This window comes from Ruditapes philippinarum, unplaced genomic scaffold (assembly GCF_026571515.1).
Source record: "Ruditapes philippinarum isolate M1 unplaced genomic scaffold, ASM2657151v2 ctg6754_1_1_1_1, whole genome shotgun sequence".
Lineage (NCBI taxonomy): Eukaryota > Metazoa > Mollusca > Bivalvia > Venerida > Veneridae > Ruditapes > Ruditapes philippinarum.
Genome location: NW_026864123.1, coordinates 29,704 through 91,205, shown reverse-complemented (window position 1 = coordinate 91,205; position 61,502 = coordinate 29,704). Strand labels below are relative to the sequence as shown.

Genomic DNA, 61,502 nt, shown 5'->3' with positions numbered 1-61,502 from the left:
ACACATATTTTCAGTCCCGTAGCTAAAAAAACTCAAAGGAGTCCCTTTTAAGCGATTTTAGATATGCTTCTCGAATGAACCACGTGATCAGATTGCTCGCGGGCATATATCTTGAAGCCCTCGAATGTGTGTCAAAATTCGGAGTGAAAACTATCAACACCACCACCACCATGTTGTTCTAAGGCCGAATGATAGAAAAAGCTGACTTTAAATCACTTGCTCTTAATCCCTGCGAGTTCAAATTCCCGAAATAAACTATGAGTTCTTTTGTGTGAGGAAGGTATCCAGATATAACTAGATACAGATGATTGATGGTTCAAGTCAGGTACCCTATCGTGCCTGAAATAATGAAGGGGCACCTGAGGTTTTCGTCTACCAGTAAAGCTGGAACATCGCTTTATAAACTTTATTTTAAAGTATCTTTAAGGAAACAAGTGAACAATTTAAGTGCATTGACAATTTTTTATGGTAAAATGAGCACTCAAAATGGTCTGTTTGAGTATGACAACGTGCAGGTATCACGTCTGTGTAAATCTTTAACTTAATCTATAACTCCTGCTAATGAAATGAGTGCACTAAGAGTGACATGTTTTTTCCCAAAGTTAATGGAATCACAGACTTCAATTCCGTGATGGAATAAATGTCGGCGACATTAATAAGTCGCTATAGCGATCTCACATAGGTTACAAAGTACATAACCATTCTTATAGACTATATATAAAGTTCAATTTAGCATTGAACATAGCATACGATATGTAATGTCTGTAGCTAACAAAAACGAATTATGATTTACGCATACATTATAAGTTCATTTTGTGATATACTTCTGAGAAAATGTCTCCGTACAGGAATGATGTAATTGTATTCTCATCTTTGATGATACGTTAATGCGAGTACAAGAGTTATTATGTGGTAATTAGTACAACATTCATGCATAATAACATCATACAAATTTGTCCTGCAATTTTCGGATTGCGGAAATGTAAATTAGTATCAACAGGGACATATATAGATATAATTTCCTGGTATTCGTTACTCATAAATTAAGGTTTATACATTGCTGCACATGCAGTTATAGGTTTCAGTCCATCCTCTTAAGTATCGGAGTGAATACCTTATGCCCACGAGTTATGGATTTTTGAGGTCGAGCATTGGACACATTTTGAACCCGTGCTTTATAGACATCTTTGTGTAGAAGTTGTCAGTAAGTTGCTGAGAAACTTGTTAGTTAAGTAAGCCTCATTAAATTAACTAGAGAACAGATCAGCCACCGCATTGTTCGTGGGCAGGCTGTCAAGCAGTTTACCAGTTGCCTTCATTTTCATAAGTAACTGATGACTTAGCAGATGTACAGTGCGAATGACATACAAAAGATTTCATGATAAATCACATCGAAAAATGACCTGCACCGTCCGGGAATCGAACCAGGCTCGCCCGACTCACAGTCCAAAGCTCTACCTATTGAGCTAACCAGACGGTGCTCTTAGAACAATGTAAGAGATATGTCACTTTATTAGTTTATTTATTTACTGTTTACTGCTTAGCTTAAATTAGCTGTAATCTTATAGGATCAGTGCTAGCAAAGGAAACTATTTCTAATTTTGTTATGTATCAATAATCGCAATAAAATATACATAAACTAAATAGTCTTCAATAACAACAAAAAAAAATACAACCGCATATCTGTATTATGTTTCAGAGGAAGAAAATGTTAAGTAAAATTACTGCATCAGTCATTAGACATAAACCATTTGTTCCTAGAAATAAATATTAATCTGAACATACATGTACATTATATCTTCGGGCAATGAGCAAATTCTTTATCCAGTATTTTTTATGTCAATGAATTAGTTAGCATTATATTTACATGCATGCATACTTAATTGTAAAACATAAATGATTTAATAATGGTATTAAAACATTGTATATATACTCTTTTATACTAATTTAATTTTCTTTCCCCTCAAAACAAAACTTTTTTTTGTAGCCTTGGTATCAAAATATTAGAAGTGATTTATCAGCTAGATGATAGTAAATCAATGAGAACTTTGTATAAGAGAAAGACTGGACAGACTTAGGTAACTAAATATGTATTTTTTTTGGTCGGGGTTTAAATCACACCAACAGAGTATACAGTTGGTCATATGGCAACTTTCCAGATTTATTGGTGGAGGAAGACCTCAAGTGCCCTTCTATGCATTATTTCAGACACAAACAGGCACCCGAGTAGAACCATCCACATTCTGTAAACTGGCACCCGAGTAGAACCATCCACATTCTGTAAACTAGCTCACTTGAAAGAAGTCCCTGTCATGATTGAAACCCAAAGTGGTGAGGGGCAAGTGGTTTAAAGTTAACGACCATAACCACCCGGCCTTAGGTGCCCCTAAAAACACTCTCTAGAAAAAACTTAACTTAACAGAAAGATCGTATAACTATTAAGAGTAAGAGAAAATAAGTTAACAAGTGACATTACTATCTTTTACTTTACAGCTTTACAAGTGTACATATGTATACATAAATGATCTTCAATAGGGTACAAATGTGTATCAGAAAACATATATTTAGATTAATCAATATCCTAACATATGCATACATCCACAGCAAGCACCAGACAGATAGTCCTATGATAGTTGAATTTTTTTTCTCCATAGAAATACTCATTTCAAATAAAAAACCGTAAATAAAATTATAAGAATTCACTATCTCAATTCAATTTTCATTTTCTTCTCAACTTCAAGTCGTATAAGACTTTGTAACCTCCAAGATGTGTCATACGACAGTACCTTGTCCGCCGACTGGAATGTCAATCTGTAACAGCGACTTGTTTTACCAGATACAAGTTCAGTGTATGTATCTAAAAGTTCCAAACCAATCACACAATCACCTGCCACATCTCGTATTATGTCACAATACTTGAACATACAAAATGGTAAGTTCTTGTTCTCCCAGAAACTCATGTCATGAATGAATGTCATCGGATATAAGCTCGGTGATTTTATACCAAAATCTTTGCACTGGAATTTACTGCTTCTGGCTACATCTGCAGCTTCACATTCTGATAATTTTGGCTCACTTTGTGTACTTTCATTAACAGCTTGTAAACCATTTTCAAGAACAAAACTATGAACAGGTGATACAAGATCTAGCTGAGAAAACATACCAAGTACTCTTGTGTCTTCAGACCACATCAATTTCTCATTTTCGATGCTGTATATACTACATGCAAGTTTACACAGGTCAATGGTACAAAAAACTGTAACAAATGAAGATTTTGATACTAAATTATCCCTGACAAATTTCAATTTGCAATCACCTACCTTCACAGATTCTTGATCTTTGCTCTTATTATGTACTGTTCCTTCGGATAAATTAAGTGTTTTATCACAGATGTATATGTCAGCCACATCAAAAACTTTTTCTAAATCTTCAGACAATATTTGAATAAACTCAACATGACCATTTGTTAAATCTACTTTCCACCTTGTGTTTACCATCATATCATCAAGTATATGTTTAACTTTATGTGCAACTTCATTCGCAGTTTTAGCTAAATTTTCTTTAACAAGCTCCAAATCATCACCATTATCTGAACCAATAGAAACAGGCCATGCAAGTGTCATAATATAGGACACAAGAGACTGGTTCAATGAAATATCACATGGTTTATAGACTGGTCCATATTTTATCCTTAAAATTTCAGGGTCGTCGGGACCTGCAAATACTAATGGGTTCCAGTCTTTACTAACATCTTTATCATCCTTGATAATTTCATTATCTGTTTCATCTATTAGATCACTTAGATCATCACCGACCTCCTTGAAATCTGTGACATCAGATTTAATCAGTTTATAGTAAGAATCCTCATCTGACATTAAACCAGCATCACATGATGGAACTCTGGTTGCATATTCTTTGAAAGGGCTTTGAAGTCCTCGATTTTCAACTTTGTTGGTTGTATTACAAGTAAGACATTTCAGAAATCTTCTATAAACTCTGTGTATTGGATGACTCATATTGCTGTTTATAGACCTGTAAAAATGACAAGAAAATGTTTAATATTAGTTTATATATTAGCTTTCACAGTTTAAAGAAAACATGAAAATTCCCCAACCATATCTGTGCCTTACAAAGAAATTGCAAAGAATTTTATTCCGATTTTCTCTTTCATTTTAAAACATATTTGTCAATTTATTCTGTCCTAAATTTGTGTTGTCAGTGCATCTATGATCAAAATAATTATTTGTGGATGATTTGTAAGGTTGTGTTATAACTGGCATTTAGACCTAATAAACAAAACAAAGGTTTAGTCACAGAAAAACAGAAAACATTTTGTCTGTACACTTTATTCATACAGCAATGAACCTGACACAACTATGGGACAACTACTCCAAAACAGATTATATTCATCACAAAAGAATCAACAATTTGTTCAGATATAGAATTGCTGGGAAATACCACACATTTTCATTTATTTAACTCACTATTTAAAGTTCCATTAAGATCAATGCATTACTCCCCTTGTTAAGCTTTGAATGACAGCAGAGTTCTTCCCCTTCCTCGTGTTAAAATATTTGATAATCAAAATGTTTTAACTGCACTATGATTACAGATGTTACTTATAGTCAACATTCTCTAAGAGCAATTTGCTTATGCCTTCACACACTTTTGAAAGCAATTAGAAATTTGGTATCTTACCATTAATATTAAAAGTTAAACTACCGTTTGTTTGTCTGCTTACTATTAAAACATACTAGTATATATATATATATATATATACATGTATTTATATATTTTCATGGCTAGCAGTAAAAATGTAAAACAAATCCTGAAGGCTCTAAATGTAGCATTTTTGTCTGTTTTATATACATGTAGAAAAAGAGGACTTTAAGGAATAATTCTATACTGAAGTTAACAAAAATTATGCCTGAAAAACGAATATGTTTTTAATTTCCTAGAAATGCCAAACAACAGTTTTTAACCTTTATAACATTTAAATAACAGTATGAGCGCATGTTAGATGCTTGTTACCTTAAAGAAGTAGCACTAAATATGTTAATTTATCACAAAAATAACAAAATGTTAATAAAATAGTATTTTGACTACCATACAAAATACTAAATCACTATAACTGTACTAAATGCCAAAGAGCAATAGAAGTAAAAGATGGATCAGGTAACTGACCACTGATTAACTTTTTTCAGTAATATATAAAAGTACATCAAAAAGGAAAAGCTTTTTAGAAATAAACAAAAAAACATTTCTGGGTTTAAGCAGGACAAGTCTGTTCTGCAAGTGTCATCACAAGCTACAAAAGAGATACAAACCTGATTTGTAGCAGTTTTCTGTAGATATAAGGCTGACACAGGAAGATGTTGTTTCCTAGCTTGATCTTTACCTCATCAGCACCACCAGGGACCTTTACTGGCTTGGCCATCTCAAACACATGTGTCAGTGCATTCTCTGTGTTGAAACCTTTATCTAAACTCCTGTATAAGAAAGCACATGAAAATTGTTAAAATGTGTTAAGCTAAGATTGATTGTCTTTTATTAGCAGAAAATTTGTTTTCATCTTGATAAAAATCATATGTAAGTCAAAAGGATGTTTATAAATTAATTATTTTGGCAGGTGATTTATGTGCTAAATCTTCACAATAGAGACTAAAATATAAAAGAGTTTGAAAATTTTGTTAGCAAATATTATTTTTTGATTTCTTGTGTAATAACAGGTACACTACATGTATTTGTTAAGGCTCTACACATATATGATTCTCAAAATAGAAAACAACATCAACATACAATTTTTGAAATTCTCATACATTAACTTCTAATCTAGTATTTCTAATTAAACAGGTACTTCCTTTTGCTGTACTGTACTGCATGGTACCTGAGGCCTTCCTCTACAAATGACGTTTGACCTTTACAATTTTCAAGAAGCAGTGACCTATTACTCAGGTTTCTCGCCAATCAACTCAGGGAACAATGCTTCAAGACCTACTGGGGTCATAGCCATATTTCCTTATATTACACCAGTAATGGTTAGTTGTAGGAAGAGTGATTTAATTAAATTACCAGCTTTACAATCAAGCATGAATGTATAATGTTTATCTGTCAATGAGACTAATAAGCAATAAAAAAAATGTTAAAGAGCACTTAAGATGGAAAAAGATAGAATGTTACACATTAAATTGCATAGCAACAAAAAAATGAAATCAGTCTGTATTATCTACATCTATTTTTAAACAAAATAATTACCTAAATCCAGTAGATGTGTACACCCTGTAATCATCAGCATTAAATGGCACAATGTTAGTCAATATCAGACCAGAATTGGCTGCCATGGAAACGACCTGCCAACTATCATGCCAGGCTCTCATTGGTTGATCAGCTGGGGTTCCACCTTGACCTTTACACAAGGTCATCTTGATCTGACCTTCACCTTCCAATACCTGAACAGCACTGTAAAACAATGAACTGGACAGTCTTAATATAATGCTCCCAATTTTTTTTAAATTGCGGATAAATTTGAAACACTGATTTTCATTAGGTGACTCTGACACATAATCTTTACACATGGCTGTGTTTTAACCCTTATCACACTAAAAATATGGTGAATGGATTTGTCAATGTTTCAATCTGGACAAGACAATTCATCATTTTCAGGGAAAATTTCTAAATTAGTACTGACTGAATAGTAAGGCCCCCACGGTTACATGTTTAAACGGATCCGTTTCGACTTTCATTCGTAAACGTTTACGAAATGTTTTACCGTTTAATCGAAATGACCATATTGTCTTACAAAAAAATATTAATCATTGCCTGTAATCATGAATTCTATTAATTCTAATTGAATTATTTCAAAGTGAAAACAGACAATTGGTGGTTACAAACGTCTAGACAGCATCACCGTGCAATAATCGCTCGTGATATAGTACATTTTTGGTAAATTTGATTTACCCTTGTTTCTCAAATGAACGAAATGGGGATACAATGCAGAAAATGTGTGCCGACTCAATCGTGGTGAGCCCTGCACATTATTTATTTCTACATGTATAAAAAAATATAAAGTAAGTCATCATTTGGCGGCTTGAATACATGGTGTAGTATAGTACATAGAAGTACCACCGTTTAAACAGTATCGTTTCGGTTCTTAACAATCGTGTAAACATTTACAAAAAATTGTAAACGTGGGAGCCTTACTGAATAGCAAACAAATCAGACAATGATCAGAACACACATCTAAGCGAGGTGATCTTTGTCACATGAGTAGAGTTTGCAACTGCCAGCAGGCTACAAGAATCTGTCAATGAATCAAAGAAAGCAATGGTGCAACATTGCAAATTCATCACAGAGAATTTAAACATGTTACATTGTATATGCTAAAGATTTTCATTGTACTACATGTACCTTCACCAGGCAGTTTTGGATTATATCAACTTACAGCCACAAAACCTGTTAATTTTTTTCTTCTGATAATGTTACATCTAGGCAGTGTTCGAAATTAGCAGTAGTCCGATAGCCCCTGACTACTAAATTTCTCCTCTGGCTACCAACTTTTTACAGTAACAAGCCCGACCAGACTACTGTATTTTCAGAGGCACTATAAACAACTGTTTTGAACAAATGAATCGTGCTAGTGAAATGTCTTTTGGGCTAGTGAATATTCCAATCTGGTAGTCTGACCGGCCTAGTGAATTTAAATCCGAATTTCTTACACTGTCTAGGCTAAGCTAATTGTTAAATTCTTTTATCATATCATACATATCTGACAGACATAAAGACATATAATTGAAAACATCATTGAGATCTTGATAATCATTCAATTACAAAGAAATAAAACTGCATAAGGTCAATTAAGGAAGTAACTTTATATAGTAGATTAATACCTTGCAAAGAAGTCATTGAGAAGTTTTCTGTTTTTCTTGTGGTTAGATTTACCTCCAGCATGTGGAAAGTTGAAGATGATAGATGAAAACTTTTCATCTCTAGTTAATGGATTGATGTGTAATTGTGTGGCATCTGTATCAAGTCTGACAGTCACTCCTGTATATATATTCAAAAATGCCAAAACATTTGGGTCAAATAAAAACATATCAAAGTTGAAGTGGACCTGTGACCCAGTATAGCCAATTAATGTCAGACATTTAAAATAACAAACATTATGCCAATTATCTTTAAAAGTCACTAATAAGGCTGTACATGTAGATATGTCATGAATCTGCCACCTGTGCCTGGACCCATACATCTAGGGAATAGAGGAAAATTTCCAAAGCCCTAGTTTCACCATTCTAAGACAGTCAAATGCCCACACATCCTCCACTATTCAATTTTTGCTGTTTAGACAACCATTGCATTGACTAGGCATTTCAGCAAGAGGTAAAAGGTTGAAACTAACCTCATTAGCACCACTTCCCAAAACACTGCTCTAGGTCAAGAATATATATTTTTTTAGGCCATAATATCCAAACAAATTTAATTTATACCTTTTTCTTTTAATGAATCAATATTCTTTGCGGCATACTGGTGCTTCTGGATAGACTCTGATGTCTCCAAGCTGGTTGCTGTAATACATGTACATTTTTTACCAGGCAACTTCTCTACCATGGAAACAGCAAATGAGAAATCTCCTTCCCCAACCAGCAATGTATTACCTTTTATTAACTTTTCCATTATCACATATAAAATGCATCATCTGATCTGTAATGAAAAATGTTAAGTTGATCATCAAGTACTATGTTGCAGTTGTAAAAACTTGCCCAAAACTTAACTTAGGCGTTATTTTATTTTTTCTGGTTGTTTGGGATTATTGATGCAGATCATTTAGAGTTGAAGATTGAATACCATTTAAGCCGGATCTATGAGGCATTTTTTTATGGATGTTGAACTTTTTTCAGTTTCCTAATGAACAGACTAACAGACTAAATTAAACCGAGTCTGCGATTTTAATCTAATTTTGTTGCTTCTGAGAGATCTCTCTTTTCCAGATCTTTTTTTTGATTTTACAATTTATGGACCTTTTCGAAAACCTAGCTAAACACCGTTTTCCGGTATGTTGCGGATTTAGCTCTGGGGAATTACACCAAATGAAGTATAACACAGTTACATGATATTTCTATTTTTTATCATTATTTTACCGTTTAAGGTGAAAAAATTAATGTATTTGAAATTTATCAATATTATTTTAATATCTATTGCAAATTTTTAAAAAAAATAAAATTGTTTATAATTAAAATCAATCAAATTAAAACAGCTGTAGTGGAATCTTCCATAATAAATACAGGTACGGATACAGAACATGGTTTCCTGGGGGGGCTGACATATGGGTGGAAGAATTTGACCAAATAATGCAACAGGTGAAAATTGAAGATTGGGCCAGCATCTTGTTCATTTGACAAAAATTGTAATTGATGTGTTTATAGCTCATCTTATGATTGGCAATGTATATATGAGTATACTTATGTTTTTGTAAATATTTGGATGATACGGAATTAAGAAAAAAATATATGTAATTGGGGTGGGCCTGGGAGGGGTGTCCCCTCCCATAGACCTAGAAAATTTTGAAATATGAGGTTGAAAATGGTGTTATTTCCTTGACTTTCTAGTGCTGTTTATGGTACTTTTTGGATGGTTTTACAAAACAATGTATTTTGTATAGGTTAGTGTTTACAGGCCAGGGTCTTTCAAAAAGAATTCCCCCTAGTGTTCAGTAGTGAGTATTCACAAAATAACAGTGTATGTACCACTGTTGATAAAAATAAATTCAAACACTTGATCAATTTACTCATCTGAATTTAAATAGACGATTTTCCAAAGTAAAGTGGTATTAAAATACTGCCTTCCTAATGTACAAACAAAAATAATTTCAAACACTAGTATTCAATTAGAATTTTTTCCATCAATGAATCCATTTTAGATACTAAAGATGTCAGTACAATTTAAATTTTATTTAAAAAATATTTAATAACTGCCATGAAAAGTTATTAAAAGCATATAACCAATTATTTCATCTTGATAAAAATCTTAGTAAAACAAGTTATTATTAAAAATGCAATTCCTTTAATATTATCTTTATAAAACTTTCCATCTTTTAAATTTACAAATAATAATTTTCAATTTCTTTATTTTCTTAATTATAGGAAATGGAAAAACAAAGATACCGTAGTAAAATATGGTGTGCAATGTAACACATCTATTTGCCACTATCTGTGACTGTTAATTTTATTAGACCTTTGGAAAGTAATAAACCAATCAATAATGCAGTTTAAACATTGAAGTCATTGAAGCATGTTGATAGATAAAGATCTCTGCCAAGCCCCAGGGTAGTCCAACTTATTGTACTCCGCGACGAGATATTGTGCTATTTTCGTGTCTGGGCAATATCTCGCCTCTTAAAGCGAGATTCTGCCCCAGAACGAAAATATCTCAGAATCAAGCTTTGGCACGTCAATATATTTTGACTAGCCCCAGGGCAGGATATTAACAACTGGATGACAGCAATTACTGTTTTTATAAGGGAGTACACTACAGCCAATAAAGTTTGAAACTGCCAAAAATTTATTCCAGCCCAGCTGGTAAACGTATCTTTGGGCTGAGCTGGGGGGCTGCAGCCCTGAAGCCCCGGCGGGCCTGAATCCGCCACTGAAATAAGGTTATTTTCTGCGAAAACTTGTGAATTTACTTAATTTTTGTATGCAATTATTCATTCAATGATATTTAATTATTTTCTTACAAAAGAAATAACTGTTTTATTTCACTTTAATTAAAAAAAAACTCCAAAAAGTTCTGGAGTTCGTTATTACACTCCATTACGTGAATTCCCCAGAGCTATGAACAGAAAGTACCAAAAAACGGCGTTTAGCTAGGTTTTCGAATTCGTGAATACTGTAACTAGGTATTTTCACATCTCAAGACAACTTTAGCTAATAATCTAAGAAGGTAGGAGATTTTCTGATTCAAAATGACTAGATAATAATTTTTTGAATATTTTTTCTGCTTAATTGATTAATTTCAATTTTATTTCCATTTTTTTTTTATCTCACAAAAAATAATAAAATCACAAAATTGATTACCCTGTTCATGTTTTTGTTCTAACAAAAATAAAGTGATTAACAATTTTTATTACATGGGCGAATCAAATGTGGGACGAATTGTTACCATATTGCTACTCTCTGAATCATATCTTTTTTCCTTTCCTGTCAAACCCCTCGCCAATACGAACGCAGATAAGAAAACTCATAAAGTTACACGACTTTGATCTCTTTAGTGAATTTTCCTTTTAAAACGCAAACTTTTAACCATTTTAAACGATTTTGACACAAAGGTAAACAAACGCACGTGGAAATCAAGTCTTGCATCTGCATCAGCCGTACCAAACCGCAGCCTTGTCTAAAATACGGACAAAGTACCCGGACAAAGTGCATATTCAATTTGAAGACAGGCAGATACGCGCGATTTGATTTAAATGAAACTAAATGTAGTGTAAATCATTATGTTGGTATTCATATGGAAAATAGATCAACAATATTGTGTAATCAACATTTTTATACGTTTTGTTTTCTAAGGATGTATTAAATATCTCCTGATAATTTCATTTAAGTTAAACATAATGACAGCTATACTTGTATATATGCTCTGACAAAATATATCAAATATGAAATTTAAAATGATCCAAACTGGATACTTAAATTCAAAAAGTATGAAATAAGCGTTAGGATTAATTAAGATGTACACGCATTACATTGCACGTCCATTTACAAGAAATAGTGGGATGCAAATATAATAACGTAGCAAAGAAAACTTTGATATTGTAGATTATAACGTATATTAATTTCTAATATTAAAATGGAAATGTTCAAGTAGTAAGAAACTATATAGTTTGAATTGCATTAAGTGAATTGAAATGAAAAAATAATTATTCAATATCATATATGTAGTTATAATTAAGATAACGGTTGCTTTTTCGACTATGACAGTATCAGCACAATACAGTTTATATCAAAGATCCTGTAACACAATTTTTTTACGGTTTTATATCATAAATATAATGCTCAAATAAAGATTAATCAAAATTGTAAGTTACAAAAAGCATTATTTGTAAAGATATTACAGAATTTACAGCTTCAAGTTTAAGGGAGGTAAAATTATTTTCTGTAAAGTCTATGTCAAAATTTTCAATAAGAAATGAATGCATATATTTTAATAACTACATATAATGTGTACAGATATTTGCAGTACATATTTTACATCTTCTTCGATGTTTGAAAATTGTTTTCACTTAAGTGTGGTAACAACCACAGGATCTTTAATAAACCCAAACTAAATTATCAAAACGATTCAATCATAATACAAGGCCATATTATACACATATATACGTTTGATATTTACAATCTTGTGGCAAATAAGATCTCCCAGCGGGATTGTGATATATAAATACCAGGGGCGGATACAGAACATGGTTTCCTGGGGGGGGGGGGGTGGCTGACATATGCATGGTTGGAAGATTTTGATGAAAATAATGCAACAGGCGAAAATTGTGCATGTTCGAAGGTTGGGCCAGCATCTTGTTCATGTGATAAAAATTGTAATTGATATGTTTCATAGCTCATCTTAATTATGAGTGGCAATGTATATATATATATTATATATATATATATATATATATATATATATATATATATATATATATATATATATATATATATATATATATATATATATATATATATATATATATATATATATATATATATATACACACTAGTGTTTTTGTAAATATTTAGATGATATGGAAACATATTTGGGGTGGGCCTGGGAGGGGTTTCCTCTCCCATAGACTGAGAAAATTTTGAAATATGAGGTTGAAAATGGTGTTATTTCAAATAATTTCAAACACTTGATCAATTTTAATACTCGTCTGAAAAATAGACGGTTTTCCAAAGTAAAGTGGTATTAAAATACTGCCTTTCTATTGTACAAAGAAATAATTTAAAATACTAATATTCAATAAGAATTTTTTTCATCAATGAATCCATTTTATATACTAAATAGGTCAGTACAATTTAAATTTTATTTAAAAAATATAACTTCCATAAAGAAAAGTTATAACCCATTACTTATTGAGCATTTTGTGAAAAATGGATGTTTTCATTGAAAAGTCTCCCGTTACAAGTTCAAATTGCTATAAAACTATAAAAACTGCTTCAATACTAATCAAACTTGGCACAAATGTTGACTGGACCATTGCCTTTGTAACAACATGCCCAGACTTAAATTTCCTGTTACCATGGCAACGAGGGGACATCTCAAAATTGCCAAAAATAACTATTTTGCGTTGATTTTTTCTATCAAAATTAATTTCAAAGTACTGCAACTTCTCAATGGATTGAGATAGAGTCAAATGTTTTTCAGCTTTGGTTACACGTTACCTTATGATCGATCTGGGGTCATTTTAGCCTCTCACAAGTCCAAAATTTTCTTGGCGATGAGGGGGACTGCCGCCCCCTTCAAACCCCCCAAATAGAAGGGGGCACATCCCCCTTTTGGCAACCCGCTGATGCATCTTTTGGTTTGGGGGCCGCACCTAAAAAAAGTGGTCACTTTTTTAAACAACGTTTCTCAAACAAAAACCAGTGTTGGGGGCCTGAATAAGGCATTTTTTTCACCATTTGAGACAACAAGAGAAGGAGGCGGTGACAAGGGCGTTTAAAGGCGTGTATATCGGGTAATGGGTTGAAAGCAAATGACCAATCGTTTCATCTTAATAAAAATCTTAGTTAAACTAGTTATTAAAACGCGATTCCTTTACTTTATACTAGCATCTGTAAATACTTTTAATACAGCAGAATCATATTGGCGCATATTGATGAGGAGGGAAATTCCTGGCTTTCTAAAAAGAGGTTTACAAGACAATGCAAGAATCTTTGGGAAAAGCCTGATTCGAAAGTCAGTGAAAACTACAAAGATTTATATAGCAGAGCTCCTTGACATTTCAATGTACGAGCTAGTAATTGTCCGCGAAATTGAAATTTGTTATTTCCCCTACGTTTCTGTTATAAGGAACACAAGTACCTTGTAAGATCATATTATCGAAAAGCTGTTACCCCTTTAATCGAACAATTTATTTGTTGCAATAAGTTGAAAGTGTCGTTAAAAATATCAGATCTAACCGACGTACCAACTTTTCATTTCTGTGTTTCTTGTATATAATGATAATAGGAGTAATTAACCGCGTCAGCGGGAAAACCTATCCAAGTGCGTTCGTTTAAAGTATTCACAAATTACATTTGTTTACGACAATAAGTTTGAAGTTTTTGACACATTGGGCTGTGAAAGGCTGTACCTTTGCCTTTTCGTGCCAAAATTGCAATGAACATATATATATATATATTGTTTTCTCCGATATAAGTGTATTTGTATGTGTGATATACACTATACACATTATAAACGATTTATTGTTTATTTTTTTTACTGAAAATATTATATTATTCAGAAATATTGACAATGGAGAAAATATATATAATAGATAGAGTATCTAAAGTAAAACGAGCAAAATCATAAATACACTACTATCTTATATGTACATACAATCTAGAAATACGATAAAAGTCGGTCTAATATCTAAACTAAAACTGTACATGTGTAAGGTCATATCAAATCAACTCAAAACCTTCACTACTATATCAAAGTGAGATAACATAACTGTCTGTATCAAATATAAATAAATCTATTGGGTATTAAAAGTGATAAATATACACCAATAACATAAAATTGTAAACTTCGTCTAATACAGTAATACAACATTCTAAGAGAGTTTATAGAGATACAAGTTTTTTTTTTGTAATATTAATTTATTTATGTGTTGGTATGGGGGCTAAGCAATCTTTTCCTAGAGTACAAATACCTTCGGGTAGAACATTTGTTGTTACAGGAGCAAATAGAGGTAAGTTGTTTTCTTTTCCTAGAGTACAAATACATTTGGGGTAGAACATTTGTTGTTACAGGAGCAAATAGAGGCAAGTTGTTTTCTTTTCCTAGAGTACAAATACCTGCGGGTAGATAATTTGTTGTTACAGGAGCAAATAGAGGTATGTTGTTTTCTTTTCCTAGAGTACAAATACCTTCGGATAGAACATTTGTTATTACAGGAGCAAACGGAAGAATGTTGTTACATTGAACTTAAATTGTAGTGAGCGTAAGTATTCTTTGCTACGTGATTGTCTGTAATAAATCAAATCATTTAGGAAGAAAATTATACGAATTAGTACGACATTCATCCCTTTTCTGTTTTCTCCTTATATTGAAATTAACATGTTATATGTTTGCTATCTTTTGATTGTTTTAAATCTTAAAAAATAAGCATGTTTAAAGTACATGTAATTGAGGAAAAAATAAAAAGATGATATAATAGGTAACCGAAGTAGATCTAATGAAAATTCAGCATTTTGAATTATAAATATATGCATACAATTTAGCCAAGTTATTCTGTTATTGTGCATGAGTCTAAAGCTACCATGCTCTTCTTTAAAGAAACTATTTTCTTTTATTTACAAGCACTATGTGTTTAAATGCTCTAACTGTTTTTTTACCAATGCATTATAGTGTAATATTTTTGTTCACACCTGTGTTATTCTAAACAACAATTAAGCTTTTGTGAGTTAAGAGAGCATATATTATAATTAAGATAGCTGCCCATCATAACAATTAAAATGGCTAATGTGTACAACATAACACGAGATCTAGAGAGAGAAAAAAAAATAACATTTTAATTGATCCTGATTTCCAATTGTTTTATCTGAATGAATGATATTATTTGGTATATTATAAGGTATTGGATATGAAGTCGCAAAATGGATAGCAATGATGGGCGGGACTGTCATAATGGCATGTAGATCTGAGGATGATACAATGAAGGTAAACCTTACAAATCTACACATATCAATTTGACTATGGTTCAGATCTGCTTATTTCTTATATGAAGTGTAGCGTTTTAGGAGCTGGATTAAATATATTAAATATTTGGTTAAGGTCACATATACATGCATGTCTATTGAAAGACGCTTTTGGAACAACCTTTCCCTTAGGCTATTATATGTTCTAACATATTGTTTACATTCGGTTAGCTGCGTGGCCTTTTTAAATATGGTACATTTTTAAACAAAAAACTACCAGATGGTAACATGTTTTTCATATGACGATTGTGTAATCTGAGATACAAATTACAAGGTACTTCCGAGGAAAGGTCATGACAATGTACTTGTTATTTGTAGAAATATGCGCAGTTTTATTAATTATCTTAATACCGTTTGTAAGTTTGTTGTGTAAAAGAATCTTTTTCATCATTGTCTTGATGCTTTATGATAAAGTGACTAGATGACTTAGAGATTTTCATACGCTTTTCACTGCTTTGTGTCAAGAACAATAATGGTAGTGTTTAATTGTCTTGCCTATTTAGTGTCAAAGCAAAAAACACACAATATTATGAAATAAATTTAATCAAAGCACATTCATTTTTATTATTATTTCTTGCTCATCGGACAATTAAAATAAATGTTCTTTAATGGGTTTCTGATATGGAAACAATGAAGAAGTTAATCTCCTAGACTAGCATGTTGTATTGATGCAACTTTTTATTTTCTGCTTTCGGGTAGGCAATGCGCCAAATGGACAAAGAATATAAAGAGGAGAAAGAGAAAGGAACTCCTGGACTAGTAGATGTTGCAGAACTATCACTGGTCTTCATGAAACTAGATATGTCTTCTTTCCAATCCACTAAGGAGTTTGTTCAAGCATATAAAGAATCTGGTAGACCACTCCACGTGTTAATTTGTAATGCTGGAATAAGTAAAGCTAAACCAGGTAATGCTAATAATTTATTTCACCTCATTGACATTCTATCTTACAGCCCAACATTTTACATGTACTTCTCGTCCCAGTTCAAGCTAAGAATTGATCATTCTTTTTTTATCATTGCCATATATCACACGATTTCACATATAAAACACTATAGGACCGAAGAAGAATCGGAAAAGAGGAAAGAAACTTTATTTGTTTGATCATTTTAGTTTAAATTTTAAGGCAGTCATTAACAGACGAATGTATTGTCATTTTAGATGTTCGCAAAAAACTGTAGGAAAGTTTTAAAACCTTGTCACACAATTTTAACATTTGCCATGGGTATTTGGGGTCCTCATTGGCTCATTGCCACTAATTCTTGTTGCTGGGTCGTGAGCTGTTGCGTTCATTGAACGCCGCCTTTCCTGGTTGATCTTGTTTATCATATTCTTTGGCTGTTTCAATAAATCATCAATAATTTGATATTCCATCGTAAGAGACTTATATAATATATCCTGTAGTTGTTGCTTTTTATATTTATCCATGTACATACAATTCCTATATTTCTGCAAAATGAAAGATATGTGAACAACATATTTTCCAGTTTCTAGTAACAAATGTGTGCTTCCATTTTATTTCAGAACAGACAAATGACGGGTACGAGTATATGTTGCAGGTAAACAATTTACAGAAAAATGGCCTCTTATTATTTGCGTTGTTACTCACTCGTCACTGACTTTAGTAAGAATTAATTGTGTTTTAATTGTATTGTCCAATAACTATCAGAGAATACGATTGATCAAGTAAAGAAGTAAGAGAAGCTTTATTATTTCACAAATACCACAATACACAATTGATAAAGCCATTGTAGCTTAGAATCACATTTTTTAAATTTTTAATTAACTTTTTCTTTAATATTTCTTTACTTTAAAGCAAGTTTCTGAATTAATAAAGCCTTCTACAAAAGCATCAAATAACTTATTTTACATAATATGTTATGATGATAATCCTGCTTGTATTATTTATGAGAGATAATTAAATACTGATAAGCTCAAATGCTTTGATTGCTGTTAAATCAGATTGTTAGAAATGGCATGTTTGTTTGATTCAGGTGAATTATCTCAGCCATTTTCTTATGATAAGTCAGCTGTTACCTATGATGAAAGGGAATGAGAGTGAAAGCAGAATAATTCTTGTATCAAGTGATGCTCACAAGTAAGCTTTGTTTTTTCGGATGTTTCTTAATTCAAAATTTCACCATTTTCATGTCTGTTTAGGCCGGTGCCAGGAGGCGTGGACTGTGACTTGCAAATACCACTACCGTCCATGAACAGATCCAATCAAACGATGCTGCAACATTTTCAATTTCCTCTTTTGGACGTTCTTTAGGAGTTCAGTTCTTCTCTATTGTGCTTCTTTTAATCAATCAAACTTTACTTCTTCGTTATCTTCAAGATCCAACATTATTCTCCCACAATTAACAAGACTGGAGATTTCATCAGAACATTAAATGAGAATGGAACTTATGTCAAACATATTTTGTTTACAAAATGTAGTTGATAAAATAGTCAAACTGTATTAAAATGGTTAATTTTAAAATCAATATAAATAAGGTTTTAGTTTTTGCAATACATTTGTGAAGGTAGTCAGTTTGCGCGTACAGATTGTATGTTATTGGTCCTTAAATTAGTACATCGGGCACAACATGCTTTATTTAAATGACGTTAAACATGTATAAACATCCTTAACGTTTTCAGATTATGTGGATATAGTCTAGAAGGTATTAACTACAAGGGAGATCCTTCACAGTTTGGGTTTTTGGATTATTATGGTAGATCAAAGCTGTACCAGGTACAGATTTACTAAACCTATCCCTTTACAGGAATAGTGCTATAAAGATTTTTCCTCTCTTGATAAATGTAATGGATATTCAGTCAACCTCGAGTATGACACTGTTCATTGTTATGGATGGTTAGACAATACAATACATGTAATAGATACGTTAGGAGAATATTGTGATATTGCAATGATCACTGGCTTGTCTGACTCTAAACGTGTGATGCATTCTTGCCAGGAAGGCTAAAATTATAGATTATTCTATTTAATTCATATTAAAAAGGGTCGGGTCCCAAATACAATGTAATTGTAAATATTTGTTTCTGGTTTATATACATTGTAACGTTGAATATACAGATTTGTGTTATATAAAACTTACTTTAACTTGATTGTCAATGGAGCTATAGCTAAGCCTATGGACACACTCTATCACTGTGTTTTAGCATGGAAGCATGCGTTAAGTTTAAACTATGATAATAATTTCGAAGAGTTGTTGCTTTTTCTGTAGTTTTATTAATGTCATTTTTACAGATCATGCAAATGCATTGTCTTCATCGGCGGTTACGGAACTCAAATATATCTGTTACCAGTGCGCATCCTGGAACTGTAGAAACAAACATAGGAGCTGAATTTAAAGACATGGCGGCCTACCAGATTTTCCTCAAATTGAACCGTCTTGTGGGTAATAAAACATGTATATTCACAATGTCAAAGTAAAAATAATGCATGGTCTGTGAGATATTGCGTAAGAATAGTTATCTGATGTAATGATTACCGTACTTATAAATAAACAATGTAATGTAATGTTAAACTTTAGATTTGTTCAATTTTTGTTGCCATTTCACCTGTACTTTGATATTGTACTTACAAGTAAGTTTGATTCCAGTCCGCTAGTTTTAGAGATTAAATACCATCGGTACCATGGACGAGAGGGGTGTTTCAATTTCATATTATCTATCATAAACAGACTCGATCAATTTGAATATGTTTTTTCATATACATGTATTATATATTGTTATATTTCCTTGCTTCCATGTTGTCCCCTGTTTCAGATTTTGATGTACAACTAAATCTATAAACATTTATTGCATGTATTTTAATGTACATAAATCAAAAAGAGCATTTAAGATTTATATGCACTTGCTGTGTAGATATTTTTTGTCTTTCGGATCATTGATTGCAGTGTTGAAAGTTTAGTGCCTCTGAAGCCGTTCAAGTGGGCGTGAGGGATATTGCATTTTTCATTATTCTTCTTGTACAGACTCAAGACTCAATTAAACCGATCCTGTAATTTCAATGTAATTTTGTTACTTTTGATGCTTCCGATGGATCACCCTGATTATAGATTTTAAGATATTATTGCAAGTTTTACTGCCAATGATATAGTTCTTGTATGTTTGTTACCACTTAACGAGTTACTATTACACTTGCAGGTTTAATGCGGACTCCACTACACGGTGCCACAACTATAATTAACAGTGCAGTTAACCCTGAGTTGAAATCAATGAGTGGTGTGTATTTTAAGGACTGTCAACCGGCATCAACTACCTCAGTGTCAAGGTAAAAAAAGTGTTTAGGTCTGTATCTGAAATAGTTGTGGCAACACATTGAACTTTATGGCACAATATAATGCTATAACGGACCCCTCATAAGCGATGAAAAAAAGTTATATGAAATTTAGAATATGCAGCCACCGTTTAATATCTGTATGGTCATATAACTTGAGTCTAATGCATCTCTTAGTTTCCAGGAGGTGAGGTGGTTTTGACCCCGCGTGTTGCTTTAAGTTTGCAACATCCGAGGATTGGCGCCAAAATCATCTTTCCTTTTTCGGCATCATTACTTAACTGTGTTGGTGCACCGTAAAAATAAAGAAACAAACAAAAGTTCGTGTTTGGCTACTTTAATGAAATGTTTCACTATTTACATAAAAAAATCAAGCGTTTGTATTTAATTAAACAGATACATGTATCTCAAATATTAGACGAAATCAACTCAAGCCCTAAGCTTTCTTTTTCTTTGAAACACGTCCACCCATATATGTTTGATATACACATAATTATGTACATTGTATATTGTTTCCATGGAAATTTTTATAAATAATATGTTATGTTTTAGGGATGAGATAAAGCAAGAGGAATTGTGGAATAAAACTCTTGAATTTTTGAAAGAACATTTAACGGAAGAAGAAATATATTGTTTAGAGGGAGCGGATCCATAATTGGGAAAAATGTTACCTATATCATTTCAATTAAAGACTACTCACCTGATGTGATATTTTCAACATGAAATTTATTGTAATATAACTAGTTGAAGAACTTCACGTGAAATGGATAAATACACATATCATGTGCTTAGAGCGAAGCAGTTGTGTCTTCTTAATTTTCAAATAAAAATGTTTTTATACTAAACCTGCAATTTATGTTTTAAATGTGTGCTGTATAACATACAGGAATTATGCGTCATTCGAGCTTGTGTTTTAAGACAAGGGATATAGATTTAAACAGGGTCTTTCAAATTTCTATTTAAAAGACCCTGATTAAAACAATTAATTAATGTACTCACAAATGTGGCCTAGTCACAATTTATCAATATGTATTAGGTATATTACTTTATGATATTATCTAACGTTAGTTTTTTTCTTTCAGTTAAATTGTGCATTTAAAATTCCCGTTTGAGAGGAGATAATGTTGTAATAAAGTTCACAGAAATACATTTGAGTACGTTTTCATTGTTAGGACGGTCCTTAATTAATAAACCTTGCACTGCCATCTACAAACGGGACAGTTACACTCCGAAGTCGGAGTGTAATATGGAATCAAATCCATCCAAATGTCAAATTCTCATTCGGGAGATAAACCAAAAATTAGAGTTCATATGCAGAAGCTTAAAGGTCTAGTCGAAATTCATTTAGTCCATTTGATTACTTACCAAAAATGTAAGACTCCAGCTTGACGCTATAAAAACTATGGTGGTGTTCAACTGTCAAACGGAAATAATTTAGTGGTCTTATAGAACTCTTCTCAAAGAAGGTAGCCGGCAAAAATAAAAATTAAAATGATAGAATCTGGTAAAAATCCAGATTTTGAGATACCTACTGAAGATATAACATATGTTGTTGAATTTTGTAATACAGAAACAAGTTCCCATCTTCTAGCCGCGGGTACAGATTCGAAAGTTTCAGTATACCTTTGTAAATTCAAGGTATAATTGTTTTATCACATGTTTTCACGAGAATTATGAAAAACAAAATCCCATAAACTGATAAAATTTTCAAACAAGTCTCCTAAGAGAATTAAAAGATTACATATTCAAAAACGTAAACAAGTATTATCTGTAATAGCGAGCTCGACGAGCTGGCCCGAAGGGCTAGTCAAAATATATTGACGTGCCAAAGCTTGATTCTGAGATATTTTCGTTCTGGGGCAGAATCTCGCTTTAACGTCAAAACCAAAAGGAGACCTTTCTGTGGTGAAAACGTGGATTTCGATGTTAATGTAATAATGCAGACAATTTAAACTAAGAATCTATTCAACAATACAATTTTAAGGAATCAACAGCACAAAAAGTGCTAGACTATCAACTTAGAAGTAAGTAAACCACGTTAGTTTCATTTCACCGTCTCGTTTGTGTACCAACGCCGCCATATTGTGATGTTGCTACAGTAATGTAACATGTACGCTAAAAATCGATATTGTTCGGTACCGTGCGTGAATGTTGTCATTTTTTTTGCGTGACAAAAAAAAATATGAAAAAACTGTTAAACTGTTAAACAGTGCTTATTATTCTTTAATGTTGTTATTATTAATTATATTTATTGCTACATTAAAATAAATCGCCAGGAAATAAGCTTTAACTATTTTTTCTAATTGATTGAAATCTTTAAAATGATGCGGAGAAACTTTTAATTTAGACCTCTTTTTTATAAACATGTTTATTAAAGGATAAACAAATACTGTATTTCATTAAAATTTATATTGTCACCACTCTGTAGTATTATCTATGTTAGAATAATTATGTTAGTTACAACTTGCTGCGTATTAAAATCAGCAACTCCTTGCCTAGAAAGATTTGTTTTCCAAACGTGCATTACGCTATGAAAGATTTTTTGAATTCAAATGGTAATTCTTGCGTTAATTTTTCCTTTCTCAACAGTTTTCAGAAAAGTAAAACTCGTTACGCCGAGCGCGCCCATTTTTCGTTTGTCTGCGTGTACATGTACCATTTATCCTTGTAATAAAAGACTATAATCATAGCATGCCGTAATGGCCTGGGTATTTGGGTGTTGTTTAAGCGATGTTCCCAGAAAAGTTTTTGTTCCGGAATAGAAAAATATATCAACCATGTATTTATTTTTGAAACGTTACGTGTCAACTATTCCACAACGCCGACACCGGTACGCTGACCAATATACACTTCGGAAATGTTGACACTGCGCAGTTCTGTTTCTTCCTTGCTTAAATTATTTGTGTCAACTTAAAATTTATAAGATTAAGTTTTAGATAAATTTGATTTAAAGAAAAGTATTTAAATTAGAGCCGTGATTCCTATCCGGAATCAGTTAAACAATTTTCCATGCTGACATGGTCCAAATTGTAAAGAAAAAAAGTTATTTTTAGATTGTAATTACATATATTTATTTTTCAATTTATAATTATAAATATACTTGATGATTCATTTTAAAGACGATGATCTTATGCTTTAATTTCTTTCTATAATTCATTTATGAAAATTGTTTAAACGGTGGTAAGAATTTAAATGTGTTACGGCCACGAGTTTCCTCTGTATATTTTCCCGGCTCTGAATTAACGCAAGATATACCAACTTTTTAAGTTTTGAGTTGTGACATTTAATATTTAGAAACTATTTTCTGGTTTTCTATCTAAATTCACTAGAATGTTAAAAATTATTGGAAAAAAAGAACTGAAGAGGCGCCGTGTTTTCTTGCCGATTTTAAAAGTTCGTTTTCCAAAGCAACAACTTTAATACTTAGGGCAGTAGCAATCTGTATCATATTATTGTTTAAAATTAGTAAACGTGTTGCATAACCCTTAAATCTTATATGATTGGACAAGAATCAAAGAAATCACAGACACTTTGGGTGTGTAACTCAAAACGCCTTTAAAATCCAAATGAAATGTATATTTGTCAACGTTGGGGTGCCACGTTTGAATTTGTCAAAAGATTTTGTAAATGGAGTAAAACGGCGATAATTTCGATGTTTATTTCGGCTGTTGCGTTGTTTATATTGATGTGGAAGTTTAAAATTGACCATCATCATGAAAAATTATATCTTCTGTGTCTGTGGGCCAAAGGATTATGTGAACATTTGGAAACGGAATAAAATACATGGTGTTTTTGACGGTAGATTTGCGGTTTTTTTTTCCGGCGAACATTTTTATCTTGTGTATTTATTATAGACGTTGAAATATGATTTTTTTTCAAATCGGCTTATATTAAGTATTCTTATATATATAATATATATACATTGATCAGTACATGTGCTGGGATTGACAAATATGCATTTCTTTATTTTTTAAATCGTTTTGAGCTCCACACCCTACACCTCTGTGGCGCAGCGTTTTGTTTATGTAACATTGTAAAATAACCGCCTTGATTCTTCAAATCGCACTTCGCCATGTGTAAATAATTTTCTAAGACGCCATAAAAGTGAAATGTATGGAATAAATCTTTACTGTATACCAACATTATGAAAGTCTTTTGCAAAAACAAAAAAACAACAACAAAAAAAAATGAAGCGGGCACCTGTTTCATGAAATAAATTTCCGAGTATTTTGCCCTGTACCACCGGTCATTTTTAAAACAATATCATACCTACGTGTGTGTGCGTGTGTGTGTTTTTCTTTCGAAAATAATTTTCAGAAAGCTTTTTGGAATAAACTAGCAAGAATTATGGACCTGCGTGGTTAAGAAAATAATAATAAAAAAATCACATGGAATGTTGTTTCCGCACATACATGTATAATGTCGAGGCACACGTTTGACATTTATTCGTTTTATACCGCGTTTGAAATTTATTCGTTTTATTATTGATAAAAATATTTTGAAATTGAAAATATCGTTTAATAGTTAATCAACATTAATATAAATAACAGACTGTCAAATTCCTTAGAATGGCGTCCTCTCGTAGTCGCTAAGGCACTAGGAATCCGTTCGTTGCTCTTTAAACATATAAACCTTGTGTTTCTGCTATTAACATATTCCTATTTGTCATCAATAATCGTGGGGAAAAAATCTAAAGTTACCAATAGGTCCATGTCCGTATATTTACTGGGAAAGCTGAACGAAATAATTTTTTTATTAACTAGAAAATATTTTTGTGAGGAGTCCATTTACAGAGTAGGCATTTCTAAAAAGATAATGTAATTCTGATATTTCTAAGAACGCTCTAAAAATAACGAATAAGTTTTTGCATCTTCCCCAATAAAATAATATTTTCATCCTTTCATAGTTTTTTTTGCGTAAATATAACATTAAAACTTAATATTTTACTAAGAGTGTTACGGCGTTTCTCAGTAACGCAGTACCGCATACACACCAGTGTAGTAATCAACAGTGTTTTTGTCACGTGACATTAGCGGCGATGTCTGTATTTTGATGGTTCATTGTGTTTACTTTTCTATCAAAATCTTTATGTTAGGAATATTTTCACAAATAAAACATGAAATTGATGTAGAAATGAATAATCTTTAAAGGTATCGTAACAAATTTATTAAAATATGAATTCTAATACGATTTTAGACGATCCAAAGCTTGCGCTCAAAATCCCGGCGCAAATTTCACCACAGAAAAGGTACTTTTTATGTTGTACGTAGAGGCGAGATATTGCCCAGACACGAAAATAGCACAATATCTCGTCACGGAGTACAATAAGTTGGACTACCCGAAGGGCCTGCTCGCAAAGCGAGCTTTACTGTAACGCGAGTACCTGCTAAGTGATGATTTTGAAAACTTTCGTCAAAAGTACCGAATTGGACACATCGCAACCTTTCGAATTTAAAGATAACGATAAAAACTGAGGAATTCTGACTGAAAACGGATGTGTAGACTGGTCACCCGCGCACGTCTATGGGAACCATAATTAGACAGGGAACCAGAATAACAGAAGCTGTGTATAAAATATCGAATGATAAAATGAAAATCAAAGGCGCCATTTTGTTTGAAATCTGATAAATAAAAACAATTTTTTGACGAATTTTGTTGTGAAAACTATCTAGAATGAAAGAAAATGGGTTAACTAAGAAAATGAATCCGAACACCAATATCTTTTATTCAGTCGTTAACGCTGTACAGACGTTTAAAGTATTGTTTACGTGACGTCACAATGTAGCGCCAAACAGCATGTGCAAAACAAACATATCAAGTACGCTATTTTAATGTCGCAAACGTTTTAAGTTTTACATTTATTTCACTGTAAATAATCTTTATTTCGCTTGAAAAAATATAGAGTGAAATAAAATAAACAAGGTTATTATCAACATTTTCAAAACTCGTTATTCATTTCACGACAGGGGCGGAGACATATTTAACACAGTACGTGTGACGTCACACATTTACAGGGTTCTCTCTTTTTTGGTCAAAATTAGTTTGCGCCAACAAATTCGCCAATCAGAAAAAGTTGAAGCCAATACTGGCAATAGCTCCAAAGTTGGAGCCATTAATTTTGCAAGGGAGACATGCCTATCTTTTCTAAGATATGCTAGCAGTTATCACCTAATTTCATTTTATATCATCAGTCTTCGAAATTAACGCCAGTCCGAGGCCACTAAATTAAGCATCGGTCCTGTGACTATTGCAAGGTTGATGGTCCGACGGACCTATAGATTTTTTGTCATGAAAAATATTTTAAGAAAAATTCATCAAAATAATGAAGCAGGGTTCTCTAAAAGATTAATCTTTTTGCTTTTTTTGCAAATGAAACCCATCAATTCTGTCCTAAATGTTCAAAACACAGCGAGAGATGTCTAAATTGCATTGAGTAATGGAGGCCGCCATTTTTGTCTTGGATATTTTACGTACCGCACCTTACAGTTACGGAAATTAAACCATCGATTATTATGGTCATTATTTAGCTATGATTTTGTGATTATTGAGTTAAGTAAATATTTTGTGTGAAAGTGATTTGTTTGAAGCTAATTGCTTTGTTCATGTTCAATTAAAGTCAATTTAGCCTAAACATTTGGTCCTTAAATATTTTTCAAAGCTGTCAACATAGTGCCAAGAATACAAGACGTATTATGCTTCTTTCAAAATTATCAAGGGAAGCATGATAAAGTGTTTTCCTGTACCCATCAATTTATTACCTATCAATGTATTTGGTCCGGCTAAAAATCATCAGGTCCAGTAAGATTTGATATTTTACTGGCCCAAATGTCCTGTTCTTTTTAAAGTTTTTCGTGAAGACTGTATCATTATGATTACAAACAGTACACATATTCATGATATTTCATTTTATTACAGCTGCAACATGTTTATTATCTAAAATATAGACATAGTAAGTATTATGTGGTTTTCAAATTCAATTTAAATAAATGCACATAAAAGTAATCAAAGCATCATGTTTAGTCAGTAATGAGGTTGGGAGGTCTTGTTTTCCACCATTTTTAGCTCTACTATACGAAGTAAATGGAGAGCTGTCCTACTCGCCCTGGCGTCCGCGTCCAGATTTCAGATTAAAGTTTTGGTGCAATAAAATATTTTTCACTATAACTTTGTCATTTCTTAAGGTATCAACTTCAAACTTCAAATATATGTTCCTTATCATCAACCACATCTTATGTGACAAGGTTCATAACTCTAGCACCAATATTTTTAGATTTATCTCCCCTTGAACTTAGAATTTTCCTTAAAAAATACTATTTTTAGCTCGACTATTCGATAAGAATAAGTAGAGCTATTGTAGTCACCCGAGCGTCGGCGTCGGCGTTGGTGTCCGCGTCGGCGTAACCACTTATGTTAAAGTTTTTGTAATAGTTCAAATATTTTCAAAGTCCATTGACATATGGCTTTGAAACTTTGCAAACTTGTTCACCATCATGACCCCAACCTGTAGACAGGAGGAGGTAACTCTATCAAGCATTTTGACAGAATTATGCCCCTTTTTTGACTTAGAATTTACATTAAAGTTTTTGTAATAGTTCAAATATTTTCAAAGTCCATTGACATATGGCTTTGAAACTTTGCACACTTGTTCACCATTATGACCCCAACCTGTAGACAGGAGGAGGTAACTGTATCAAGAATTTTGACAGAATTATGCCCCTTTTTCGACTTAGAATTTACGTTAAAGTTTTGTAGTAGTTCAAATATTTTCAAAGTCCATTGACATATGGCTTTGGAACTTTGCACACTTGTTCACCATTATGACCCCAACCTGTAAACAGGAGGAGGTAACTGTATCAAGCATTTTGACAGAATTATGCCCCTTTTTCGACTTAGAATTTACGTTAAAGTTTTTGTAATAGTTCAAATATTTTCAAAGTCCATTGACATATGGCTTTGAAACTTTGCACACTTGTTCACCATCATTACCCCAACCTGTAAACAGGAGGAGGTAATTGTATCAAGCATTTTTTTTTACTATCAAGCACTAAGAATAGTCGAGCGTTGCTGTCCTACCGACAGCTCTTGTTTACTGTTACTTCTTTATTTCTTAAGGGATCAACCTCATACTTAAAATATATGTACTTTATCATCATCTCCATCTTATGTGACAAGGTTCATAACTCTAGCACCAATATTTTTAGATTTATCTCCCCTTGAACTGAGATTTTTCTTTAAAAAATATTATTTTTTACTGTAACTTATTTATTTCTAAAGGGATCAACTTCATACTTCAAATAAATGTACCTTATCATCATCCACATCTTATGTGACAAAGTTCATAACTCTAGCACCAATATTGCAAGAATTATCTCCCCATCAACTTAGATTTTTTTACTAGAAAATGTTGTTTTTTACTCTAACCTTTTTAGTTTTAAAGGTATCTACCTCAAACTTTAAATACTTATTCCTTATAATCAATTATATTATATGTGACAATCTTCATAACTCTTGAAGTAATTTTTACAGATTTATCTCTCTTTGAACTTAGGATTTTCTTTAAGAAATATTATAACTTTGTTTCTTTTTAAGGTATCTAATTCAAACTTCAAATATATACTTCTTATCATTACATACATGTTGTGTGACAAGGTTCATAACTCTAGCGTGACTATTTCTAGAATTATTTCCCTTGATCTTGGAATTTGTTTTAACAAATGTTATTTTTTTACTATAACTTAATACATAATTATACATAATTGATTTTTCTTTCATAGTTTTGTCCTGCTTACTGCGTCCAGTATTTTATTAGTCGAGCTTGGCTGTCTCCTGTGACAGCTCTTGTTGCCTATAGCAGTTCTTATCACTTATTTACTCTCACTGACTGAACTGAGCCAAGATCTTTCCAGCTTCTACCTGACGTTCTGATGATCTACAGATACAAAATAAAAAAAAAAACATTACTGTAAACTGACTTCATCTTAAAATCACTGAGATCAAAAAATGAAATAGATACTACCGGTAAGTCTTTTTAACAGTGAAGAATATTGTTTTTTTAATAGGGTTTGCATGTGATTAGACACTTCAGCACTTTACATGCAGATATTAAGATATTAACACTGCAGTTAAAAGTGGCTTTAGATCAATCTTTAGTGAAATTATTCTTTTAATTGTCATCCGATTTAACATTTCAAAGTGTAATTATTTTTAATCAGTTGACGAGTCAACTTACATAAAGTTCAATGTTTGTTAACATCACGGAAGATCTTTCATTTCTCTGATTCGCCACTAACACCAGTTGACCACACATGTAATTATCAGTGCTCCAAGTCAGATAAGTAAAGACGTAAATTGTTCTAATTAACATATTGACACTTTCATCTTGACATATTCCCGAAGTGTCACACTATTGATGACATAATTGATGATATAGTTTGATAAACAAACTAATAGCGTGTGACCTTTCACATTTGGGCCGCTTTACATGTAATTGATGCGACCGCTTGTGATATTTAAGTGTACTAGTTGTCGGATACTTTTATCGTATGGTGGCTCCACTTAAATTTGCCAATTAAAGATTTTATGTGCCAGAATTAATATTTTGGGCATTTGGTGCCATTGGCAAGGACCGACAGCGGGAACCCTGAATTAAAATTGACTTACATTGTTATGGTAGACAGATGTTTCACATAATGACATCAAGACAATTCGCTCCCATTCATAAGTTTTCATTCATAAAAGACAGAAAGGCGAATTTTAGATTTCAAAGAATGTATTTTATCAAGTATTTGTAGAGTTGTTGCCCTTGACTGAGTAAAAACTGTTTTATCATGTTGTGTTATTTGTTCCTTCAATGAGTGCTTGAGTTAGAATCAACCAACTTTGCAGGAATAATGATCAACATCACTATGAAGCTATGCACCTGGGATTTTGCATTTGAATGTTTTTTAGCTCACCAGAGCCGAAGCTTTCCATTCACAACATCAATTTCCATTCACTAGTACTACCCTCCCAAAATGTCCCAGACATTGTCTTGGAAACACATGACTGCCACAGAGGCATTCGAGAGATGATTTTGTCCATGTGAAAATATTATTCTGACAAAAAACGAATCATACAGTGTCAGCAACTGTTATTTGCAAATAGCAAGAATAATTGCCTTCTGACAGGCATTAATTAACTCCATTTAGTGCTTGAACACAATGAAAATAACTGCTGAACATGAGGTGATCAAGTCAATGGTCCATGTCTTGGTTCAGAACTGTTTACTATTAATTAGGGGAGAAGATGTATAAGCAGCCAGATAACTCAGTTTGTAGAGATGCAGAACATTACTCTGAGAATCCTGGTTTAAGTCCTGGTCTGGCTGCTTATTTTTATCAGCCTGTGACATTTGGCACCTAACATAGTGCCATGACTACATGAAATCAGAGTTTTATTCAATTTGCTCTGCAACCCTGAGATATTCAAGGATGAACTTCAATGTAGCAGGGGAGTATGTCACAGTTTAAAACTAACGGTTCATTATGTAGGGGAGAAGGTCCCTTTGGATACTGGAGACTGTTGAACACCAGATACCATTAATTAGTTAGCTCCAATAAAAGGGGATAGCAGGAATTTGCTTATATATTGTAGCTGTCAAATGCTTCCATAAGGGATAAACATTTCTGTAATTGCAGACTCAACCCATTTTAATTACCAACATATTTCCACAGGTAAAATCACTTGTACACTGGTAAGTATGAAAGAACTTGAACATTTCACAAATTGAACAAATGAACTAAAATGCTTGCTCTGTTCTTTAGATTCTCATCAGTGACATAGTTTCAGTCTAAAGTGTATGAAACTTGATAAAAAGGGCAATAGTGGGCATTAGTGGCAAATGATACAGAAAAGTTTTTTTTTAACAGTTACATGTCAAAAGAATAGAACTCACTTATAGAAAACTGACTGTAGTGCACACTGGGATACAAGGAACTCTCAGTCTGGGTCCCAATTGCCCCTTTCTTTGTCTTATATTGAAATCTTTATTTATAGCATACTCACATAAACATAAACTCTGAGAAAATTTCATTACCAAAAACTGCATAATTATTATTACTTTAATTGTCATGATTTTTCACCTTTAATAAAAGATAACTCTTCCCAAAGGAAATTTTCTTTAAAATTATGCAGTTTTCCCAAAAAATCTGAACTTAGCCGGCTTTTTTACATCCCAACTAAGCAATTTTAAGAATATCTTTTCCCAAAATCAAGAGATAAAAGCTTCTTCCCAATTAAGTGAGAAAACCCAATGATTGGTCAAAATGAAACAATTTGGAATATTCCAACAAAATTACATGGGACAATGATAAGAGTTATGATAAGTCTAATGTGATTTTTTCTTTTTCAGGAAGAGGACGATGATGTTGAAGATTTTGACTATGAACGACTCGCTGAATTTCAGAATGGTTGCCGGGCAACAGCAATAGCATGGAGTCCAGAAACAACCATCACCTCCTTGCCTAAAGTTCTCAGGTAAATGTAAGAAGATTCGCTGGGTCAGCATATCTGCAAAGATTATGAAAAGCATTCAAAAGTATTTTCCTAGAATTTCATAAATGAGTGAACAATGTTTTTTTATATGAATCAAGGATTAACTGGATAAATGTGAAACACTTCTAACATGGCTATCAATGATGTTTCACCTTGTATAACAGCGGGCTGTAATAGGCCTCTTCTCTTTCCAATTTGAAATTTTGTTTAGTTTATTCAGAATATATCTTGAGTAGGAAACTTTAATGTAGACACACTCTTGAATCTGTTCCTGGATCTCAACAGTACTGAGCAATAAGTTTCTAACTCATAGAAACAAGGCAGTCGACGAGTCTTAGATCACTAATCAGAAGTGTTAACCACTTGGCCATGCCGTCACTCTTCTTTGCTTATTACGGTTACAGTAGTCATTCATTCTTATGCAATATCTCTGAAATGGGGTTGGATACTCTGTATATCAATCCAAAAGTTGTAAAGGTATTTATGGAAGGCACTTTATGTTGTAATTTGTTTCAATGAAATCATATTTGTTACAGATTTGCTGTAGCTGGAAGTGACAGAAGAATTCGGGTTTTTACCACAGATTTGAAAGGAAATGACTCCGTAGAAGTAAATATTCTTGTATTGTTTTAATTTTCATAGGGCTGCTACATGTATATACAGTACATATTTTGAAGAAAAAATGCTTGACTGTCTGTCTTGTCAAATTTTGTTTTGATTTTTTTTAATAACAATGTTTACTAAGAATGGTTGAATTCTAAAATGTTAAAAAAACAGATGTAGACCCCTGGCATGAAATTCACCGAAATATGTTTTCATTAGAAGCTTATTCATTGTTAGTTTTGTGTCTAATTCAGTGAGCCTGTACATATTTTGAAAAATTTCCCTTAATATGTTGAATGGTTTTGTCCATGTTGGCAAGTCCATTTAAGATATTTAGCTGGTTAAGGTATGTGATTACCTTGTAGCATACACTGGTCCACAAACAATGTGTATGTTCTCATTAAAAGATGTGATTTCTAGTGTCAAATATTGTGTTCAAGTCAAAAACCCATGTGATGACCCATCCTCTGTCCCTCAAAAAAAGTCAGCAACGATATTTACACTGATTATTTTTTTCAATTTCAGATATTAGAAGGACACACAGACTTTGTGAATTCAGTGACCTTTGACCCTGACACGGGAGACCAGCTTGCTAGTGTAGGGGATGACAGGTGGTGCCAGATCTGGGATAGAGATGGAAACAAACAGTTGAAGTTTCCCCTTGGTGCCCCAGGAATGTCAGTTTGTTGGCATAGAGAGGAACCAATGAAGGTAGAGAAATAACATGTACTCACCATTGCCCCCTGCATTTACTGCTGATACAGATCTTATGTCGGGTCTTTATGACATAACATATTTGTTGGGGCCATCTGGTTAGCTCAATAGGTAGAGCTACTGTGGACAGTGAATCGGGTGATTTGGGTTCAATTCCCGGACGGTGCAGGTCACTTTCATTGTGATTGATCAATGGAATCCTTTTAACGGTCATTTGCACTGTACCTCTGCTCTAGCATGTACAGAAGTAATTAGTTCTTTTCAAAAGTGAATGCAACTGGTACTGGTAAACTGCTTGCAGTGGTTGAACCCCACTTACCGCTACATATTTGTTGCTGGTTGGCTCTTTAACAAAACTGAAAATATAGAATTAATTCATAAATGTATTGAAAGTTTGTTTTCATAAAGATAAAAAAAGCTATTGAAATGCCATTTGAGCCGCGTCATGACAAAACCAACATAGTGCGTTTGCGACCAGCATGGATAAATTTGTATAAACTATGCTACAAAAAACATTAAACTCATGATCGTGATCAACAGTGATTTTATTATACAGGTTATGGTGGGTCAGAAAGATGGGGTTATAAAAATTTTCAGCCTTAGTGGACAACAACAGTTGATGTCTTTTGATACGGGACAGGTGCCACTGATGGAAGCTGATTGGAGTGTCGGGAATAAAGGGCTGCTTATAGGGGCTGTGGCGGGGACAGACTGGTTTATGTTTGACGTTTCCGTGTCAAGGTAAGTTTATATGTATAGGCTTGTGATGTCAGAAATATTTTACGTTGACTTACGTATTACTTAACCAGCAATTATGCAAATTCTGTCCAAGATATTGGGCTGATTTCTTATAAGGAAAGTCATTATATTGACTCAGTGTAAGTAAATGTCGGCAATGATTTATGGTTTTGGAAGAAGGCCATGACTTCCTTTACCATGGAAACATACAATTGCAATGTGATTTATACTTTTGGAACAAAAAAAATCAAAATCAAATAAAACACATAAATTTGATGAGCATGTACTACTGCACTAAATGACTTTATTCTAAGAAAAGATATAATTCATAGAAGAAAGAAGTTCTTAATAAGCTCCATGTATCAGTAGTTATGTGAGTGTTGCTGATTTACATAATGTTAAATCATTTTTTTGAATTAGTCATTATTAAGTTTGACTTGAAACATTAGGTATTTTTTTAGAGACATAATGTTGTGTATGGCATGATGTGACATTTTAACTATCACATTTTGAGTCCATTACACATAAGTGTTTATGAATAATTGATCAACTTGTATTATTATGATTCATCAGTCGTCCAGTAGAAAGACGTCAGATACATGTAGAAGGTGCGAGACATTTCCGTTGGGCGAAATGTCATGATTCCCTCGTTGCGACTGTAGGAAGACCTGGCCGCCAGATCAAAGTATTCAATACAAAACATCAACAGGTAAGCGCAGTTACTCATTGAAACATTTTGCTAACTTTTATTGTGATATTGTACTTTCGCAATGTACATTTTTTTTCTTAACAGTTAAAAGTGTTGAGAATTAACTCTCAACTTTTTCTGATAAAACCAATTTAAAGACTAGTTAAAGATGATTCAGCCTGCTTGATATGGTGTATAAAGTTTTGGACTTCATATCACAGTGTTTTTTTGTGTGGTTTAAAATTTCCAATTAAAGACTTCAGTCAGTCCTGTACTTCTGTTGCCTCTAAATAAAGACTACATGTAGAAAACCTGTCCCATGGTTACCATATTACTGACTTGTTTGAACAATGATTATACAGATATAGGTAAATCTTTCAAAATTCTTGGAATTTTCCTAGTCTTTTTTTTTTTTTTTTTGTATAAAAAAAACCCAGATTTTTTTGTTATTTTTACAACCATCAATTCAAGGGAGGTAATAAAAGAATTTAATATTGTTTATTTAATTGGGTTATCTGTACTGACCAGAATTTAAGCTGTATGATAATAATATATAGGTGTGAAATAGGGCTGTAATGAATGTCCAAACTCTAGCCGAACTCTCGGTACATCGCGAATTTTGTCATGAATTTTGGACACGAATATTTGCGTGCTTTTGTATCGCCAGATTCACATTTTTAGCTCACCTGTCACAAAGTGACAGGGTGAGCTTTTGTGATCGCTTTTCGTCCGGCGTCCGTCGTCCGTCCGTCCGTCGTCCGGCGTCCGTAAACTTTTACTTTAAATGACATCTCCTCATAAACCACAAGGCCAATTTCATCCAAACTTCACAGGAATGTTCCTTTGGTGGTCACCTTTAAAAATTGTTCAAAGAATTTAATTCCATGCAGAACTCTGGTTGCCATGGCAACCGAAAGAAAAAACTTTAAATATCTTCTTTTAAAAAACCATAAGAGCTAGAGCTTAGATATTTGGCATGAAACATCTTCTAGTGAGTGTCTACCAAGTTTGTTCAAATAAAAGCCCTGGGGTCAAAATTGGCCCCGCCCCGGGGGGTCATTGATTTTCCCTATATGCATATAGTGAAAACTTAAAAAATCTTCTTTTTAAAGAACTCAAAGAGCTATGGCTAAGATATTGAGCATCAAACATGTTCTAATAGGTGTCTATCAAGTTTGTTCAAAGAAAAGCCCTGGGGTCAAAATTGGCCCCGCCCCAGGGGTCATTGATTTTCCCTATATGCATATAGTAAAAACTTAAAAAATCTTCTTTTAAAGAACCAAAAGAGTTAGAGCTAAGATATTTAGCATGAAACATGTTCTAATAAGTGTCTACCAAGTTTGTTCAAATAAAAGCCCTGGGGTCAAAATTGACCCCGCCCGGGGGGTCATTGATTTTTCCCTATATATGCATATAGTAAAAACTTAAAAATCTTCTTTTAAAGAACTCAAAGAGCTATGGTTAAGATATTTAGCATCAAAACATGTTCTAATAGGTGTCTACCAAGTTTGTTCAAATAAAAGCCCTGGGGTCAAATTGGCCCCGCCCCGGGGGTCATTGATTTTCCTTATATGTGTATAGCAAAAACTTAAAAAAATCTTTTTTGAAAAAACCCAAATAGCTAGAGTTAAGATATTAAGCATGAAACATCTTTTAGTGAGTGTCTACAAAGTTTGTTCAAATAAAAGACCTGGGGTCAAAATTGGCCCTGCCCCTGGGTCATTGATTTTCCTTATATGTGTATAGCAAAAAACTTAAAATCTTCTTTGAAAAAACCCAAATAGCTAGAGTTTAGATATTAAGCATGAAACATATTCTAGTAAGTGTCTACAAAGTTTGTTCAAATAAAACCCTGGGGTCATAACTGGCCCGGCCCCAGGCGTGTCATTGTTTTTAACTATATGTGTATAGTAAAAACTTTAAAAAAATCTTCTTTTAAATAGCCCAATGAGCTAGAGCTTAAATGTTTAGCATGAAACATTTTCTTATGGGTGTCTACCAAGTTTGTGCAAATAAAAGCCCTGGGGGTTGGGGCGGCCTATATACAGGTGAGCGACCTCAGGGCCATCACTAGTAAGTGTCTACAAAGTTTGTTCAAATAAAAACCCTGGGGTCATAACTGGCCCGGCCCCAGGCGTGTCATTGTTTTTAACTATATGTGTATAGTAAAAACTTAAAAAAAATCTTCTTTTAAATAGCCCAATGAGCTAGAGCTTAGATGTTTAGCATGAAACATTTTCTTATGGGTGTCTACCAAGTTTGTGCAAATAAAAGCCCTGGGGGTTGGGGCGGCCTATATACAGGTGAGCGACCTCAGGGCCATCATGGCCCTCTTGTTTTTTTTTGTAATCATATCTAAAAGAGAAATTCTGATATAGGTCTTGCCTTAAATCTTATATTATTAAGCTTATAAAACACACCTTTTTAGCTCACCTGTCACAAAGTGACAGGGTGAGCTTTTGTGATCGCTTTTCGTCCGGCGTCCGTCCGGCGTTCGTCCGTAAACTTTGCTTTAAATGACATCTCCTCATAAACCACTGAGCCAATTTCATCCAAACTTCACAGGAATGTTCCTTTGGTGGTCACCTTTAAAAATTGTTCAAAGAATTTAATTCCATGAAGAACTCTGGTTGCCATGGCAACCGAAAGAAAAATCTTTAAATATCTTCTTTTAAACAACCCTAAGAGCTAGAGCTTAGATATTTGGCATGAAACATCTTCTAATGAGTGTCTACCAAGTTTGTTCAAATAAAAGCCCTGGGGTCAAAATTGGCCCGCCCCGGGGGATCATTGATTTTCCCTATATGCATATAGTAAAAACTTAAAAAATCTTCTTTTAAAGAACTGTAAGAGCTAGAGCTTAGATATTTGGCATGAAACATCTTCTAGTGAATGTCTATCAAGTTTGTTCAAATAAAAGCCCTGGGGTCAAAATTGGCCCCGCCCCAGGGGGTCATTGATTTTCTCTATATTGCAATATAGTAAAAACTTAAAAATCTTCTTTTAAAGAACCCAAAGAGCTAGAGCTAAGATATTTAGCATGAAACATCTTCTAATGAGTGTCTAACCAAGTTTGTTCAAATAAAAGCCCTGAGGTCAAAATTGGCCCTGCCCCAGGGGGTCATAGATTTTCCTATATGCATATAGTAAAAACTTAAAAAATCTTCTTTTAAAGAACCCAAAGAGCTAGAGCTAAGATATTTGGCATGAAACATCTTCTAGTGAGTGTCTACCAAGTGTGTTCAAATAAAAGCCCTGGGGTCAAAATTGGCCCCGCCCCAGGGGGTCATTGATTTTCCCTATATGCATATAGTAAAAACTTAAAAAATCTTCTTTTAAAGAACCCAAAGAGCTAGAGCTAAGATATTTAGCATGAAACATGTTCTAATGGGTGTCTACCAAGTATGTTCAAATAAAAGCCCTGGGGTCAAAACTGGCCCCGCCCCGGGGGTCATTGATTTTCCTTAAATGTGTATAGCAAAAACTTAAAAATCTTCTTTGAAAAAACCCAAATAGCTAGAGTTTAGATATTAAGCATGAAAACATCTTTAAGTAAATATCTACAAAGTTTTGTTCAAATAAAAGCCCGGGGGTCAAAAACTGGCCCTGCCCCAGGGGTGTCATTGTTTTTAACTATATGTGTATAGTAAAAACTTAAAAAACTTCTTTTTAAAAAACCCAATGAGCTAGAACTTAGATGTTTAGCAAATTGAAACATCTTCTTATGGGTGTCTACCAAGTCTGTTCAAATAAACAAATAAAAGCCCTTGGGTAAAAATTGGCCCGGGGGGAGGGGGGGGCTATATACAGGTGAGCGACCTCAGGGCCATCATGGCCCTCTTGTTTAAAATATTCAGCATATTTTCATTGCCTATCCAAATTGTGTTATATATCCAAAAATAAACATTTACTGTAAAGCTAGCAACGAGAAGTTTCGCTGTAATTAACTTCAGTACAAGAAAATTACCGAAAAAATGAAATATAAGGTTTATTTGTACCGTTTGTTAATAAATGCAATGAATATTCCATTCTATGACTTTAATTTAAAAAGTATTTATATGATTACGCTAAATACTGTATTTTTGTCTGCAAAATGGACTGAGATAGTTTACCGTACAAAGATGCCCCGGCTAAATTTGTGTCAAAAGTATGGAAATACTTTGGCTTTTCTAAAATTGATGAAGCTAAAGTATTCTGTAAAACGTTCCTGTGGTAGTACTACAAAACATGATGTTTCATATGATAAGGCACCATAATGTTCACTAGTAAAGAAGTTTGATATAAAAGTATCCCTTGTAAATGTGTTCTGATATATTTTTGAATGGCTGGATTATAAAGTCTTATGTAAGATTATAATTTTACATTAAACATTTGAGCTATTTCATCATTCAGTGACGTATGGTAAATCAGTTTGTGTATTGCTCCTCTGTATCTTGAATATTATCGCCACTACCCTGACAATACACAGCTCTAGTGTGAAATAGATTTGAGCTGCGTCACGACAAAACCAACATAGTGCGTTTGCGACCAGCATGGATCCAGACCAGCCTGTGCATCCGCGCAGTCTGATCAGGATCTATGCTGTTCACTTACAAACCCTATAACAAGTAGAGAAACTGATGGCGAACAGCATGGATCCTGATCAGACTGCGCAGATGCGCAGGCTGGTCTGGATCCATGCTGGTCGAAAACGCACTATGTTGGTTGTGTCATGACGCGGCTCATTTAGTTATTTTCTGTCATGAATAAATTTTTTCTGTGGACATAGCTAAAGTGTTGTGATTTAACTTTGTATGAACTTATGGTACTTTCTTTTCATTTTTTTCCTGTAGAATCCTCTGACAATATCTCAACCGATTACATACAGTATCAGCTGGCACCAGAAAGTTACCTGCCCTTGCTGCCGGGGGTGATCACAAAGTTCATATTTATATGTTTGATTCATTGTAATATCATATATGTTTTGTAAAGTAAAGTGTAAAAATTTTGTACTGTGAATATTTGTTTTTTCTTCTGTTTGACTTCTACTCAATTGCTCAGCCTATATGTTGCTGGTGAAAGTTTAAGTGTAGCTAGCAGTAAGTAATTAATCATGGTTTTAGCAGAAGAAAGCTAGAAGCTAGAAGTAACTTCTCCAGCAGAAATCAAATCAGTAATTTCACAGGCAGCTTGAGCTTACCAAATTACTTTATGTTGTTTCTCATTGTGCTGAATTAATTTAACATTAAACCTCTTGAATTTCTTCAATAGATTTGTCTGACTGACTTCCGGAACTTTCCATATAAATGAACATTCTGCCATCAAAGTGTATATAGTGAGTGAACAGTGGAATATCATAAGTTTACATTTTGCCACAATTCCTTTTCAATTTTATAGTAAACTTTGCAATGAATGATAAATAGCTCATGTGAAGCCAAGGAAAGTTCTGTCAGTAACCATGGAAATTTATCTGCACAATGTGACGATGCTGTTGGTATCTTAATTTGTGTATTTTGATATTAAAATCCCTTCAACTTAAAATGCAATTGTTTAAATTCAAAGCAGGACAAATACATTACTAAAATTAGCAGTTTAGGGTTAAGCTTAATTAACAATTGTTTGGAAGTTATGATAACTCTGAACATGAATTGGGCAGCCAAGAGCTTAGTTTTTGTTTAGTATCCAAAGTTTTTCTTGTTCTATAGGGAATGCCTTTGTATGTATTAAATTGGAAAGATAATAGCAACAGATCTCCTCTCAAAAAATTTTTCCTTTGGAAAAATTTTTTTTAAAAAAGGGGTTTTAAAGGGAATTTAAAAATTGTTTGGGAAAGGGGTTTAAATATAAAAGAAAAAATATCGGGACAATTTTTGGGCAATTGAAATGGGGGAATTTATATCCCTCGGGGCACCCCCAAAAGGGAAATTTTTCCATTGAAACAACATATGACAGATTTTATAAATTTTGGGCACACCCAAGTAAAAACAAGTTGCTTGCTCTAAATGAATCATTAAAATGTGTGCCTTTTTGAATGAAATTGATTCTAAGAATGTATATGTTTATCGTTTGTGGTCATTAAAAACTTTTTTCTTTACAACACCCGAAATAAAATTAAATTCATTCATAAGGGGCGAAAGTACGTCATCCCAAACATGCCATTGTTTTGGGCACGAAATGCACCCGGCCCCCCCATTGCCAGAGGGAAACTGGGATGGGTAAAAAATTTACAAAAAAACCCCCCAGTCTGAAGGGAAAAGAAAGGTTTTTTTCTGGGAAACCCAAATTATTTAAAATAATAAAACATCAAGAAATTTTTTATTTATGTTTTTTTTTAGAGGGGTTTTAAAAACATATAAAATTATAGGCTTAAAAAGGGGAAATTTTTTAAAGTGAACAAAGAAAGTTTTACATTTCCCAACCAGTATAGGGGCCAGGTAATTTAAGGTGGGCCAAAAACATCTTTCCCAAATGTGTTTGATGCTTTTTTGGGTTCTTAATTTGTGATTTTTGATATTAAAATCCCTTCAACTTCCAAAATGCAATGTTCTAAATTCATAGCAGGACAAATACATTACTAAAATTAGCAGTTTAGGGTTAAGCTTAATTAACAATTGTTTGGAAGTTATGATAACTCTGAACATGAAAATTGGGCAGCCAAGAGCTTAGTTTTTGTTTAGTATCCAATGTTTTTTTTCTTTGTTTCTGTAGGGAATGCCTTTAGTATGTATTAAATTGTAAAGATATATAGCAACAGATTTCCTCTGTTCAAAAGTGTGCTTTTGATGTCTGTGTCAGATTTATCATATATTTAGAATGTTGATGTATTATATCTTGAGCTGATGAGACATTAATTACAATACATTTAGTATTTAGAAGGGCAATCCTTTACATGTTGTAATTCAAAAAATATAATGTCTGAAAATTCTATTGCGTATTCATTTTTTATTGAATTATTTCCTGAAAGGCTTATAAATTCAAGTAAAAAAAAACACAATACCTTAACACAAAATTGCATTCTAGGAGATATTGATTTCTGAAATGAAAAATAACAATATGTAAAAATCTTTGAAAAATAAAAAAAACAAAAAACTGTTGATTATCTTTCAGGCTGGTGGTTAATAGCCAGACTTACAAAGAAAAGCTATAGGCAAATATTGACTTCCACTCTGCAAGTAGTTACTTCCCTTGATTTTTTTTGTAATAATTTATGAATAAAAATTAAAAAGGAAGTAAGTGATTAAGATTACTAGAAAGAATTTATTTAAGGATAGTAGATTTTAAAATGAATTGCAAGGTAATTAGAGTTACAAAATCACAAGATGTGTTTAAATTGGAGAAAAATAAGTAGTGTACAAATATTATCTTATCTACGGTAAAGCTCTAATCTATCTTACCATGTTATCAGTTGATTTTATTGAACTGCAGAATTTTATTCAATAACTTTCAAGTACCCTGTTTTCTTAATTCGTAAGTGTCATATATATTTTGATGTAAAAAAAAAATCAAAACACTTTTTAAAAGGTTGATGGGTCATGACCTTTGGTTATCTAAAAACCATACCCATACTATTTGTAGTAGCCAGTGAATTTTCCCGTCTGTATTGATTTGGTAATAGGATTAAAGTATAATACATGTACAAATATAAAGGAACCATACAAAAGTTATAAGAATAAAATAAAAGTGGCATTGCCTGAGTTGTGAAAGGAATTAAAAAATGGATTAACAGATTAATATTCTTAACATGCCAAAGAATTTTGTTATATTATAGAAACCATCGTGGTTTAAAGGGAAACACACTTTAATATGAGTAGTTTGTATAACTTTGGATGAATTGTTGTTTGATTTTCAAATACAGCTTTAGACTTTAAAGTTAAGATTAATTTTTTGATAAGCGTGTTTACGTTTTATATGAAAGTGTTAAAATGGCAATAATAGTTGAAATGAGAAATTACTTTTGTGAAAAAGTAAAAAGTTCATATATTTATTTATTGAAGAATGATGGAAATTATTCACTTCAACAAATATTACTTTCAATGGAAATTCAAATGAAAATGTTGGTACAAAGAAAGGCACAGGTGCCAAGAAAAACACGTAGTCCGGTTGAAATCTAAATCGCCGGATGCCTCACCGATTAAATCTAATATTTCGAGTCCAGTGAAGGAATTCATGGAGATTTCCCATCGCGGGCTAGCCGTCCGCCTGCAGTGGCCAAACATCGACTCGCCAAGACACGAAGAATCACCGTTGTTTAAACGTGTGCATGACATTCCAAAATATCAAAGCCAATGAGACGCCAACGTCGTGGAAGAAACGGAGAGTCCGGCTGACAGCGGAATAGAACTTTTCGTCCTATTCAGTATCTCACCACCCAAGATTAATCCAAAGGTAACCTTTTAAAATTTATATTTTTTATTTAAGTCTGTACACCTTTACCCCCTGGCTTCATCAGAATTTAATTTTTAAAAAATTAACATGTTTACATTTAATTGGGTGATTCATAGGACATATAAAAGGTACAATAAAACTGTAAATTTAGCAAATAAAATATATATTAGTGATTAAGGTTCCTGCCTGTCAACTTAAAGGTTTGAGCCCACTTGAGTTATGACTGCAGCTGGGACTCGAACCACAGGTCTCAGTGGATTGCCAGTCCAGTATGCTAGCCACCACACCAGTACTGGTTGGTTCAAGAGTGATCAAAATAAGTTTAAAATATTTCATCACAATTGTGTTTTAATGCGTTTGAATTAAATTTTGATAAAAATAAAGAAAGAAAATTGTATATTTTTCACATCAATTTCTATAGGTCTGGTATATAAATGATTGATTTTGTATATTGACCAGTTTTGTATTGAATTATCAATACTTGTATTTTTCGTTCATATCATCATCCACTTTACACAATATTACATAAAATGCATTAATCATGCCTTATCAACTGTAACACTCACTTGATATTTTCTGCATGGAAATTTCTTGCATTATTCAAAGCTTTTGAATAAAATGTCAGAATTTTGAATATATTGTATCTATATTTAACTGTGTTTTAAGTGGGATTTTATTCAATATTGTGAAATACTTGTGGACTTGTTTCCAGTTGGTATTTTGATGTAAATTTCATTTTAAAATGGTACAAACTTTTATTCACATAACATTCTTAAACAGAAATGTTTTTTGTTACTGCTGAATAATATTTTTCTTCAATCATTATACTCTTCTGGAACCGACAATCATTATACTCATCTGGAACCGAATATGATTGACCCTTGCCACCAGTATAGAGCCTACATCTGTGCAAACTGACCAGGCTCTTTACTGTTGGCTGACAAACTTCATTAACTTTCATGCTTGATATCCCTAACATTGAAAATGGACAGTTCTTAAATGGAAGTCAGAGAGGTCCATTTAAAAGGCACATTATGCCTCAGAAATTAATAATTGTTTTCTTTTTCAGAAATGGTGAAAACGAGTTTTATAATGATTTATAACACTTTGAGAGGCATGTTAAATGCTTATAACATATACTTTAGAGATCAGCACTGTATGTGAAATTATTTTCATAAAATTAAGCAAAATGTAAACAAAATACATGCAGTATTTTGTCTTCCATACAAAATCACTATTACTTTATTAAACTGTCAAAATGCAACAGAAGCAATAGATAAGTAAGGTAATTGGCCAGTGAGTAACTTTTTAGATACAATAACATGTATAATAGAGCACAAAAATACAAAGCTTTTGAGAAATAAAATAAAAGCATTTCATGGGCATAATGGGCCTTTAAAGAAATTTAACAGGGTTAAGGTTGAGGAAAAATTTGATTTTATAAATCCATTCTAGATGAAGCAACTTTGTTTTATTTTCAGAACTTGTCGTTTTTTTACAATAACTTTTCAGTGAATATGTAGGGGGGAAAGACAGGGGGGTTTTTTGTATACAAAAATACATGTTGATGTTATTTATGCCCGTTTAATGCTTTTAAAGTAGATTTGAATAGCTAGACTTCAAATCATCAATGGAGAAAAGCAAACTTTGTTATCAATGCATTGATTTCATAGCTGCAATATATTGAAAGATTTTAACCCTAAGCTTAGGGCTTTCACATTAAGAAATTTGCGCTCCTACTTATGCTTTTATATCTGCAATAAAGAAATTAAATTTAAGTACATTTTTGTTTTTCTTTAAATTTTAAAGTCAGTGACAGATGTGGTGCCCCAAAGTTTTAAAATTAATTTTTCTAAAAAATTTTTAAATGAACATGCCCGGGGAAACCCTTTTTGGGCTTGTCTACCCTTTTTATTTGGGGGGTTTTCAAGGGTGAACATTAGAAATTAAAATTTTTTTGTATGGGGCAAAAGTTACATTAAATAAATTTTGGAAAAAAATTATATACTATTTTACTGTAAAAGGGGTTTTAAAAAAAAAACCTATAGGGTTTGGGCAATTTTTTTTAAAAAACACTTTTGCACTTTGGAAAAAACAAAAAATACTTGGAAATTATAAGAAAGAATTTTTGGGCCCAAAAAATGTTTTTAAATTTTTTTACTTGTTGAAATTAAAAAAATTTTATTAAACCCTTTTTCCCATTAACTTTTGGGTAAAAGAAATTCTAATCAAGGACAGATAAGTAATTTCTCCACCTTTTACCAAAGTAGAGAAGTTGTTTGCAGTTAAGAAATTTTTTTATTCCTGTTTCAGAAATATCGTTTGCCCCTGCAGTCGGACAACAGAATTTTACTGGTCATATTATTGTTGAATATTTAGTTTCAACATTTTATATGTGAAAATCTTAACTTAAAGTGGAAAGTTTAAAATTTGAATCTAAAACCAGGGAAAGTCCATTACAGAATTGCACCTTCATAATTCCCTAAATATCTTTAAAATTGAAATATACATCAGGGATTATATTTCTTAATTACAAAATTTTAGGTTTTCTGAATCCCCTCTTTTTCTAGATGAAGCTGTTGAAAAAATACTTGAGGTAAACACACCACCAGATGTTGCATTGGAAAATAATTGAATACTCAATTTTAAGTTGCCAATAAATACGGATCTGATAGATCATGGATCCCAATATTGTCTTTTACTATCACAAGGTATTAAAAATAACCTGGGTAAAAGATTGGATTCTGTAGAATAATAAAAGAAGGTATATCCTGATTGCATAAAAGTGGTCTGTTTTTTAAAGCAAAAATGTGAAAATATGAACATTTAAAGTAATATTTCAATTTGTTTCTCCTATTATAATAATTGAATAAAAAAATTTGATTTAATTAAATTTATACAATGATTGATTTTTTCTGTTATCATCTCTGTTATCATCTCTGGGCATGCTGCTTTAATTCATATTTTCGAGGACTTGACATTTTTAACTTCTACCCATGAATATGATAGGAGTGAATTGATAAAGTGTTTGCTTTATAATCCATAAACAAATATTTTGATAAGATCTAGAACCATACGTCCTTCTGCTTAGCTCACCAGGGAGAGCATTGGATTTGTAAGCCAGGGGTCCTTCAGGTTTGATCCTCTGGTGGGGCGAAATTTTTTTCTGGGACAGTTGATCTAGTACATAAAGTATAAAAGTCATTTGTCTCTTTCATTGTTGAATTCGAAATCATTGTTGGATTAGTAATCTGAGTTACTTAAAGAGAAATCAGTTTTAAATGGGTAATTATCCGGTTAAATGCACGGAACGCCGAGATATACTGATTGATTGCACCGACACCAAGAAATACTGGTTAATTATCCAGTTCAATGCACCGAATGCGGGGATATGACCAAAAATGTGTTAAAATCAGCATTAAAACTAAACAAACAAATCTAAAACCCTATGTTTTTTTAGTTTGGCCTAAACACACAGCAAAGAGAGAACAGGTTATCTAAAGATTAAAGAAATGATTGCAGATTTAGTAAAAAAAATCAATACAATCATTTTAATATGAATAATGTAAAAATCATATTCTGTTTACACCTAATTAATTCTTGTGTATGACTTGTGAATTAAAGAGTACATCACAATATTTATTAATGATTTTATACTATATTTGAATGGGTGTAAAACAGCTTAAAGATCAACAAGTATTGAATTAAAGATATGTGAAAAAGGTCCTGTGCAATTGATTTTTAAACTGTTTACCTTATATTTGTACTAGTCATTTAAATACTTGTTTGGAATAATTTTACAAATCAAACTTGAATCAATGCTTTAATCCTTGAAGTAAAATGAATAAAGAACTTTGAATTTCATCATAAATTCTAGTAAATTCAAAATTATATCTATTTCTTTATAAGTTCCTCATGACACTCACAGTGGGATAGTTTTAATTTTTAAACCCAAGGCAAGTCTTTAAAACAAAGTCAGCTGCATGATAATTCCTTACATATCTATAATAATGAAATATACATCAAGACAATATCTCAGTTTAAAATCTTTAAAAGTTAATATACCTATTCAAATTTGTATCAAATATATCTATCCTTCACGAAGTTTGCAGGGCTCTGAATATATCTCGTGTTGTTGCATAGGTCATAATATATAATTTTGTAATAACTTGATATTTCATGTCTTTTTTCTTAGTTCATGTTTACACTTTAATTTTATCTAATGGTATCTCACTTGCTTCATGATTCATGTTACACAATTCTGATATATCTTGTTATCTCTCTTTTGTCCATTTATTCATGTTACACAATTCTAAGAAATGTCTTGTTATGTCACTATATTTCATGATATATGTTATGCCACCAAGGGCATATCTGACCCCAATTTTTTATAGAAATAAAATGATTAAAAATAATAAAATTATAGAATAACAATAAGGAAATGTAAATAATGATAATATTTTTTATGTATGAATGTAAGTATGTATGTAATTAATTATAAAGTTTTTATATTATAAAATAATGCTTTATTTTCAGATTTAATGTAACTTTTTGAAATCATCATCATATTGTTAATTATCTTTCTGTTTAAGTGTAAAAAGCCATAAGGCATATTTTTAGTAAAGTTTATCTTAATACTTAAATATCACATCTGTCAGTCTTTTTTACACTTAGGAAGATAATTTCACTTTTAGAAATCTTTTACTCTTATCAACACCTTTTGGTTTAGGTGCTTTTTATTTATAATACTTTGTAGCTTTTAGCAATTATTGCTATAAGGAAATTATGTAACTTACAGGATATGTTTTATACCTTTTTTTATAAGATAATTTCTATCCAGATTATAAGCATCATGTAATACTTTTCTATTTTTCATTGGTTAATGTTTTTTTTAGCTCACCTGTCACAAAGTGACAGGGTGAGCTTTTGTGATCGCTTTTCGTCCGGCGTCCGTCCGTCCGTCCGTAAACTTTTGCTTTAAATGACATCTCCTCATAATCCACTGAGCCAATTTCATCCAAACTTCACAGGAATGTTCCTTTGGTGGTCACCTTTAAAAATTGTTCAAAGAATTTAATTCCATGCAGAACTCTGGTTGCCATGGCAACCAAAAGAAAAAACTTTAAATATCTTCTTTTAAAAAACCATTAGAGCTAGAGCTTATATATTTGGCATGAAACATCTTCTAGTGAGTGTCTACCAAGATTGTTCAAATAAAAGCCCTGAGGTCAAAATTGGCCCCGCCCCTGGGGGTCATTGATTTTCCCTATATGCATATAGTAAAAACTTAAAAATCTTCTTTTAAAGAACTATAAGAGCTAGAGCTTAGATATTTGGCATGAAACATCTTCTAGTGAATGTCTACCAAGTTTGTTCAAATAAAAGCCCTGGGGTCAAAATTGGCCCCCGACCCAGGGGGTCATTGATTTTCCCTATATGCATATAGTAAAAACTTAAAAAATCTTCTTTTAAAGAACCTAAAGAGCTAGAGCTAAGATATTAAGCATGAAACATCTTCTAGTGAGTGTCTACCAAGTTTGTTCAAATTAAAGCCCTGGGGTCAAAATTGGCCCCGCCCCGGGGGTCATTGATTTTTCCTATATGCATATTGTAAAAACTTAAAAAATCTTCTTTTAAAGAACCATAAGAGCTAGAGCTTTGATATTTGGCATGAAACATCTTCTAGTGAATGTCTACCAAGTTTGTTCAAATAAAAGCCCTGGGGTCAAAATTGACCCCGCCCCAGGGGGTCATAGATTTTCCCTATATGCATATAGTAAAAACTTAAAAAATTTTCTTTTAAAGAACCCAAAGAGCTAGAGCTAAGATATTAAGCATGAAACATCTTCTAGTGAGTGTCTACCAAGTTTGTTCAAATTAAAGCCCTGGGGTCAAAATTGGCCCCGCCACGGGGGTCATTGATTTTCGCTATATGCATATGGTAAAAACTAAAAAATCTTCTTTTAAAGAACCATAAGAGCTAGAGCTTAGATATTTGGCATGAAACATCTTCTAATGAGTGTCTACCAAGTCTGTTCAAATAAAAGCTCTGGGGTCAAAATTGGCCCCGCCCCAGGGGGTCATTGATTTTCCCTATATGCATATAGTAAAAACTTTAAAAAATCTTCTTTTAAAGAACTCAAAGAGCTAGAGCTAAGATATTTAGCATGAAACATGTTCTAATGGGTGTCTACCAAGTATGTTCAAATAAAAGCCCTGAGGTCAAAACTGGCCCCACCAGGGGGGGGGGGGGGGGGGTCATTGATTTTCCTTATATGTGTATAGCAAAAACTTAAAAATCTTCTTTGGAAAAACCCAAATAGCTAGAGTTTAGATATTAAGCATGAAACATCTTTAAGTAAATATCTACAAAGTTTGTTAAAATAAACGCCGGGGGGTCAAAACTGGCCCTGCCCCAGGGGTGACATTGTTTTTAACTATATGTGTATAGTAAAAACTTTAAAAATCTTCTTTTAAAAAAGCCAATGAGCTAGAACTTAGATGTTTAGCATGAAACATCTTCTTATGGGTGTCTACCAAGTCTGTTCAAATAAACAAATAAAAGCCCTTGGGTAAAAATTGGCCCAGGGGTGGGGGGCCTATATACAGGTGAGCGACCTCAGGGCCATCATGGCCCTCTTGTATTATTTTTCATTGGTCAATATTTTTCACTTTTCATTGGGTAATCAATTAATTATTTAAATTAATAATATCTGAGAATAATCTATATAGGGAGACAAATATTAAGTTTAGACAGAATTAAGATTTGAGAATTAGAACTTTTTAAGAATAAAGAATGACTAGAAAGAATTAGAATTTTTAGGGTTATTCAGACAGAATTGGAAATTTTAAGAATTGTTACGATCAGAATCAGAATTAATGTAAAAGTGTGTTAAAAGTATCTTGGAAACATTTTGATAAGAAACATTGTGGACTTAATATATTTTAATAAAAGTGAACTTTTAGAAACTTTGTATGGAATATAATATTATTAAACTGTGACATAAATAAAATCAATAAATTGAATAAGTAATAAGGAACATTTGTGTTCATCTTCATTTCATCAAAGTTATCTGCTATCACACTCTACATACTGATAGTAGAGTAAACTACGTGACCAACTGCTTGGGGTGGACACTTCATATTGTGTATCGGGACTCAGCTTAGACCTCAGCTAATTCCCCACAGCTTAAACAACCGGTACCGCATAGCTCTACCGGAGGTCTAGTACAGTGTTGCTGTTATTAGTGGAGAAGTTGTGACTTGCAGTAAGGGCCGCCGCAACCCCAGCACAGTGTAGCAGCAGCCAGCCCCTAAGGCAGCCCCCGGTCGCATGTTACACAATTCTGTTATATCTTGTTATGTCTCTTTGCTTCATGATTCATGTTACACAGTTCTGTTATATCTTGTTATGTTACTTTGTTTCATGATTCATGTTCACTATTCTGTTATATTTTGTTATCTCTCTTTGTTTCATGATTCATGTTATTACAATTATGTTATATCTTGTTATCTCTCTTTGATCCATGATTCTTGTTACACAATTCTATTGTATCATTTTATCTCTCTTTGGTTCATGATTTATGTTACACAATTCTGTTATATCTTGTTGTTTATCTTTGGTTTATGATTCATGATACACAGTTCTGTTATATCTTATTATGTCACTTTGTTTCATGATTCATGTTACACTATTCTGTTATATATTGTTATCTCTTTTTGTTCCATAATTCATGTTACATAATTCCGTTTATCTTGTTATCTCTGTTTGTTTCGTGATTCATGTTCCACAATTCTATTATATCTTGTTATCTCTCCATAATTCTTGTTACTAAATGTTGTTATATCTTGTTTTCTCTGTTTGTTTTAAAATTCGTGTTACACATTTCTGTAATATCTTGTTAACTCTGTTTGTTCCATGATTCATGTAACACCATTCTGTTATATCTTATTATCTCTCTTTGTTTCATGATTCATGTTACACAATTCTGTTATATCTTGTTATCTCTCTTTGTTTTATGATTCATGTTACACAGTTATGTTATATCTTGTTATCTCTCTTTGTTTTATGATTCATGTTACACAGTTATGTTATATCTTGTTATCTCTCTTTGTTTCATAATTCATGTTACACAATTCTGTTATATATTGTCATGTCACTTTGCTTCAGGATTCATGTTACACAATTCTGTTATGTCTTGTTATCTCTCTTTGTTTCATAATTCATGTTACACAATTTTGTTATATCTTGTTATCTCTCTTTTTTCATGATTCATGTTGCAAATTCTGTTCTATCTTGTTATCTCTCTTTGTTCCATAATTCATGTTACATAATTCTGTTTTATCTTGTTATGCCTGTTTGTTCCACGATTCATTTTACACAGTTCTGATATATCTTGTAATTTCTCTTTGCTTCATGTTACACAATTCTGTTATATTTTGTTGTTTATCTTTGGTTCCTGTTTCATGTTACACAATTCTGTTATATCTTGTTATCTCACTCTGTTTCATGATTCATGTTACACAATTTTGTTATATCTTGTTGTTTATCTTTGGTTCCTGTTTCATGTTACACAATTCTGTTATATTTTGTTATCTCTCTTTGTTTCATGATTCATGTTGCAAATTCTGTTATATCTTGTTATCTCTATGTTCCATAATTCATGTTACACAATTCTGTTATATTTTGTTATCTGTCTTTGTTTCATGATTCATATAACAGTTACATAATTCTTATTATATCCTGTTTATTATCTCTCTTTGGTTTATGATTCATGTTGCAAATTCTGTTATATCTTGTTATCTCTATGTTCCATGATTCATGTTACACAATTCTGTTATATCTTGTTATCTCTCTTTGTTTCATGATTCATTTTACACAGTTCTGATATATTTTGTTATTTCTCTTTGCTTCATGATTCATGTTACACAATTCTGTTATATCTTGTTGTTTATCTTTGATTCATGTTTCATGTTACACAATTCTGTTATATCTTGTTATCTCACTCTGTTTCATGATTCATGTTACACAATTTTGTTATATCTTGTTGTTTATCTTTGGTTCCTGTTTCATGTTACACAATTCTGTTATATTTTGTTATCTCTCTTTGTTTCATGATTCATGTTGCAAATTCTGTTATATCTTGTTATCTCTATGTTCCATAATTCATGTTACACAATTCTGTTATATTTTGTTATCTGTCTTTGTTTCATGATTCATATAACAGTTACATAATTCTTATTATATCCTGTTTATTATCTCTCTTTGGTTTATGATTCATGTTGCAAATTCTGTTATATCTTGTTATCTCTATGTTCCATGATTCATGTTACACAATTCTGTTATATCTTGTTATCTCTCTTTGTTTCATGATTCATTTTACACAGTTCTGATATATTTTGTTATTTCTCTTTGCTTCATGATTCATGTTACACAATTCTGTTATATCTTGTTGTTTATCTTTGATTCATGTTTCATGTTACACTATTCTATTATTTCTTTTTATCTCTGTTTGTTCCATGATTCATGTTGCACAGTTCTGATATATCTTGTTATCTCTGTTTGTTTAATGATTCATGTTATACAATTCTGTCATATCTTGTTATCTCTGTTTGTTCCATGATTCATGTAACACAGTTCTGTCATATCTTGTTATCTCTCTTTGGTTCATCAAACATCATAATATGACAGTCTATCACCAGTTATTTAACAATTTCAACATATAATTTACAAACATTTTGTTCTGTGTATGATACATAATTTGTTATTGTTAAAGATTTACTCCACGTTTCATTGAGACTCTCCCACTTTGAAAAGAAAATAATTGATAATGTAAAGATAGACTTCTATAGTGGTTAATTTTCAAAATGTACAGTTCTTTTGTTGAAAAATGGGATATTGACGGACAGTATAACGTTATTAATCTAAATGTAACAGTTTGAAAGTGGTTTAATAGCAGAAATATTACAATTTTCAATACCATGTTTGTATTGATATTATTAAATAAGTATTTATTACACTGGGATAATAAAAGATACACAGTACTATCAAGCTTGGTATTAGTATTGTAAAAGTGCAGTGGATTTTTGGATTTTAATCTTAATTTTTTGTGAATCAAAAGAAAGTGTTGTGTAGAGAATTATTGTTCTTTATTTAGTAGTAAATCTATACAATGATATATATTCAGATGACAGTTATGATAAAAATGCTTAATTAAGGACATATAATTATTTTGTTCATAAGGATTTGATAAGTGTTTGTGTGTTGTTTCGTTATTACTGTTTAATAAAGAGGGAGGGGATATGTGATTTGGTTGATTCAACTCTAAATTTATTCAATTATTAGGACGATTCGACTCTGAATTTATGCAACAGGAATAATAATTTGTATGGTGATGTGTTGTTGTTATCAATTATCATAGATAATTAATTAGTTATCACCGATATATAACTGATTATCAATAATTCATTAGTGATGGCTTATTAAAAGAGCTATCATTGTTGAATATCAAAATATAATAATGATCAAGAAATGAAGAAAGATATTGGTGCCATATGCTGTTATAAGAAGAATATTACAGGATTTCTTGTAAAATATTGTGGACAAAAAATGGTCAATACTTATATAATGCATAGCAGAAATAAAGTAATATATATTGATATTCAAAATGACAAGCTATTGTGAACTAAAGCACTGTAATAAAGTTATGAATTTGGATGAATTAGAAAATGGAAAGGTCAAGACTTTGATGCCAGAAACAGTTATTTCTAAAAAGGAACGTGAGGAGAGAGCATATAAACATCTTACTTTGATAAGGGTAAGATTAAACTAATAACATATATTTAATCACATTCAGTGAATTTTTACTTAATTCAAATTAATAGGTCACCATTTTGGAAATTTTAAATAACTATTTCAGGACTTGAATGGTGACATGTCTGGGGTTTGAACTCTCAGTTCCTGAAATTGTGGATGGACCCATATTATGCTTTTAGAACACACAAACATTTTAAGTTATAGTTGGAATTATCCTGGCCTATGTCACTTGTATGAGAATGAGGCTGAGCCTCGCCCGGCCTACAGTCCAAATTGCAGTCTGACCAGGCTTTTTATAATTCTGTTGGGTGGCACATCTTTTGTATTTTTTGTACTGGAATTTCTTTAAACTAAAGGTGAACTGTTCTAAAAATCACAGGCTAGCTTTATGGAAAATTGGTTCTTCTACTCAAAATACCCATTAATGTGCCTGAAATAATGGCATTTAGGGGCACCTGAGATCTCCCTCAACCAATAAAGCTGAAAAGTTGCAATAAATGACCTTTAGTGTTTGTGCAATGTAAAAAAATAAAAATTTCTTTCAGGCAAGACCAACACATTGAATTTTTAACTAAGTCTCATGGACATAATGAAATTTTGCACATTCCTTTTTCTATCAATATTTTAATAAAACTGGTAATGCATGGTGAACCACAATGTGTTTTGACTGTATTGTTGATTTTTCTGGACACATAAGTTGATTTTTTGGACACAAAATGTGATTTCTTAATAGGTCCAATAATTTTATAAAAGGATAATGTCAAATTTTTGGTTGTGTGATGCTGTTGGTATTTTTTTAAATTTGGGGAATAAAAGGGCATTTTTTAACCAATTAAATTTTTGTCAGATAAAATTTCGGGCCACCTGAAAAATTTCCCTGGGCGGGCCCTTTCAAGAAATTTTCCCAAAGTATTATTTTCCCTTTTAAATTTTTTCAAAGGGGACTGATTTTTTTTTGCAATCCAGAGGGGAGGTTCTTTGAAAATGACTTTTAAAGAAAGGTTTTCAAAATAAATTTTCAATAAAAGTGACCTGAAAAATTTACAGGAACCCGAACCGGGAATCATGGGAAATTAAAACCTGCCCGACGCTTTCCTTAGAAAATCGAGCTGACTGGAGGGTAAAAATTTTAAATTTTATTTGACCCCCGGTCTTTTTTGAAGAAAAAGGGTTTTCCCATTAAGTTTTTTTTTGTTTTTAAAATTTTCAAAAGGTGGATTTCAATGATTTTCAATGATTTTAAATGAAAAAAGAAAAGTTATATTTTTGGTGTATATACTTTGTGTTCCCAATGAGCAAAGAATGAAATAATCTTAAAATATTACCTGCTAAGTTTGAAAGCTGATAAGAAAATGCTGAGAAATTAATTACTACCCCCATCTGAAAAATTGTCCTATAATAACACTATTTTACATTTTCTAGTGGTGGTTTAATATTGTAATCATGAATGTGACTTACCATGTTTAAATGGAAAAAAAGGGGAAAAAGTTGAACTGCAAAAAAAATCATTTAAATAAGATTAACCCTTTACCTGCTGGAACCAAAAGTGGACTGTTTCAAATTCAAATTATAGAAATATAGCAGGCCAAGGGTTAAGTTAAATTTTATTCAAACATCAGTTGTTTTTTTTTGTTAAAGCAGGCAGAGATTTGAAGTTATTTAACAAGTACCTGATACAGGTGTTTAAACAATCATGCAATCTTAAAAGTGGTTTATCAAAAGTTGTTCAAATAAATTAAAATTTCTTCTTATTTTTTTTTTTATCAAAGTATCTTAAATTACATTGAACAAGACTTTAATATATATACGAAAATCCTTTTAACTTTGCTTATCTATTAATCACGACACATCTGTCTATTACTTGATTTTGAAACAGATCGCGGAGTCAAGTATACGTTTTTTAAAATCCCGAGGATTTACCTACTTTACATTATTGCCGATTTTATAAACCATTATCTGGTATCTATATACATTAAATTGAACAACGGGCGTTATTATTTTATCGGTAATTTGGATACATTGAATTGAAAGATTATTGAATTAGATTTGAATACCTTGTACCTCATGATAGGACTAAGTACTATTCAAGCCCATAGTTACCAATTATGCACATTTTTAAGTCTTTGAGTTTAGTTAATTGGGTCTATTTAATTGTCTGTTAAATTGTGTTCTATTTTACAGCTTTGCAGTTTAGTTTTATTTTTTTCTCTCTACAAGTTGGAAAATTTATTATGTGTTAGGCAATCAAAAAAGTTCTGTGATCTAACTTGGAAAATTTATTTATTTACCTAAATCATAAAAAAATAAGAAACTTCTAAAGATTTTGTTTCTATATAAAGAAACTGTATAGCAGTAAAAATAAAGCAATTATAAAAAAAAAAGCAGGGTTTGGGGTAGAGGCGAAACAAAGGGGGATTTAAATGGTGCGTTTAAGGAAAAAATTTTTGAATTCCAAATTTACTTTTTTTTTACGTCTTTTCCCAATTTTAAATGAAAGGAGTTTGGGAAAATAGTTTTTTTTTCCTATAATGCTGATATTTAAATTTCGTTAAAAAAAATTTTTTCTGACCAAAAAAAAAAAAAATTTCCCCCCCCGTAAAAAATTAAAAATGTGGCAATAAAGAAAAAATGTGCAATAGGGCCAAACAAGTCATTTTGTTTTAAAACCCAATAGTGGGGTTTCCCAAAAAAAACTAAAAAATTTGAAAGAAAAAAATTGCAGTCTAAATTTTGGTTTTTAAATTTTGTTTTATATAATTATATGGAGTATTAAAAATTTAGGTTTTGTTTTTTTTTAAAAAAAAAAAAAAAGCAGATTTTAGATTTTAAAAATAATAAAATGTATTTGATTGTTTTTTTAAAAAAAAACCATTTATAATCTATATTTTTATGCACTCAAACATACTTGTTTATAAATTAGGATTATTTTTGTAGACGGTTTTATCAAAATTTCTTGAAAAATTCATTTCTTGTAAAAAAAAAAGTTCTATATATTCAATTCAGTTTTTTAATTTTTTTGGATACAATTAAAAAGAACATTACAAAAAATTAAAACAAATATAATAGGAATGTATCTATTCTTGAAATTTTAAAAAAGAATTTTTTTTACTTCAATATATAAGACTGCATTTTTTACAGAAACAGTATGAAATCTAGGTGATCATTTAAACTATATGTTACATTGACATTGGACAATTAAGCATTAATGATGGGTACAATGGAGGAACAAGAGTACCCAAGGGTAATTTTCACCCCTCATGAAGGGACCCGGCCGGATCACTCAGTTTGTGTTAGAGGGCAAACAAGCCGCTCAAATCACCTGAGGTTCCAGATAATGTAAGTTTCGATACTTTATATGATATGTTATTTCAATCTTCCAAACTTTATGTAATTATGGAGTGATTGCATGAGTGTGGGATTTAGCTCGTGAACTTGTAAAGTTAGTGATTTTAAAATATTTGATGTTAATGTTATAAATAATACTTATTTATTCATATTTGAATTACTGTTGTCACACTAGTATTTAAAATTAAGGGTCAAATATTTTATGATTACATTTTTTACAAGTGTCTGTGTTGAGAAACAAATAATTTATATACTGGTTAAAAAAATTCTTAAAATCATGTGTAATCATAACAAAATTCTTAAAATCATGTGTAATCATAACAAAATTCTTAAAATCATGTGTAATCATAACAAAATTCTTAAAATCATGTGTAAAACAAAATTCTTAAAATCATGTGTAATCATAACAAAATTCTTAAAATCATGTGTAATCATAACAAAATTAACAAAATTCTTAAAATCATGTGTAATCATAACAAAATTCTTAAAATCATGTGTAATCATAACAAAATTCTTAAAATCATGTGTAATCATAACAAAATTCTTAAAATCATGTGTCATATACTTTGTTGTAAAAAGCTCCATGGGAGCATTTGGTAAAACTGGTTAAATCAAATAAAATGATTAAAGAGCTAATAGGGGACCCATGCAGAAGCCAGTCAGAAATTATATCTATTTGATACTTCTATAAATAGTGTACATGTACGTATGTAAATTGAAATTTCAATTAAATTTTGAAATTATTAACAAATTCTGTTTTTTGATAATTGCTAAAAATTAGGGATGTCATTTGGAGAGGAAATGGCCATCTGCATATCCGGAATTCAGACTTCCGGATACATCAGATGTTCAGATCCTTGTTTTATTCTTAAGTTTGTTTGCTGATATGGCGTAACCAATTTGGCGACCTTTTTGCAAAGAATGCATGTATTTAATTTGTTTTTCTTCCTTTTTAAATGGAATGTTACTTATTAATTTTTTTTTCTCACTATTTGTAATGTATGTAAGTTACAGTTGTAATTCTGATGTCATAGCTTACACATGCAAAGCGGCCCAATCTGAACATTCTGTGCAGTCTGTCAAGACTCTTAGAAGCTGTTCACACAACTGTATAATTTTTGAATTTCAATCATTTGATAATAAACGGTTGTAAATTCAAAGCAGATATTGTTCATATTAACAATTAGTTTATATTAATTTATTTAATTAATTTTAGTTCAAATGTGTTGAAAACTGTAAGTTTATTCCATTCCTGGAACCAACCTGAGTACTAAGCAATGACTTATGTTTCTTGCTCACAGAAACAATGGCTTGTCCCTGACGGGCTTGAACCCGTGCGGCCAGCAATCCTAAAATAGATTACTAGTCAGACATGTTAACCACTAGGCCATGCCGCCATTCAAACAGTTGAGTAAACTGAAGGTTTACAGCAGCATGCAGTTTTCATTGTATAGATTTCCGTCTGCTCAAGTTTAAGTAATATAACATGTTCTGTACTTTTTATTAGCTCACCTGTCACAAAGTGACAGGGTGAGCTTTTGTGATCGCTTTTCGTCCGGCGTCCGTCCGGCGTCCGTCCGTAAACTTTTACTTTAAATGACATCTCCTCATAAACCACTAAGCCAATTTCATCCAAACTTCACAGGAATGTTCCTTTGGTTGTTCAAAGAATTTAATTCCATGTAGAACTCTGGTTGCCATGGCAACCGAAAGAAAAAACTTTAAATATCTTCTTTTAAAAAACCATAAGAGCTAGAGCTTAGATATTTGGCATGAAACATCTTCTAGTGAGTGTCTACCAAGTTTGTTCAAATAAAAGCCCTGGGGTCAAAATTGGCCCCGCCCTGGGGGTCATTGATTTTCCCTATATGCATATAGTAAAAACTTAAAAAAATCTTCTTTTAAAAAAACCCAAAGAGCTATGGCTAAGATATTTAGCATGAAACATGTTCTAATGGGTGTCTACCAAGTTTGTTCAAATAAAAGCCCTGGGTCAAAATTGGCCCCGCCCCGGGGGGTCATTGATTTTCCCCATATGCATATAGTAAAAAACTTAAAAAATCTTCTTTTAAAGAACTCAAAGAGCTAGAGCTAAGATATTGAGCATCAAACATGTTTCTAATGGGTGTCTACCAAGTTTGTTCAAATAAAAGCCCTGGGGTCAAAATTGGCCCCGCCCGGGGGGGGGGTCATTGATTTTCCCTATATGCATATAGTAAAAACTTTAAAAATCTTCTTTTAAAGAACCAAAAGAGTTAGAGCTCAGATATTTAGCATGAAACATGTTCTAATAAGTGTCTATCAAGTTTGTTCAAATAAAAGCCCTGGGCTCAAAATTGGCCCCGCCCCGGGGGGTCATTGATTTTCCCTATATGCATAAAGTAAAAACTTAAAAAATCTTCTTTTAAAGAACCAAAAGAGTTAGAGCTAAGATATTTAGCATGAAACATGTTCTAATAAGTGTCTACCAAGTTTGTTCAAATAAAAGCCCTGGGGTCAAAATTGGCCCCGCCCCGGGGGGACATTGATTTTCCCTATATGCATATACACCGTGGGTAAGCAACTTTGGTCACGTGACCACAAAAGTCCACGTACACAGCCAAAATACCTCGGCTGAGGTAAGTTTTTTAGTGATTATTTATATGTCCAGCCGATTTAAATTATGCTACATAGCCTACCGACCGCGGCAATTCCGATGCTTTCTAAAAATGTATTTTGATGTCGTCCAACGTTTTGTACTTTTTGAGATCATTCAAACAATATTTGCAAATTGTCGATGACAAACGTACACACTTTAGTGTAAAAGTGTTGATGAAAGCTTAATAAACGATATGCATGTCATTTTTAAGTAAAATTTCAGGTATTGAAATATATAAGAGAATGTTTTAATGAAAAAGGAACTCACTGGTTTTCTGCTGTAATTTTTTGTATTTATTTAAAAAATTGACCAACTTACAGAAATGTCAACGTACACATACAGTCTAGAAAATGTCAACGTACACACTCACAATTCAGTTTGATAGTGGTCTGAACATAAGGCTGCAACTTCGGAGTAGGTGGCTTTTTCAAACAAAAAGTTAGCTTTCAATTTAGATTGCCCTTTCAAACTGTATATAAGTACAGATTTATACAAAGGAAAAAAGTTGCAAGTACATTCATATCATCACAAATAAGCTTAAACAACCTTTAACTTTTTTATTATGTTATTATTTGTTCTTTTGTGGTTTTCGTTGAGAAGAAAAAAAAATTCCAGTTACTCAGATTGCTTAATGATTTACTGAAACAGCAATTTTAAACTGTATTAATTTAGATCATTTTACAGTCATTTAATAATGAAAACAGCCAGGATAAGCGTCTCTTGCTCAACCAACCTAGTGCCTTCTGTAGCAACAAAAGTTGCCAATCAGTGATTTTTTTTCAATTTTCAAAACAACCTGTTGCTTTATGAAGGAGAAAATATTGCGCGATAAATCAGAAAAGGGGGAAAACCTGAAATCAAATTCCAACAACTGAAAATGAAATTTACCCACACATTTTATGAAGAAACAAAATTAATTCATTTAACATGCATGGTACATAACAGAGGCTATATATAGGGACAGATTTCTGTCCTCTAGATGATATAAGTAAGTTGCTGTTAAGTCACGGTTCTGGAAATGAAGATCACTAGGCATTTGAGGGGAAAATATACTTATTTTGGGCTAGGGGAAACAGCCTTTATTCGGCTGTAAAATACAGTGAAAAAAATCACTGCGGCAATGGGTGTTAATGACGCCGAGTGACTAGTTTATAGGTATTATCAGCATTTCAGCAGTTATGTCATTTTAACCCTATGATTACATCACAAACGTTCTATTAACATTATATTTCAATAATATATCTCCTTTGCAATTAGTTTTATAATTGCCACATGTTATATACATTGTTATTTAATACATGTGGAGGCTTAATATACGTGATACATATTTTTGCATTCACAGTTTTCTTTGCCCATTTTGTTTCACTGAAAATTTTGCCAACCATGTCTACTTATTTACAAGTCTATGATATGTATTCAACAAAATTCCATACATTTTAATAATTTGCATTGCAATCAAAATTTTAAATTCAAGCAAACCATTTTATTTGAGCAAAATGTCGATAAACATTTTAGTGCATTGTAACAATCATTTCCAATATATAATTTGTAGCATTTCTATGGGTCATATGACTGTGGTACTTGATATAACTTTTTTAATGTTTAAACAATGTCATTGATTCATATCTATAGCTCATACAATGCGTACAAAATAATATAGGTAAATTTTATTTACTAGAAAACCATTTTCCAGTAAATTTATTACTTGTAACCATTTTCCAGTAAACTGGTTTCTTGAGCAGTAAAAGCATTATACTAGAAACTTGGTACTAGTAACTTACCATTTAACATAAGGATAATTTGTTGCCTTAACTAACCTATAAAATTGTGAA

General features: G+C 32.1%; 4 protein-coding genes across 5 annotated transcripts in view; 3 read left to right on the top strand and 1 right to left on the bottom strand.

The window, feature by feature from the left end:
• Nucleotides 1-2,467: 2,467 nt before the first annotated feature.
• Nucleotides 2,468-11,358, bottom strand: LOC132724485 (ferredoxin-fold anticodon-binding domain-containing protein 1 homolog). Its single transcript, XM_060709358.1, has 6 exons — nucleotides 11,155-11,358; nucleotides 8,484-8,697; nucleotides 7,887-8,043; nucleotides 6,256-6,459; nucleotides 5,328-5,489; nucleotides 2,468-4,032 (listed from the first exon to the last, which is right to left on the bottom strand). The coding sequence occupies exons 2-6, from the start codon at nucleotides 8,668-8,670 to the stop codon at nucleotides 2,703-2,705; spliced, it is 2,040 nt and encodes a 679-aa protein (XP_060565341.1). The 5' UTR covers nucleotides 8,671-8,697; nucleotides 11,155-11,358; the 3' UTR covers nucleotides 2,468-2,702.
• Nucleotides 11,359-14,701: 3,343 nt separating this feature from the next.
• LOC132724487 (retinol dehydrogenase 14-like) lies at nucleotides 14,702-21,371 on the top strand. 2 transcript variants are annotated; one of them, XM_060709360.1, is made up of 9 exons: nucleotides 14,702-14,938; nucleotides 15,824-15,909; nucleotides 16,647-16,854; nucleotides 17,472-17,506; nucleotides 17,942-18,045; nucleotides 18,588-18,681; nucleotides 19,198-19,348; nucleotides 20,100-20,226; nucleotides 20,785-21,371. In XM_060709360.1, the coding sequence occupies exons 1-9, from the start codon at nucleotides 14,863-14,865 to the stop codon at nucleotides 20,885-20,887; spliced, it is 984 nt and encodes a 327-aa protein (XP_060565343.1). In that variant the 5' UTR covers nucleotides 14,702-14,862; the 3' UTR covers nucleotides 20,888-21,371. The 2 variants fall into 2 exon arrangements, with proteins under 2 accessions (XP_060565343.1, XP_060565344.1); XM_060709361.1 differs by lacking the exon at nucleotides 14,702-14,938 and adding an exon at nucleotides 15,023-15,083.
• Nucleotides 21,372-21,669: 298 nt separating this feature from the next.
• Nucleotides 21,670-39,498, top strand: LOC132724486 (nucleoporin Nup37-like). Its single transcript, XM_060709359.1, has 7 exons — nucleotides 21,670-21,870; nucleotides 31,622-31,746; nucleotides 32,301-32,373; nucleotides 32,893-33,078; nucleotides 33,638-33,822; nucleotides 34,393-34,528; nucleotides 39,340-39,498. Exons 1-7 carry the CDS (start codon nucleotides 21,724-21,726, stop codon nucleotides 39,418-39,420), a joined length of 933 nt encoding a protein of 310 aa, XP_060565342.1. The 5' UTR covers nucleotides 21,670-21,723; the 3' UTR covers nucleotides 39,421-39,498.
• A 14,040-nt stretch (nucleotides 39,499-53,538) lies between these two features.
• LOC132724488 (uncharacterized) overlaps nucleotides 53,539-61,502 on the top strand; it is a 19,710-nt gene continuing 11,746 nt past the window's right edge. Inside the window, exon 1 of the mRNA XM_060709362.1 lies at nucleotides 53,539-53,688. Coding sequence (XP_060565345.1) covers nucleotides 53,539-53,688 — 150 coding nt within the window. The remainder of the gene's footprint in view (nucleotides 53,689-61,502) is intronic.

Coding starts and splice junctions, on each gene's coding strand:
- LOC132724485 (XM_060709358.1), bottom strand. CDS start 8,670: ATGGAAAAGTTAATAAAAGGTAATACATTGCTGGTTGGGGAAGGAGAT. Junction 8,044..8,483: donor TGATTCATTAAAAGAAAAAG/GTATAAATTAAA, acceptor ATATATATACAG/GAGTGACTGTCAGACTTGAT. Junction 6,460..7,886: donor CTCAATGACTTCTTTGCAAG/GTATTAATCTAC, acceptor ATTGTTTTACAG/TGCTGTTCAGGTATTGGAAG.
- LOC132724487 (XM_060709360.1), top strand. CDS start 14,863: ATGGGGGCTAAGCAATCTTTTCCTAGAGTACAAATACCTTCGGGTAGA. Junction 19,349..20,099: donor CAAATTGAACCGTCTTGTGG/GTAATAAAACAT, acceptor TTACACTTGCAG/GTTTAATGCGGACTCCACTA. Junction 20,227..20,784: donor TCAACTACCTCAGTGTCAAG/GTAAAAAAAGTG, acceptor GTTATGTTTTAG/GGATGAGATAAAGCAAGAGG.
- LOC132724486 (XM_060709359.1), top strand. CDS start 21,724: ATGATAGAATCTGGTAAAAATCCAGATTTTGAGATACCTACTGAAGAT. Junction 21,871..31,621: donor TATACCTTTGTAAATTCAAG/GTATAATTGTTT, acceptor TTTCTTTTTCAG/GAAGAGGACGATGATGTTGA. Junction 33,079..33,637: donor ATAGAGAGGAACCAATGAAG/GTAGAGAAATAA, acceptor TTTATTATACAG/GTTATGGTGGGTCAGAAAGA.